Here is a 72,089-nt window from a genome sequence, read left to right on the forward strand (position 1 = left end):
AGAACGACCCGAGGTTTGAATACTTCGGTTTATAAATTTTAGGGGTTTGTACTAGTGACAAACAACTTTTTGTACGGAAGGATTATTGTTTGGTTTGGAAACTATACTTTACAACGAGATTTCATTAGTGAAATTCTAAACCGTCAAAAATCCATTCGTCAATAGGTCGAATGATAATCCTATTCATAACATAACACGCGGTACTAACCGCATCCGCCCAAAAGTACTTAGGAATATTAGCCTCATTGAGCATAGTTCTCGCCATTTCTTCTAAATGACGATTTTTCCTTTCAACCACACCATTTTGTTGTGGTGTTCTAGGAGAGGAAAAATTATGCTCAATCCCATTTTCTTCACAAAAGGTTTCAAAAAGATTGTTTTCAAATTCTCCACCATGATCACTTCTAATAGATGATATATGCAAATTCTTTTCATTTTGAATAACTTTGGCTAATCTTTTGAATGCTCGAAATGCATCACTCTTGTTTGCTAGGAACAAGGTCCATGTAAATCGAGAGTAGTCATCAACAATAACTAAAGCATAGTAATTGCCACCAAAGCTCATAATTCTAGAAGGACCAAATAAATCCATGTGCAAAAGTTGTAATGGCCTTGTTGTTGAAACAATGTTTTTGGATTTAAAAGAGGCCTTTACTTGTTTTCCCTTTTGACATGCGTCACAAAGGACGTCTTTTTCAAAACGTAGCTTTGGTAAGCCGATTACTAACTCTTTAGAGACCAATTTGTTAAGATGGTCCATGTTAGCATGAGCTACTCTACGATGCCATAACCAAGTTTCATCATTTTTGCTAACAAGGCATTTCACATCATTTGAGGAAACTTCATTTAGGTTAATCATGTATACATTGTCAACACGGTGCCCAATTAGCACAATTTCATTTGTGTCTTGCCTTTTTATCAAACAACATTTTGAATCAAAGGTGACTAAGTTTCCTTTGTCACAAAGTTGGCTAACACTAATGAGATTATGTTTGAGACCTTTGACAAGTATAACATTATCTATGGAAGTGGAAGGATTTTTACCAACTTTTCCAACGCCGATTACTTTGCCGGTGTTGTTGTCTCCATAGATCACGTTTCCTCCGTTTGTAGGCTCTATTGCGGTGAACTTTGATTCATCGCCGGTCATGTGTTTGGAGCATCCACTATCAACATACCAATTTGTATCCTTAGCTCCAACACGTACCTACAAAATAATTAAAATTGGGATTTAGGTACCCAAGTGAATTTGGGTCCTTGATGGTTAGTATGAGCGTAATGCCCATATGGTGCCCATCTCATATCTTGACTACGAAAGTTTATATGTTTAATTCTAGTAAAGCATACGGGTGCTATATGACCTACTTTATTACAATAATGACATATGACATTTGGATTATGCATCCTATGCATGTTTCTAAATGGTTGCCTAGGTTGTTCCCTAAATGCAACATCTTTTGATCTATATACATTGTGATTATAATTTCTAAATGAAGCATGTTGAGGAGGATGTTTAAAGGCTTCATTCCTTTTAGGCATGCTTACCTTTTGGGCTTGCGGTTGCCTAATAGGAGTCTTAACATTTTTAAATTTTCCTTTTTCAAAACCCAAACCTTCCTTGTTATGAACATGCTTTTGGTCTTTCAACATTTTATCTAAGTTCTTTGAAGATTCATTGAACTTAGCTAAAGTGTTCTTAAGATTTGTAATTTCATTTTCATGCATTTTACAAGATTTGTATGGATCACTACTTGTGCTACACTTGTCTTTTCCAAGATTGATATTCTCGTTTTTCAACATCTCATTTTGTTTTGAAAGTTCCATATTCTTTTTCTTTAGGAGAGAATAATCTTGGGTAAGTTTTGTGTACACCTCAAGTAAGGCATCATATTCATCTTGTAAATTAAAGGAAGTGGGGTTGTCATTACTAACCTTTTCTTCGCTTGCCATTAAGCAAAGATTTGCAACCTCGTTGTCATCGGAGTCGGATTCATCCTCGTTCTCCCATGATATGTATGCTTTCTCCTTCTTCTTAAATTTCTTGTTTTTGTCCTCCTTTTGAAGTTTTGGACAATTGGGTTTGATGTGTCCAACTTCTCCACACTCATAGCATTTTGGTACCTTTGTTTTGCTCTTGAAGTTTTTCTTCATTGCAAACTTATTGAATCTTTTTAATAAGAGTGCAAATTCTTCATCTCCTTCTTCTTCATTATCATCACTTTCTTCTTGCAGTGATGTTGTTTTAAGGGCGAGACTTTTCTTCTTGCTTTCTTCACCTTTTTGTCTATTTAGCATGGTCATTTCATAGGTGAGAAGATTTCCTCGCAGTTGATCAAAAGTAAGTTGATCATAGAGCCTTCCTTCCACAATGGCGTTCACTTTGGAGTTCCATTTTGGTGTAAGGCTTGTAAGCACCTTGGTCACAATTTGTTTATCATTGTATTTTGTACCAAGCATGCTTAGATTGTTGAAGATCTTGGAGAGTCTTTCAAGGGCTTCTTCAATGCTCTCTTCATCTTTCATTTTGAAGTTTTCCCATTCATGAACCAACATAAATACCTTTGATTCTTTAACGTGGTCGGTTCCTTCGTAAGTGATTTGGAGTTTATCCCAAATCTCTTTAGCGGTTTCACATGTAGAGATCTTCATATAATCATGCTCGTTAAGTGCACAATGAATGAAGTTGATGGCTTTATCATTCATTGCCACTTTCTTCCAATCATCGTCACTATATTCATCTTCTCCTTTTGGTACTTGCTTTAAGACGGAGACTCCTTCTTCTTTAGCGCTTGTTGTCTTTGTTGGAATGTGATTTCCATTCTCAATTACTTTCCAAATTCTCACATCTTGAGAACGGATCCAAATTCTCATCTTATTTTTCCAATAAGAGTAATTTGTTCCGCTAAAAAGAGGAGGTCTAGCGGTTGAGTTACCTTCGCTAGTGTTGTTGTTGTTAAAGCCTGTGCTTGCCATGATCTTTTCCCTTAAACGGTTAAGTCTTTCAAAGGGTTAAGCTCTGATGCCACTTGTAGAACCTATGCACAATTACTCAAGAGGGGGGGTGAATTGAGTAATGCAACAACAATTTATCTTTTTGCGAAATTTAAGGACAATATATAAAAGTGTTATTGTACTAGTATTTTTCCAAGAGCTTAACTCAATTGCTAAGCATTTATAAGGAGCTTTTACTTTCCAATAGACACTGACTCAAATAAATTGATCAAGATTTTCACCAATCGGACTTAAGCCACTCCTTAAGTACTTACGAAGCTACTTTTCGATCACAATTTATTTGCTCAAAAGTAAAGAGACAATATTATTGAAGAGATGAGTTTAGAGAGAAGCAAACGCTATTTAGAGTGGTTCGACACAATCTTTGTCCTACGTCCACTTTCTTTCTCAATCGCAATTGAGAAGTTCCACTATTGCCAAGCTTCAAGGTGCTCGCGCAAAACCTTTTACAATCTGAGTCCTTAGTTTCTAACACCTCACGGTATATGATCACCACTCGTATACTAACCCACTCCACTTAGATTTGCCTTGAGTACTTAGTATACCTCTTTGGTATCCTCACCGACTATAGTGTTTATAACTCTTGACTCAACCTTGGAGATCACACTCCAATTCATAAGGTGTACAAGAAAAACAATTCTCAAAGAATTGTTGAGATGAAGTGAGTGCTCTCTAGAAGAGTGTGTGATTACAAGTTTTGCACTATTGAACCAATTGATATTACTCTCTCAAAATGTGTATTAAATCACTTGAAAATGTGTAGAATGTAAGAATATGAATGAGGTATTTTTCTGAATCAAAAACATGTGAAATAAGGCTTCAATCCATCCATTTATAGATTTCCCAATCCTTAGAAACGTTGGGGAATTAATGGGATGGAGCATTTATGTCAAAACTAGCCGTTTTTTATGTTTTTGAATTATTTGCATCGATGCATAACACTTTGCATCGATGCAAATGTGTCTTTGATGCTGAAATTTGAATTTTCAGCTAGGTTGCATCGATGCAAGCATCTTTGCATCGATGCAACAAGTCGTTGCATGCTTTGCATCGATACAAGATGAGTGTGCATCGATGCAAACCTCAAAGAATGGTTTAAAAACACTTCAAAATGCTTAGGATTGATCTCAAACTTGTTGGAGTCAATTCCTATGCTTTTGTACCTTTGAAAACAAGTTTTTAAAACCTTTTGGCTAGCATTGAATTGCAAGATGTGCATCAAAACATTTTGTGAGTGTGTGTTGAGAGATTTAACAATTGGTTCTTAATAAGAAGTTATCTAAGTCCTAAGACTCTATACTTGTCTTCAAAAGTTGTGGACTTGAGTTTCTTGTTGTTGTTGTGTTTGCTTTCAACTCTTCATGTTTGTTCATTCAAGTTGTTTGTTGGTTTGTCTTTTCATGTCGTTTGTTGGTTTGTCATTCATCAAAACCTACGAATACAAACTTCGCATACAAGAAACATGATTTACAACTACCACTCCCCCCCTTCTCACATCAATATTTGTGCGCCGAAAGCAAGTGTCGGTCACAGTGGAAACCATCCAAGAAGTCCTTGGGATTGAACCATCATCGGATGTATATGACGCCTACGAAGAAGCCTTGGCTACATACGATGACCGTGCATTCGATTGGAGCGCGATCCTCCGCGTCATTGCTTTACCCGACGCATATTGGATTTGGGGGACCATAAAGCAAAGACCCAAGGGTTTAGATGTCCGCCACCTCACTCAAGAAGCCACGGCATGGGCCCAAATTCTAGCTCACTATGTGCTCCCAAGTACACATGGGTCATCCATCACCGCCGAGTTGGCCTTATTGATATGGTGCATCTTAACCGAGAAGCCGGTCAACATTTCGCATGCCATCCGCCAATCCATGGGGCGCATTCATGCCAAAGGCAATCTACCATTCCCCACTTTGGTGACAGAATTGGTTGCAAAAGCCGGCATCAACCGAGAGGCTAAAGATAGGAGAACCTCAATTTCGGTCGATGGTGATATAATTCCGACCAAGAGATGCCTCAAGCCTCCGGAAGCCGCCAAGGACATCGGACTACCCACACCAACTCGCAACACCACCACTTCATCTACATCACAAAAATCGGCCGCCCAACGCCTTGAAGACCTTCACAAGAAATTGGACCGTTATGAGCGGCGCAACCAACGCCGTTATGCTCATGTGAAGAGACTTCTAAGCATAGTCACCCCACCTATGGAGGAACCCGATATCTCCACATCTACCGCAACTTCAAGCGGAGAAAGCGATGACATCGGAGATGTGGGACACTCGGAGCTCAACCAACCACTGCGCCTAACCTATAGCACGGAGGACCGTGCTAAGTTTTAAGTGTGGGGAGGTCGGTGATGAGCGGATATTTTATACGCTTTTTGGGGGTAATTTCATGTAGATTTTAGTATGTTTTAATTGGTTTTTAGTAGAATATTATTAGTTTTTAGGCAAAAATCATATTTCTGGACTTTACTATGAGTTTGTGTGTTTTTCTGTGATTTCAGGTATTTTCTGGCTGAAATTGAGGGAGCTGAGCAAAAATCTGAGTTAGGTTGAAAAAGGACTGCTGATGCTGTTGGATCCGGACCTCCCTGCACTCGGAATGGATTTTTTGGAGCTACAGGAGTTCAATTGGCATGCTCTTAACGGCGTTGGAAAGTAGACATCCAGGGCTTTCCAGCAATATATAATAGTCCATACTTTGCGCGAATATAGACGACGTAACTTGGCGTTGAACGCCAAGTACATACTGCTGTCTGGAGTTAAACGCCAGAAAAACGTCATGATCCGGAGTTGAACGCCCAAAACACGTCATAACTTAGAGTTCAACTCCAAGAAAGGCCTCAACTCGTGGATAGCTTTAGTCTCAGCCCCAGCACACACCAAGTGGGCCCCAGAAGCGGATTTCTGCACCAATTATCTTAGTTTATTCATTTTCTGTAAACCTAGGTTACTAGTTCACTATTTAAACAACTTTTAGAGACTTATCTTGTACCTGATGACATTTTTCAGATCGGAATTATATGCACTTTGACGGCATGAGTCTCTAAACTCCATTGTTGGAGGTGAGGAGCTCTGCAGCGTCTCGATAATTTAATACAATTCCTTTGTTTTCCATTCAAACACGCTTGTTCTTATCTAAGATGTTCATTCGCGCTTAATTATGGAGAAGGTGATGATCCGTGACAATCATCACCTTCCTCAATCCATGAACGTGTGCCTGACAACCACCTCCGTTCTACATCAGATTGAATGAGTATCTCTTAGATTCCTTAATCAGAATCTTCGTGGTATAAGCCGGATTGATGGCGGCATTCATGAGAATCCGGAAAGTCTAAACCTTGTCTGTGGTATTCCGAGTAGGATTCTGGGATTGAATGACTGTGACGTGCTTCAAACTCCTGAAGGCTGGGCGTTAGTGACAGACGCAAAAGAATCAATGGATTCTACTCCAACCTGATTGAGAACCGACAGATGATTAGCCGTGCTGTGACAGAGCATAGGAACGTTTTCACTGAGAGGATGGAAAGTAGCCACTGACAACGGTGACACCCTACATAGAGCTTGCCATGGAAGGAGCCTTGCGTGTGTTGAAGGATTTCAAGGAAGAGTCGAAGTCAGAGGACAAAGCATCTCCAAAACTCCAACATATTTCCTATTACTGCACAACAAGTAACAATTTGATTCTCTCTTATTTTTCTTACAATTTTAAATACTTTGACTTCTTACAATTAAATCCAAATAACCTTATCGGCTTCCTGACTAAGATTAATAGAATAAACATTGATTGCTTCAAACCAATAATCTCTGTGGGATCAACCCTTGCTCACGTAAGGTATTACTTGGACGACCCAGTGCACTTGCTGGTTAGTTGTGCGAATTACAAATTCGTGCATCAGTCGGCCGACCGATCTCCGTAGGTAACATCTGAATAAATCTGAATACATTAGGATAGGTTGCATGATTAGGTCTTAGTTGGCACCATTCGCATGATAAGTTTACTTGGTTGGAACAATGAAATTCTTTCTTAGGAAACCAATACTTTGGGGCAACCATGGGGCATTGCAAATTTTAAATGCTTTAATGCCAAAATTGCATGAAGAATTATATTTTGGAACATGGTTTTGAGCTAAGAACACAAGCAAGTGAGTTTTGAGCCTAATGGTGTGGTTACATCTTATAACCACTTATTTTCCTTCTTGTGTGCACTATTCTCCTCCATGATTGCAATCTTTGATTTGTTCGATCCTTTATGTCCATTATTTTGTGTATACATGCATTTATGTGATTGAGGCCATCATTTCTTTAGCTCACTTATCCAAATAGCCAGCCCTTTTATATTCCTTTGTTAGCCAATTTGAGCCTACGATTAACCCACTTGTTCTTAATTTTAGCACACTACAAGCCTTAAAGCGGAAAACAATAAATATCCTTATTTGGATCTTTGATTAGCTTAGGCTAGTGTGAGTGAGAATCGTTCATGTGTGAGAGCCTTGGGACATTGGGTGCATAAAAGGGTAGTTTTGTATTTTCTATTGAAAATGTTGGGAATTGGGTACATGCTCATGTATTGATCAAATGTATAGACCTTATGCATTGATGCTATTGTATGTAAAAAAAAAAGAATGAGAAAGAGAAAAGAAAAATAATATGGAAAAGAAAAAAAAAATTTAGAAAAAAAAAGAAAAAAAAAAGAAAGAGAAAAGCAATAAAGGGGACAAAATGCCCCAAAGTAAAGTTCAAATAAAATCAATGCATAAGTGTTGTGAAATGAATAGAAAATACATGAGTATGTGAAAAAGTGAGGAATGGGTAGTTAGATTAGCACTTAATTGTATAGGTCATTATATAGGTTAGGTGGAAAAGTTTAAGCTTATCAAAGATTCAAAATTCAAGCTCACTTAACCATATATGCATCCTACCTTAACCTTAACCCCGTTACAACCTAAGGAGAAGACCTCATGATAGATGTATGCATGCATGAAATATATGTTGATTGTTAGAAGAAGAACAAATCTTGGAAAGCATGATTAGGGGAGAATTGAGAGAATCAACCCTAAACACTTGAGCGACCAGAGCGCAAACACTTCCGGTGAGGGTTCGATGCTCAATCCTTTGATTCCCGGCTCTCGCGAGCATTCCTCATGCAAGGTTGTATATATTGCATTTGATACCTAGAAATTGGCAAGCCCTATGCATTGACCACCATCGTGTCCCATGTGCTCGCGTATGTCATAAGAAAGCTGATTTGTTCCTAACCAAGTAGATAACAGCACTAGTCGTAGTTGCATGCATATGAGTAGGTTGCATTTCGTGAGTCCTATACGTTTGTGACCCCTCGTTCTTCTGTGTTTCTTTCCATTTTCCTAAGCATGAGGACATGCTAGAATCTAAGTGTGGGGAGGTTGACAAACCCCATTTTGAGGGTTTATCTTGTGCTAATTTCAAAGGGGTTTATCAATGATTTCACACACTTTCTGCATGAAAATACAAGGAATTGTATTCTTTTCCTAGTTTTGCCTCATGAATGAAAACATGCTTATTTTGCACTAAAATAGATACATTTCTAATCTTCTCTTGATGCCATTCGATGCCGTGACTTGTGTGTTAAGTGGTTTCAGGATATAGAGTAGGAATGGACAGGAAAAGAAAAGGAAGACGGGTGCAAAAGGAAGAAAGCATGAGAATTAGGCTTTGGAAATTTCCACATGGGCGCGTGCGCGCACCTGGCGCGCCCGCGCAGATGAGAGCAACGTGAAGCCGAGACTAAGAGCCAAGCCACGAGCCGGTTTGAGTGGCGGCTAAGCCAGGATCCTCAGGGATGCGCACGCGTACATCACGCCTCCGCGCACAATACAAGACGCCTCAACAGGCGCGTACGCGTACCTTGCACGTGCGCGCCGATTTGCGAATGTGTTTTTTTTAAGAAGTCACGTGACTTAAGCATAGAGGTAGTTGAGGATCCCACTTTTGGGAAAATGCTTTGGCGGGAAAAGGCTTAAGAGGACCAAGGGGGGCAAGGGTAAAAGACACTTAGTTCATTTTCTAGTTTGGAGATATTTTTGGGGGAGAGAGGAGAGAGGACTCAAGTTCTTACTAGGGTTCTTCTTCATCAAAATTCTGGATTTTTACCCATTCCTTGGTGAGATCCATTGCAACTTTCATTCCACTTTGTTCATGTAATAGGTTTTCTTTTCCAATTTCAAGTTGTAGTTGTAATTGCTAAAATTCCTTGGATCTAGGATTCAACTTTATGATTTTTGGATTCCATTGATGTTTTGAGATTTTGATCCTCATTATTGCTCCTTGACAATTGTTTGTTGTTAATTCCTTGTATTGCAATATCTTTAATTCTACTTTTCTCTTCATTTTACTATGACCTTCCTTCTTGCTCATTACATGTTTGATAAAATGTCAACACTAGCTATGGAGTAGAATTTTTACACTTGGCATAGGGTTTGGTCATTGGAATAAGTTGAATAGTTGTGTCAATGGTTGATTTGGAGTTAGGGATTGCCAATTGACTTGGAGTGCACTAAAGCTAGATTCCCATGAGGTGAAGCTAGAACTTGTGACTCAAGTTGATCGTTTTCATTTGATTTTCCTCTACACTTGGGGGATAACTAAATGGAGCAAGACCTAATTGTTGTTAACATTGAGTGGACTATAATGATAAGATTTCTAATGCCAACCCTAAGTCAAGTCCTTTTGATAATTGATTGTTTGTTTCTCATTACTTTGCTAAGACCTTCAAAGAACTCAAACAAGGCTTACTAAATCAATAAGATGCACACTTTGGCAATTCCAAGGGAGAACGACTCGGGAGACTAGTACTCTCGGATATAGATTGTAGATTTGTTTGATGATGGATTTTGTGTTGGTTTAGACTATACTACGATTGATCACTTGATAAATTCTATACCGACAAAAATTCATTTGTCAAGAGGCTTCTTTTGGAGTTGAACGCTAAGTTGTAACATGTTTTTGGTGTTCAACTCTGGTTCGTGACGTGTTTCTGGCGTTTGACTCCAGAATGCATCATGGAACTGGCGTTGAGTGCCAGTTTGCATCATCTAATCTCGAATAAAGTATGAACTATTATATATTTCTGGAAAGCTCTGGATGTCTACTTTTTAACGCCGTTGAGAATGCGCCATTTGGAGTTATGTAGCTCCAGAAAATCCATTTTGAGTGCAGGGAGGTCAGAATCCAACAGCATCAGCAGTCCTTTGTCAGCCTTCTATCAGAGTTTTGCTCAGGTCCCTCAATTTTAGCCAGAAATTACCTGAAATCACAGAAAAATACATAAACTCATAGTAAAGTCCAGAAATATGAATTTAGCATAAAAACTAATGAAAACATCCCTAAATATAGCTAGATCCTACTAAAAACTACCTAAAAACAATGCCAAAAAGCATATGAATTATCTGCTCATCAGAGACAAAACTGGACAAGTGATGAAATCTTCAAAGGAAGACTTGTACAAAGCCTAGAAACTTCTAGTTTGTAAAATGGAGAAATGGGCTGAAACTTGCATTAATCACCTTTTGGGTCTATGTAAGACAAATCTTGTTCATATGATATGGGCTCATTATTATAAATCATAAATTTTTTATTGTTTAAATTCGGAAATTATTTTTTGTATGGAGGAAGAGATGGTGAATTGGCAGAATATTGGCCAAGGAGGGAAATTACCGGAGGGTGGAGCTCACCCTCAACACGCCGGGGGCGTGGTGGCGCAGCAGGAGTGGCAGGTGGCAGCACGCCAGGGGCGTGGTGGCTGAGGTGGATAGCCCAGGTGGCAGCACGCCGGGGGCGTGGTGGCTGAGCTGGCAGCACGTCAGGGGCGTGGTGACTCATCACGCCGGGGGCGTGGTACGTCAGCGCTGTCAGCGTCGCGGAGTCCCAATGCAACCACGCGGGGGGCGTGTTGCGTCCTGTCTGCATGCAGGAGACAGCCCCCCACCCCGGGAACCAGCGGTAGCAGTCCATGTATATATATATATGCATGCAGGAGGGGCTTCTTCCTTCATAAAATCAAAGCTGAAAGTGAAAAAGGGGAAATCAAACCTGAAAGTGAGAGAGGGGAAGTGTTACACGGGAGAAGGAGAGAAAGAAGTGAGTTTAGTTGTATTAGTAAGGAGGGTATAGTAACTAGTAGTGAATAGTAGTGAGTTAAGTTTATGTGTGGAAATAATAAGAGTATTAGTTTAGAGGATTAGAAAAAAAATGGTACGTAATTATCTAGCCCCTGAAGAACATATTATCAACTATCTCGATCATCCCATTTATGTAAGTAAATAAATTTTTTTTGATGTATTTAAATTAAATTATTTTATTTTTTATGTATTTTTTTTATGATACATATATATTTTGGTGCTAAAAATATTATTCTGTATATTTTTAAATATTTTAAGAATATAAAAATTTTTTCTATAAAATAATAATAATAATAATAATAATAATAATAATAATATATTTAGTAACTAAATTATATTATACTGTATTGTTATTAAAGAATTTAGTAAGTAAATATTATAATAAATTAAATATGTAAAATGTATAAAAAATAATAATATATTATAACAGTATGAATTATTATCGTAAAGTATAATATATATTTATTATTATATTGTTTATAATATTATTATATGATATGATTATAATATTATTTATAATATTATTATATTATTATATTATTTATAATATTATTATGTTATCGTGAGACTCCGCACTCTTCCGCGTAAAGAGTTCATTTAACCTATAATATGTTGCTCGTACCAGCGCCAACACAGGTAGATTACGGGCACCCTTCAACACTGAGTTAATACACTCCACAAGGTTTGTTGTCATATGGCCCCATCGATGTCCCTCGTCGAATGCCAATACCCAATGTCTGAGTCCGATGGCATCGCACCACCTGGCATATGCCTCGCCTCGCTCTTCCAACCTCTTATAGTTGGTATTGTACTCCTCCACCGTTCTTGAATACCCTATATTGACAACAAGCTTCTGCAAGTGAGGGACTTTGAATGCCCTTAAGAAGTTACTGCCGATGTGTCTTATACAAAACATCCACCATGCTCTTGGAGGTTGCCAGTCACCACCGGAACGATTAACTGCTGCCCGTATTGACTCATGCCGGTCTGAGATCATACCCACACCGTCTTTTCTAACAACATACTCTCGCAGATTCCTGAGGAAGAAGTGCCACGCATCAGCTGTCTCACCTTCCACCAAGGCAAAGGCGATAGGCACAATGTTCTGGTTCCCATCTTGTGCAACAGCGACTAGAAGTGTACCTTTGTATTTTCCGTATAGGTGTGTGCCGTCAACCTGAACCAGGGGTTTGCAATGCCTGAATGCCCTAATGCATGGATTGAAACTCCAAAATACACGATGAAGTATTTTTACACCTTGTGCCTCCTTGTTCCCGTTGTAGAGTGGTCGTGTTTCTATTTGGACAACTGAACCAGGAATCTTCTGCACCATGACCGAGAGCCACCACGGCAATGCTTGGTAGGATTCCTCCCAATCACCGAAAACGAGCGCAACTGACTTCTGCTTTGCCAACCAAGCCTTTCGATAACTGATGGTATAGTTGAACCTTGACTGGACTTCCGCAATTATAGATTTCACCTTGATGGACGGGTCCGACTCGACCAAGGGCCTTATAGCCTCAGCAACTGTATCTGAGTCCAACTTGGAATGATCTTGTGAAATCGTTCCGATGGTGCACGTGTGCCTACCGTTGTATCTGCGTATCTCCCAACAACCTTTTCTCCGTATCAAGCTGGCTCGGATAAGCCAGTCACATCCACGCCCGTACATCTTGCATTTTGCATAGAACGTCTGTGGCTCAGACTCAAACACATCATAGTCAACTCCTCTAGATATAGTGAAACTTCTAATTGCTGCAACGACCGACTTTCTAGAGCTGTATTCCATTCCAATTCGGAACTCTCCGTCCTCAGGATCAGCAATACCTACAGAAAGCCGAAATCATCGTTTATTGCACACTCCAAGGTATAAAGTAACAAAAACTTCGTATTTAGTCAACACGTACCTCTGTTTGCATATTCCGGAAACTCGGGGGCATGCATGGCGTCGAGATCCAACTCATACATAAAAGGTGGAACGCCCATCGGTTGACTGCTCGAGGGACGAACCACTACATTCTCCACTGCTGCCTTAACTCCCACATCACCATCCTCATCTTCATCGCCGGCTTCATAAGTGGCTTCGAAGTCCTCTTCGCTGTCACTATTCATACCTTCGTACACTGCAGCTATATCATCATTTACATCTATATCATTTTGGACCGCTACTGCCTCTTCAGCTTCAAACTCAACGTACAACTCAATCTGTGGGTGTCTCATATAAGTCTGCCGGTGAATTTCAAACATATTCTGCATACTCGCCTCATCCGTGATCGGAATGGTATCAAACTGTATTAGGCCACCAAAAACCACAACCGAATTTCGGTACAGAATTCTGCTCACTCTCATTAACGTACCATTTTCCATGCTCTGACATAGCCCGTTCTGCAGCTCCATTAACGTCATCGTGCATGGAACCACAAACGAAAACGAATTTTGTGACACAAACCTCACTCCCTCATGAGTATTACGTATTATCTCACCATTACGATACACCACCAAATTTGCGGTGTCCTCCATTGCACCAACTACAACATCAAAGAATCCTCACAACACACTCAAATCTCACTCACTCAGTATGGAAAACACTATCGAGCTCTACCTTATATAGAGCTGTGAACTTACCACGCCCCCACGTGGTTCACACTTGGACCAATCAGCTTCCGCCACGTCAGCACACGCCCCCCACGTGGTGCAGCAAACGGGCCAACCAGCTTCCGCCACGTCAGCACGCCCCCTGCGTGCTGACTCAGCACGCCCCCTGCGTGCTGCTTACGTGGCTCAATTAGAGCGTGCCACGTAGCCTCCACGCCCCCTGCGTGTTGAAGGCACCACGCCCCCTGCGTGTTACCCCTACATCTGACACGTCCACATATTTGTAATACACACTGTAAGTCCATTTTCTCATAATACACCAAAATATTTTCCATATTCTAATTAATGAACCGTTTAAATTTCTTTTAATTTTAAAATCTCCATGAGCAGTCTCTTCATTCCATTCTTAGTCATGTCAGTTATATCCTTTCACTCATGACTAGTCTCTTCGGTTACCATGTTTTTAAAATTTAAATAAATTTGTTTTGAAAACTGTTTCATTAATTGCATTTGTTTTTAAAAGAGAAAGTTTCTACTATGCATTAATGGTGGTTATTCACTCCTAATCTCTCTCCACCACTTCTCCTCTTCGTCATTCTCTATCTTTCCTTCTTCCATTTTTTCTTCAAATGAGAAAGAAGATAGCCACTAGAAGAAGCACCGGAGCATACTTTTCTTCCAAAAACCCGTCTCTCCCCAAGCAACCACAGTCACACACTCACATACATATACATTCCCATTCTTCTTCTTCTCGTTCATCCCATTCATCAGAATCCATGGTAAGGAGGGTCATTCATCAAAAGAGTTCTTCGGCTTGTAAGAAGACTACCTCTTCCCATAATAAAAGAGCAAAAGGTAAGAAACCCATGCATGATGGGGAAGCCCCTCCTCTTACTCTTTTATTCCTCCTCGCCGGTCCACTCCTCATCCCACTGGCCATTCGGCTCTTTCTCAACATCCTTATCGAGGACCAAAATGCTCTGTTTTTCATGACACAAGGGAGTCCCCTAACCTGATTCTCTGGACTTCAAACAGAAATATGGTAAATCTCATTCTGATTTTGATCCCTATCGTTTTATATCTTGTGCGGCTTATGAGTTTCACACTCAAGTTCTCGCAAATCGCAATTTCTGTGCATCTTTTGTTGTTGATCTTGAAGCCTTATCTGAGAAAGGAATTTACTTTAAATCAAACTTTCATGATTTGAAATGGTCTCCTATTTTCAAAATTTGAAAACCAGTTTACCCAAACTTGGTGTGCGAATTTTATGCAAATATGATTCTTCATAAAGGCGAGATCCATTCTTTTGTCAAAAACACACATTTTACCTTGAGTACTGAAACCCTAAGTGCTGTCCTGGGGTATGATGATACAAGGGTCAAGGCATATATGTCTGGAAAGTGGGATAATCATGTTGGAATTTTCCATTAAGATGCTCTAGCTCGTATATGTGAAAACTTCTCTTTTATGGATGGTACTACTCCTACACACAAAGCCCTAGGACCTGTTAGGGCTCTTCTGCACCGTATCATCACTCACGTTATCACACCACAGAGCGGGTCATACAAGAGAGTAACTGTCTATAATACTTTCATACTCTATGCTATCTTAAATTCAAATCCAATCTCCTTTGCTTATCTTATGATTCGTCATATGTGAAATTGTGTAATAAGTGATAAAAAGAGTACCTTGTCCTATGGTATGTTTTTTACTTGCTTGTTTGAGTATTTTAATGTTGATTTAATTAATGAGCCTGTGGAGAACAAAGTATCCACAATCAAAGGTGGTGGTATACCGGACCAAGCTAAAGGTAAAAAGGCAAAAGACACTAAGGCTTCGGTTGTGTCTGAAAGTGAGGATGAAAGTCTTCTATCTCCCTCTGTTGCTAGAACATCTGATTCCTACAAATATCTCTTCTCTAGAATGGTTAAAGATGTTCTCTTGGAATTTGCTACCACGTCCAAGCAAATGGTGAAATTCAGCAAAAAAGCTAGAAAGCTTGCATTGCAAAATGAAAAGGCTTGGCTAAAATCTCATGAACGGGTAAACTTGCTCTTAAAGTATTTGGATTCAGTTGATGAGGACATGGCTTCTTCTGAGAAAGAAGATGATGTTCTGGAATCTGATGAAGAGACCTCTGATGCCTTTTTTGCTCTCTGCTGCTGATACTGATTGCTCCTTATTTTGCTCTCTCTGAATTTGAAACTATTTTCATTTATATATTGCACTTTAGTTTATGTTGGAAGACTGTAACTAACTTAACTTTGGCACTACTTCCCTGTTAAGCATGACTTATCATTTTGGACTACATTGTTTGATCTATTTTACTTGTAGGTGTCCCTCCTTGATGACAAAAGGGAGAGAAAAGGGACTGAATTGAAACAGTTTTCTATTTCACTATTGATGTTCTGTTTTTATTATTGATGCTCTATTTTTTACTGTCCTATTATTGGCTCTTATTAATGCTCTGATTTTGCTCTGTTTTGAGCACTCTATTTTAATGGATTGATTTCAGTTTTGAGCTTTGATTGTTTTGACAAAAATATTTTTTGCTCAAATGTATACGGACTGTCTGGCTTATGGAGCGTCATTAACCCTTGTTCTTAAATAGTTCTGTGTGCTTTGACTTGTGGAAAAATGGCTCTGTATTAAAAAGCTCCAATTTTTGAAATTTTAATCATCCTTTAAAAACTTTTTGGAGTATGTATACAGGCAATGCTTCTATAAATGTTTGGTTAATCAGGCACACATTAAGGGGGAGTTTATTGAACATAAGAATGGGAGAGAAATCTGTGAATCTTCAAAGGGAAGTACTCTATCTTAATATTTTCAATTCAATTTTAATAATGTTTGTCATCAAGGGAGAGATTGTTGAGTTTGAAAAACTTATATTAAATTAATATGATGAACAAACATTATTAAAAAGTGTTTAATAAATTGTTTCCAATTGTTTGTTTGATGAATTTAGTGAGTGTGCAGGAAAGCAACTTAATTTTCATAGTGGCCCAGGTTAAACAAGCCCAACTTAATCATTAAATAAATTCAGTCCTGTGCAAAATTTATTTCACAAAGTGGCAGAACCTTGAGACTAAAGAAGAATAGACAAGCCCAAATCACAAGCCCATGAACTAAAATTGATGAATCAAAGAAAGGAACCCAAGGTTCTCAAAGCATATTTCGGTTACTCCATCTCTTGGTAATTGGAACTTGGAATTCAATTTGATTTAATTTCATTAAAAGCTTCCATCGAAAGTTTCTCTCTTTTCTCTCCTCTCTCTTTCTTCGGTCACATCTTGTGTTCATCTAAGAAAAAGAAAGAAGAAAATGGAAGGTTCAGAGATAAGATTTTGAAGAAAGGCAAAAAAGTTTTTGCCAAATCAAAGTGAAGAAAAGAAGGCTACAAACCGTAGCTACTCTCTCGGTCAAAGCACATAAAAAAGTTTATTTCATCATTTGTGCTTCACCGAAGATCAAATAAGAAAGCTTCAAGGTCTCATGCATGAAAGAGGTAACCATGGAGAACGTGAAGCCTACATGGGTCAGAACCACATCAACGATCAGAATCAAAACTTGGGGTCAAAGTCAAATTCAATGGCCTAGATTGAAGAAGTTAGAAGAAAAAGGATGAGAGGGATCTGGTGACATGCATGCAACAGATTCGGCGCTCTCTCTTTCTCCTCTCTGTTGAAGCCGCTGGTACTCTGATGTTGGAGAAGAAGATACTGTGAAGGCTGAACCAGTTTCAACTTTGGAAGCTTCACCCCTCTATATTAAGGGTGAATGGCCAAGGGTTAAGACAATGAGAGTAAGTAAAAAGCACAGAGTTCACTCTCATAGCTACCCAAGCTATTAGAGTTCTTCTCCTTCATGTTGTTCATATAATATTTCTTTTTCTTAGTTTTGTCTGTCTGAGTCTCATGGTAAAAAAGACAAACATGGTGAGGTTTGTAAGAAAAAGCCAATGAGAGAAAAATAGCAGTGAGCAAAATTAGAGAAAAAGCCATAAGATGTCTCAGATTTGCTTTGTACATCTTTCTGTTTTGTGTCATGATCTTGTGGGAATTCTTTTGGATTGGGTTAGAATTTGAATTTGTCCTTGATAGGATTGGGTAGATTCTAGGAAAGAATTGGTGTTTGTAATCTTGAAAAAAATAGTAAAATTTTATCATTATTGTGATGGAGACTGGATGTAGGCTACATTGCGTCTAGTAGCTGAATCAGGATATATCTGGTGTCATTTTTTCTTCTCTGCTTTTTTCTGTTTCTGGTACTCAGGAGACAAAATTAAAAAATATGTCTCTCAACTCGTCACGAGACAAAAGTGAAAATATCTCCCGAAGTCTTATTAAAAAAGTAAAAGTAATATTCTGCAAAAAAGAAAACCAAGATTCAACCCCTTTCTTTTAGCCACTGATTACCATTTAATTATTTCATTTTTATATTATTATTTCCCCTCAAGTTTTCACTGTATAGGTGTCATAATATTGTTGATGAAGTGCTTGTTTGAGTGTCAAATATTAAGTTGTTAGAAAAATATTTTTTTAATAATTTTTTTTAGTGTGTTTTGATAAAATTTTAATAATAAAAGTAAAAGTATTATATTTTTTTTAAAAAATTATAATTTATATCTTTTTTAAAATATTTTTTTACTTCAAAAAAATGTTCTAAGATAATATAAATAAACAAAAAAATATTTTTATATTATTCTACCTGAACATAATTACTAAACAAAAAAAATATATTTATATAAGATATCTAAAAATAAAATTATTTTTATTTTTTTAATAAGATCTTTGAAAAAAAATTACTTAAAAATAATTTTTTGTGAAGGTTCACCAAATAAATCCAAAGTCTTAACTCTAATACTTTAGATATATTCAACTTTTATCCGTAACAAAAGGGTCTTACTTAATTAAGAACGAAACCAAAGTACAAAATGAAGATTCAAAGAATGAACAAAGTATAAAACTGAATGTGAATGATATTATTGGATGACACAATATGAGTTACTATATCTGGTAATTGTAGTGTTCCTTAATTATAAAGAGCGAGGAACACTTCCCATAAAAAAAAAAAAAAAAGAGCGAGGAACACTTTACAATAATAGAGAATGACATAATTATTGAGATGAATTCCCAAAACGGAAAACAAAGATAACTACTTAACTGATAAATTTATTACATTAAGAAACATGAAATAAGGAATACACATACACGATCATATTCATGCATGGCCTTATTTGTAATCAAACAATTTTCAACGAAAGGTTTGGATACCCAGCTTGAGTTTTGTACCGTTCAAAAAGATCTTCAAGTGCTTCAATAAACTGACTATGTACTTTGCCAACCTAAAATTTATTTTCCATCTAGTGTTAGTGTTCAAGTAGAATAAAATATTGTTGGAAGACTAAAAGTTTTAATTTCTCAAAATATCTATTATATAGAAAAAAAATGTATGAAAAAGAAGATATATACAGTTCTTTGAGTAACGCATTACCTTTTTCTTTTCTTTCTAAAACTAACATAAAATTTAAAATTAGGAGTATATATATAGTACATACCTCCTCCATGGTTGGTTCTGGATTTTTGTTGACCTCAATAGGTTTACCTACCACAACATACATTGGACGTTTGAATGGTATTGGAGACCTGAATAGAAAAGAGGACTTGTGCTAAAATTATATTTTCTCAGCCTCAAAAATGAAAAATTACTTGGGTTAATTATATTCTATAAAAAAAATATTTTCTCAAAAGATGCAATATAATATTAACTAAATCGTTTAGCAGCAATTTAAGTCCAAGCGTCACTAAACCGTTTAGCAATGGTTGAAAACCGTCATAATCTATAAGGTAGTGTTTGTTTTCAGAGTCAGGACACAGAGACATGGACAGTACATATTTAAAATGTGTTTGGAAACAGAGACATAGACACAGAACACATTGTCTTCGAGACAGTTTTTTATATTTTTGTGTCAACTCTTTTATAAAGGACAATGATGGACACGGGATTCAGAAGAGTGGACATGGACTTTTTTATAAATTTTATTTTCTTTTTTGTCTATAGATATTTTTTATTATTCCACTATTATCCCTTCTTATTTTTCCTATAATTAGTTTTGAAACTTTTGAAAGATAAATATTATTAAAGATAAAATTGATCTTTTAAAATGCTAAAAAATAATTTATAAGTTGTAATTTATTTTATTAATTTAAAGAAAAATCAGTTTTTAGATTAAAAAAATTGGTCTTCTAAATAAAAATAGATTTTTATGTGCAAAAATTAAATTTTTTTATGTAAAAATGGATTCTTTTTTAAAAGTAATTTTTTATTTAAAATTAATTTGACTTATTAACCTAAACAAAATTTTTTATTAATCAAACTCAGATCTATTTTTTTTGTTAATCTTAACCATATGTATTCCTACATATTAATAATAAATTTAAAAATAAAATAAATATATTTATAATTTTTATTTTAATATAAATACTATTATATTTTTTTTATTAAAATTTTTTGTCTCTTCAAACATTTTTTCAAGTTTCATCTGCTTACGTACTCTCATTCTCTATTAAATTAGTTTGTATTTAATGTAGAAAATTTGGAATCATATGATTATTTTAGTAATTTCATATAACATTTTAGTGTTATCCATGTGTATCCAAACATAATACTGAACATTACATTAGTGTCTTGTACATCGTATCCAAACACAATACACAAACAATCATTTTTAGTGTTTTCGTCCTATTATCTCTATCTCAATATCATGTTCTGTCCTGTCTCTGAAAACAAACACAGCTTAATTACTGTTGTAATAATTCTTTAGATAAATTCATGGATTCTAACCATATTTGGTAGAAACTCACATACACAGTCTATGTAAAGTGATAATTAAGAATCATTAGATCATAATTTAGTTAAATTTATCAAATCATCTAACCGTTCTTAACTATTAACTTTACGTAAAGACAACTGCACGTGAGTTTTTCACCTTTTTATTTATACACCACCTTCAATCATTTCTATCCAAAATTCTAATTATCCAAGAGGTACATTGACATAAAAAATAAACACAAACCCGAAAATTCCCCAAAAAAATATTGCGGGGAATTTGATGGCCCTTGCAAAATTGAGAATCAACTTCCAATTTGGTTTCCACCAATTATAGATATCTGACTATATATAGCACCATTGCATCAAAAGAGAAATTGTGGTTAGTTAAAATGAAAAGCATGAAGTATTAAAAGGAATAATATAGACCCATGAAATTACCTGCCCAAAGCAGAAAACTGGAACAAGAGGTTTGCCCTTCTCCATTGCTACGCGGACAAATCCTCTTCTTTCCTTAAGAAAGATAACCTATAAAATACAAAATAAATTTTTTAATATGAACCAAAAATTTCTTTTTATAATTAAATCATAAATGAAAATAGTAATTAAATCTTCTTCAATGATTCCGTCAGTCCATCTTATCCAATACTAGAAATAGGATAATGCAACACAATAAATTTAAATACAAACACATACATAGAAAACATTAATACTTCATTTGTTTTATAATATTTATTCCATTTGCATTTTAAAGGTTTTAAAATATTTGTCATATTTACAAATATTTAGGGGGTATTAATTTTTTCTCTAATTAATTTATTCATAATAATAATAATAATAAAATAATTTGATTAAAAAACTAATGATAACTTTTGATATATGAATAATTATATAGAAATGAAGGAAGAAATTAAATGGACCTCAGAACTATACTCCATGAGAGAGATTTCTCGCCATCCACCAGGCACAAGAATGCAACTATAGCCAGAATCCAATAGCGACAGAAAATTTTTCTTCGACACTGATGTAAAACCCAACCAAGTCCATATGTGTCTCAAAAATGGTATATAAAATATCTACATAAAATTTTAAAATTATATACTTATTAATGATAATCATTACAAAAAAATAATTAAATTCTCAAGTAGAAAAAAAGCTTACCACACTGCTTGCAAGAACTTTTATCTTAGGAAGAGGTATGAGACCTGTGCTGCTTGTTAGTGCAATAATGCCATTCGACAAAATTGAATGTGGTTCATAACCAAAAACTGCACATTAATATATAGGGCCATAAAATGACAAAATGATTTCATTCACAAAAATAATAATGTATTTTAATAATATAGAATAACAAAATCTTAATCATAATTAGGGGTGGAAAAAGGCCAGCGGCCTGCCAGGGGCCTGCAGCCTGGCCTGTGTTTGGCCTGGCCTGGCCTGGCCTGTTATAAAACAGGTACAGGCCCAGGCTCTTTTAAAAGCCTTAATACGTTAATAGGCCAGGCTCAGGCTCACTAATTAGCCTTATAGGCCTGTCAGGCCTGCCTGGGCCTGTTAAAATATAATTAAATATATAAATAATTATTTATTATTAATAAAATTATGAGATATTTTAAATTTATTATATTTTATTATAAATACTTTTGTATATTTTAAATACATTAAAAGTTTAAATTTTTTTATAAATATTAAATATATGACATATTACATATAAATATTTTTATTAAAAAATAATTTTTTAAATAATATTTTTATTTTTGTAAAAAAAAAATTATCAGGCCTTTTAACAGGCTTCAGGCCAGGCCAGGTTGAACAACAGGCCAGGCCTAGTACTTTATAAAGAGTCTGTAACAGGCTGCAGGCCAGGCTCAGGCCAATTAACTGTATAACAGGCCAGGCCTGTTAAGAGCAAAGCCTGGCCTGGCCTGGCCTGTTTCCACCCCTAATCATAATTAAAATTCAATCTAGTCTACAATTAATTAGCATGAGCTCATATATTATAAGTTTAATGTGATTAAGTATTTTTTGATAAATTTATCGTCACGAACATATTTTAAAAATAGAAATTTATTTTTGAATGTAAATAAAATGTTATGTTATTCCACACTCTATGCATCCGCCCACTATTTTGAATGAACCTTAGCTTTTTCTCCCGGAAACACCTCACAATTTAATTTTAAATGAAACGAAGAACACAAGAAATATATACTTTGTAGGTATATAAAAATGTTATACTATCAAGTAATTAAGCATAGTATTTATAATCTAAAATTTAATCAAGAGTAGTTTGGTTCAAACCATAAGCACGATTAGGATTGAAGGCCTTTATATCCTCTACATGAAGTGTCACGGGAAAATAACTGCAAGCATGTTTGCATATAAACCTGAAAAATAGAAAATAAAAATAGAAACAAAAAACAAGGTTTATATTTGGTTAGTTAATAACTGGTTTGTGTTTTATTTTTCTTTTATAACTGTTACTTAATTTATTTTTTTTTTTATCAATAATAGATGTAGATTTATTTGTTGTAATTTTTTTAGTGGGAGTACAGTATATAAAGAGTACATAGTATATAACGTGTAATAAAAAAATATTTTTTAAAAATTTTTTTCATTCTTTTCAAAATGAGAAGAACTTATTTTCCTCTCTTAATCTCTTTTGGTTTATCAAATTATCATCACAACTTGAACAACTTAGGCCATAAGATTTTCTTTATAGTGTGGTGAATGCGGAGAGCAACCAAGCTTTGAATCAAATTAAAAAAATTGTGAATTGAGATCCAATCGTCGCCAATTTTGCCATTTTCTTCATTTTCCTAATTTTTCTTTCTACATTTCCTTTTCTCTCTCCTTATCTCTTCCTTCAAACTCTTCCAATAGAGTTTGATGAGAGGCTATTTCGCAAGATTCTTTCTTGATCTGAATTTTTATTACTTTGTGATTCATTGATTTCTCAAAATGGCAGACATGTAAACAAATCCTCCAGGAGTGGTTTTGACAACCAGAGCAATGCCAATATCCTCCGTTAACTCACGAATCTTCGATCTTAAATTTCGAAGAACACCACAAATCTGATCAATATCAATCAAAATCTTATTTTCTTCCCCCTAGAAAAAATCTAGGCTTATTTTTTCGACATTAACAAATTCAAGAACAAAATTAGGCTCAAGAGCCGGGAAAACAACTTTTTTTCAGTTTTAAATTAGGAACAAAATGTTTTCAACTTATTAATTTAAAATCAAAAGAAATTTTTATATCTAGCCATGTAACTTTCTATGAAACTCATTTTCCATTTTCATATTCCACTACACTGACATTCCTGTGCTACCCACTCGTACTCCACAATACATTGATCTTTTTCAATATGATACACCACCCACACATCATTTTCCACCACCCACATATACCACACTCACATATTCAAATCAATATTTCTCAAGCTCAATTCACTCACCAATTTTCTCACACATCATTGCACTCATTACCACACCACACACTATAACAATGCACCTGCATCACAAAACTACAACATCACACATGACTGCATCACTAGAAAATATGAAAGAGTAAAAAAATCATTTGCTTATTTAAAGGACTACCATTGTATGATAACCCACGCAACTCACTCTAGCAACTTTATCAACTCTAACTCTTTATATCTTATCTCACAATACTTATCATATGATAAACTAACCCCAAAATATAAGTCCCTTTCTCTGGCCATCACCTCAAATCCAGAACCTAGTACTTATGAGGAAGCAGCTACACATGAATGTTGGAGAAAGGCAATACAAGCTGAGTTGATAGTTCTAGATTAGAGTATAACTTGATGTCTCACTCAACTCCCAAAAGGCAAGAAGGCTGTGGGTTGCAAATGGATTTTTTTGGTAAAATTCAATCCCGATGGCAGCATAGAAAGGCACAAATGAGGCTAGTTGCAAAAGGATTCACTCAAGTACAAGGAGTGGATTATGGTGACACTTTTAGTCCAGTTGTCAAAATGATTACTCTATGAGTAATGTTAGCATTAGCAACCGGCAAAGAAACAGTTGGAGGTCAATACTGCTTTTCTTCATGGAGATTTGGACAAGAAAATTTATATGAAGATACCACCCGGTTTGGCCAGGTTTGGTTTGTAAATTACAAAAGTCTCTATATGGTTATAAGCAATTTTTTTATGATTCCCTCTTCATCAAGAAACAATCTGAAAAGTTCACTGCCATTTTAGTATATGTTGATGACTTGGTTTTAACCGGGAATGACATTTGTAAAATCAATTTCATCAAGTAAATTTTGGATGACAAATTCAAAATAAAAGATATTGGTGATCTCAAGTACTTCTTGGGAATGGAAGTAGCACGCTCTAACTCTAGAATTCACATTTATCAGCCTAGAGTACGTCATAGACCTTCTCAAAGATTTTGGTTATCTAGATTGTAAGTCTCTCTCCACCCCATTTGATTATAGTTAGAAACTCTCGAAGGAATCAGGTACCATTTTAACGGACAACATTACTTACAGACAACTCATCGATCGACTCCTTTACCTCACAAATACTAGACCTGATATCTCTTATGCTGTGGGACGTTTGAGCCAGTTTTTGAACTATGCAACCACTTCTCACCTACAGGCTCCTTTTTGCGTACTCCAATATTTAAAAAGCAGACTTGCAATTGGTCTATTCTTCTCCTTTACTTCTAATCTGCATCTCACTGGATTTGCTGATGTTGACTGGGCTACTTGTGCCGATACTCGTCGTTCCGTTTTCATACTTAGAAACTCTCTCGTTAGCTGAAAGAGTAAGAATCACACCACCATTGCCAAGTCCTCTGTATAAGCTGAATATAGGTCTCTTGTTGTTGCCACTTGTGAAGCTAGTTGGTTATCTTTCTTAATGGATTTTATTAGTTTATCGTTTCAAAAGTCTATCACTCTATTCTAGACAACCAGTCAGCCATTCAGATCGCTAGTAATTCCATCTTTCATAAAGAACCAAACATATTGAAGTAGATTATAATTTTATTCGTGAAAAATATTTGTCTAGTCTCATTCATCTTATGCTAGTTCGTTCCAAAGACCAACTTGCTGATTTTCTTACCAAAACTCTGCCACTGGGTCCTTTTCTTACTGATGTTTCTATGTTAAAATGGTTAGATTTATACAATTCTAACTTGCGGAAGAGTGTTACTAATTTATTTTTTACCAATAGTAGATGTAAGTTTATTTGTTGTAATTTTTTAGTGGGAGTACAGTACACAAGGAATACATAGTATATAAGGTATAATAATTCAACAAATATTTGTTGAAGGGATTTTTCATTCTTTTCAAAATGAAAAGAACTTATTTTTCTCTCTTAATCCCTTCTAGTTCATCAAATCATCAAACAGCTTAGAGAATAAAATTTTCTTTAATAACGGGATAAAAAATATTCCATAAACAAAAATAGAAATCCAACAAGGTAACCACTAACCTGGACAATGTTCGACCAAATTTACTCTTTTCATTGGTAGGAATCACCACAAACACAAACAGCAAAGCAAATCTCCTGTTATACAATGTAAAAGATTTTTTTTCTTAATGTTATTTTTTTAGAAAAAATATTAATAGTTAGTAACAGAAATAAAGAAAAAAAAGGAATTAAATCACTCTTTGAAAATATAGCCACATGAAAATAGCCTTCTAAAATATTTGGAAATTAATTTGTTTGCCTCTTTCTTTGAAACTCTCTTGTTGCATTTGTTTATAAAAATGAGACTGTGACAAAGAATTAAATTGGATGAATAGAAACATTGTATTTAGAGACACTAAATTAATGTATTTTATGTTTATTCTAATAAGAAAAACACATAAATACTAATAAGAAATATAACTTATTTTTTATTTTTTCTTTCATTATTATTGTTAATTTTATAATTATATTTTTTATTATTAATTTTTTCATCTTAAATTTTTTGAATAGAAAAATAAAAATAAATTAAATTTTTACAATTTGATTTACTTTATCATCAAATAGAATATAAATGTCTTTGTCATTTATATCTTATTTTCAGTATATTATCTTATTCTCAAAAATAAACACGGCCTTATTATATTCATACAAATTGAAGAATAAAATAGCCCTTAATTTAAAAATAATAAACTTATCTATCAAAATTTGACAAATTAATTTCTTACTATTGAAAAGGGGTGAACATACTAATAATAGTCCTCTCTAAGATGCCTAAGTTGAAAAGATCAAAGGATAATTAAGCTTTTATTTTTATATTTTATTATTTGTACACATTAAAAAACCCAAAACCATATTCGTATTTTCATGTAAGATTTTGTTTTAAGACAATGTATATGTGAGAGTGAAAAGAAGACGAGAGAGATGGAAACTCACAAGAGTGCCTTTGAGAGAGGGAGGAAAAAAAGTGAGAAGAGGGAGAAGGCACCATTGAAGTGAATAGGTCCCAACCACAATGCCAATGCCACAGTTGTTTTTAGGCCTTTCAATAACTTATTGCAAGAAGACACATCGCCGGCGAACACTTCATTGGACCTGAACACCTTCTCCTCTGCCATGTTTCTCGCTCTATCTATAATATGTGTTTTGTTTAATTTATAATGTTTTAGTACAATATCAACTATCATTTCTACCCTACATCAATTAATTAGATTTAAAGATTGATGTTGCCTCTCTTACCCTACTAATTTTGTGTGTACAGTATTTTTTGTATTTTTTATTTAATAATAAAAACGATACTTGTGAGGTAAATTAAATGTTATGAAATATGGATGGGAAGCAACAATTCACACACGTGAGATATAATAAGAACGTAGCAGAAAGGAAAGTTAGAAAGTAGTTGAGACTGAAAAGGAAAATTAATTAGTTGCTGTCTTGATCTTCTTTGGGTATAGTCGTGTGTGTCTATATATAGCATATGCAGCAAGCTAAGAGAACTTGGCGTATTATTCAGTAATTAAAAATAAAAGAACTTCAATTCAGTAACTCTGCTCTCATTCTATTCCAAATGTGAAGGCAATTTTGTCCTTCTCTCTATTAGTAGAGTTTGTCCTTGCCATGCAATAGCAACAAATTACATATAGAATTTAGAAAATTTGAACTATAAGACTTATTTTTTTAAAAAAATTGAATTAACCAATTCACCGACTTTAAGTTAGTTGGCCAATAGCATCCTTATTCATTATAGTATTGGCGGCAATAAATTGAAAATGAATCAGATAATCTGACGTGGAATGTAGCTATTTATTTGAAGATAGCTTTCAGTAATAAATTTGGTTACATCTAACAAAATATGTAATTTAAAATCTCAAATTTGGTTACATCTAAAAAAATATGTAATTTAAAATCTCCATAAGAGTACATCAAGAGTACATATAGGTAGCGTTTGATAAAGAGACAGAGACGGAAAGACTGAGACTGAGAGACAGAGACTAAGAGACAGAGATTGAAATAAATTTCAGTATTCTGTTTGGTGCAAAGTGGGAGACAGAAATTAAAACAAGAATAAAATTCTAATTTAATTTGTACAAAGGGTAAAATTAAAATTAATTAATTGAAATGAAGGTATTTTAGGTGTAAAATGTTATTTAAGTTTCAGTCTCTATCTCTAAAAATTTTAGTCTCCAGTGTCCTCACTTTTTGGAAGTACTGAAATACTGAAAATTTGAGGATAGAGACAGAAATTTTAGTACCAGTCTCTGATCCAACAAACATGATACTGAGTCTCAGTCTCCCAATTTCTGTCTCAGTACCTCAAAACAAATGTTACCATAGAGAAAAGAGAGAATGTTTGATAAAAAAATATCATTACTTTAACACAACTACTTATTATTGTTCTAATACATCTCCACAAGTTGGAGGATGAAAAAATTCAAAGAACTCTAAAATTTGAGAGATTAAGATGAAAGGGATGAAGGAGATAATGACTTAGTAAAGATGCCATCCAATTGTCCTGAAAAAGAGAAGGAAGAAGTTTCATCGTTCCAACTTGAGTCTTTTGAGGACCACATGACAATCAGCTTCCAAGTGTTTAGTTAGCTCATGAAAAATAGGATTTGCTTGCTGCCATGTGTAGAGTGCTCTGATTATCACAGAAAAGAATAGGAGTGCGATCAGTTGGAATTTGAAGAAAAAACAGCATATTGATCAACCATTGGAGCTCACAGGTGGTGTTTGCAAGAGCGCTATATTCTGTTTTTGTTGAAGACTTGGCAATAGTGGATTGCTTCTTTGTTTTCCAAGAGATCAAAGACTTTCCCAAAAAGAAGCAATAACCAGTTAAAGAACGACAAGTATCTGGACAACTTGTGCCAATTAGAATCATTGAATCCACATATATGAACAGAAGAGTCACGGAAAAAGATGCCTCTGCTGAATTAGACATCAAGTATCTCAAAACCCAATTTGCTGCAAGAAAATGAGATTCAGTAGGAGAAGCCATGAATTGGCTAACCTACTGCATAGCGAATGTAATGTCAGACCGAGTAGTAGTAAGATAGAGGAGGCTGCGAACAAGACGACGATAAATTAAGGGATCAGGAAGCAAAGGGCTACTGTCTTGATGCAACTTTGTAGAACTATCTATGAAAATAGATGCTGGTTTAGCACCCAACAAACCAGAGTCTTTCAATAAATCAACATAGTACTTTCTTTGAGATAAAGAAATTTCTTGAGCAGAATGAGCAACTTTAATACACAAAAAATATTTAAGAATACCCAAATCTTTGATTTTAAAATGCTGATTTAACATAGATTTAATGACAGCCATCTCAAAATTAGAATTGCTAGTGAGAATAATATCATTAACATACACCAACAAGACAGAAACTTCAGCACCAATAAATTTGACAAAAAGATGGTAATTAGAGAGAGTCTGTTGGTACCCACAAGAAATTAAAAGTTTAGAAAATTTTTCATACCACATACGACTTGATTGTTGTAAACCATACAGTGATTTCAGCCGTTTATAACATTGATTTGAATGACTAGAGCCAGGAGGCAAGGTTATATATACATCTTCAGATAAATCTTCGTGTAAAGGCATTGTTAACATTTAATTAATAGATAAGCCACCTCTTCTTGAAAGCCAGAGGTAATACAAGTCAGATGGTAGCTGGTTTGACTACAGAAGAAAAAGTCTCCAAGAAATTCACCCTTCTGTTTGAGTGTATTCTTTTGCTACGAGACTGAGTCTTATAGCGTTCCACAGAACTCTCAGGGCGACGCTTGGTCTGATACATTCATTTACAGCCAATGGATTTTACACCAGGAGGACAATCCACAACATACGAAGTTTGGTTCAAATCCAGAGCAACAAGTTTAGCTTTTATAGTACTACGCCAATGAGAATATTTATTGGCGTACTGATAAGACTTTGGCTCAATTTTAGAATGCAAGGATAAAATGAATTTCTGATGAAAAAGGGAGAGAAGGTCAAAGAAAGAACAGAGAAAATAGAATAACTACAAGTTGAAGATGGTAGAGTTGGAGTAGTGAGAGAAGAGCCACAAATGTAGTCAGCGAGACGGTTGGGGGATGTCTTTGACAGAGGTAGGAGGCTGTGACGGATGGTAGGAGGAATGGTTGAGGACTATGTAAGAGAGATCATGTTTCATTGGGAAGCATTAGACGTGGTTAAGAATTGTGAAGGAGGAGAAGAGATGAACTGAGGTGTATTAGGTTGATGATGAAGTATGAGTGGGTCAATGAGTAATGGTTCAGGCCCAATGAGAATGAAAATGGGTTGTTTGATTGGTGTTTCATGGAATTGTTTTGTTTTGGACATGTTTGGACTTGATATGTTTAAAAGTAATTTAGTACCAGCGGCAAAACCATTTTATAGAAAACAATATTTCTGAAAAATTCAAATTTTTTATTTTCTAAAGTGTAAACAATGTGACCTTTTATTCAATTTTTAAAACCAAGAAAAACAACTTTCTTTGACTTTGGATCAAATTTAGAATGATTAGCCATAAGAGTTGATATATAGCATAAGCAACCAAAAATCTTTGTCTCATTGTAGTTAGGAGATTTATTAAATAAAATTTCAAAAGGAGTTTTAAAATTATTTATAGAAGAAAGGACTCGGATAATTAGATAAACTGCATGATTGATAACGTAGGACCAAAATGAGAGAGGTAAGTTAGATTGGAACATGAGAGCATGAGCCACATTTAAAATATGTTGGTGCTTACATTCCACTCTGGGTGTTTCAACACAACTATATTGATAAATTATACCCTTTAAAGAAAAGAAATCATGTAAGATAAATTCCGATCCATTGTCGGAACGTATATACATAACTTTGGAGTTAAATTACGTTTCGACCAACGCAATAAAATTCTTGACATGATTTTGTACTTTGCTTTTTGATTGCAATAAAACTACCTAAGTGAAATGGCTAAAATCATCAACAATAGTTAAAAAATATTTATGATTATAAATTGAATTTTGTCAAAACGCCCCCATAAATGACAAACATCACAAGGCTCATTATGAGGCATAGAAATAAAGAGAAATTGTCTATATAAAAACTTTAATCTTTGTCTAGAAAGATGTCCTAAACAAAAATGTTATAAATTGAAAGGTGTAATGGGTGTTGAATGAGTGGTGTTTATTGTATGACTAGAAAATGGATATTAATGAAGTTAAAAATTTAACAACACCTTTACAAAAGGAAGTAACTTTAGAGCCATTAAGCATATGAACAAAATTGAGGTAATATGATCTGTGACACCAGAATTAATGATCCAAGTGCTTGTAAATTTATGTTGTTCAGTAAAATTATTTAAAATAGAATAAGTGTGGAATGAGTATAATAATGGGTACCCAAAGTTAGGTTAGGAAGAAGCCCAATTTGGTTAGAGGGTGAGAGGCTTTTATCCTTGCTATCTGAAGATTGAGATTCAACCTTTTTTAGAAATGCTAGAAGGATGTTGTGTTAGGTTGGAGTGAGGCCCAAAGCCTACTCTGTGTGTGTTCTTTGATGAGGAGCCCTTTCTTCATGAACTAGGACACGAGAGGGAACTGGCGACGTGAGAGAGCCAGGAGGCGGTGACAGCACAACAACGACATTAATAGAGGCAGAGACACAGTCAAGGAATTGTGGTCTTCTTAGGTGATGCGGGTGGCCGGGAGGGTAGCCATGTTTATTGTAACAAACATCTACGGTGTTCCCTCCTCGACCACAATAAGAGCAAACCTTCGAGGAACCACTACTGCAGCATCCTGGGTTTGAAGAGGCATACCCATGACCACGGCTAGTAGGAGTACAACGAGCTTCTACCGCAGCAGCAATGGTTCGTTGATCGTCTGAAATTCCAGATGCATTTTGAAGTTGTAACCGGACTATAGAAAAACGCTCATCCAGACCTTTAAGAAATCGAATGATGAAATCTTGTGAGTAATGTATTTTGGCTGGGCAATTATAGACGGGAAGAAGACATGAGTTATCAAGCTCTTCCCACAATGTCTTAAAAGAGGTATAAAATTCTGTTACTGACCGATTTTGTTGTCTAAGAGCATAAATTTCTCCTTGTAATTCTGCAATACGAAGAAGATCACTTTGGAAAACACACTCTTAAAGGTCAGTCCATACAGAAGAGGCAATAGGAAAATAAACAACGCTTTGGATAATAAAGGGAGAGAGGGAATGAAATGGTCAAGACAACACCAGGTTAGTACAACGTTCCCATATTGAAAACAGAGGATCATCAGTAAAAGGAGAAGGAATGGAGCCAGTGAGAAAGCTATATTTATTTTTGGAGATGATGACCATAGAAAAGGATCAACACCAAGAGTGATAGTTACTACCAATAAAGACAGGAGTAACAAGGACAGAGGTTAGATTCATTAAGATGAATATAGAAAAGGGCTAGTGGGATCTTGTGCTACGTTAGAAGATGATTCTGCCATTAGAAAGGAAGAAGACAATGGGGACTGATTATTTAGGTTTAAAGTTTTCACCATGGGTACCAATAGAGCTCTTTTAGCACTCTGAAACCATAACAAGAAAACAGAGATAAGAGAATGAAAAATATGTATTGAAGTTGTTGTTTACATGATAAAGAGTCATGTTATTTATAAGGATATTTCAAACTAACCTCATAAATATTTATCTACTCACTACTAACTCTCACCTACTGGTGGACGAAATTGTGATCACTACAACTTCGCACAACTAACCAGCAAGTGTACTGGGTCGTCCAAGTAATAAACCTTACGCGAGTAAGGGTCGATCCCACAGAGATTGTTGGTATGAAGCAAGCTATGGTCACCTTGTAAATCTTAGTCAGGCAAACTCAAATGGTTATGAATGATTAATAAAACATAAAGATAAAGATAGAGATACTTATGTAATTCATTGGTGGGAATTTCAGATAAGCGTATGAAGATGCTTGTCCCTTCCGTCTCTCTGCTTTCCTACTGTCTTCACCCAATCCTTCTTACTCCTTTCCATGGCAAGCTGTATGCAAGGGTTTCACCGTTGTCAGTGGCTACCTCCCATCCTCTCAGTGGAAATGTTCAACGCACCCTGTCACGGCACGGCTATCCATCTGTCGGTTCTCAATTAGGCCGGAATAGAATCCAGTGATTCTTTTGCGTCTGTCACTAACGCCCCGCCCTCAGGAGTTTGAAGCTCGTCACAGTCATTCAATCATTGAATCCTACTCAGAATACCACAGACAAGGTTTAGACCTTCCGGATTCTCTTGAATGCCGCCATCAGTTCTAGCTTATACCATGAAGACTCTGATCTCACGGAATGGCTGGCTCGGTTGTCAGGCAAGCGCTCGGTTGTCAGGCGATTAACCATGCGTCGTGTATCAGGAATCGAAGAGATATCCACCCAATCTAAGGTAGAACGGAGGTGGTTGTCAGGCACACGTTCATAGGTGAGAATGATGATGAGTGTCACGGATCATCACATTCATCAAGTTGAAGAACAAGTGATATCTTAGAACAAGAACAAGCGGAATTGAATAGAAGAACAGTAGTAATTGCATTAATACTCGAGGTACAGCAGAGCTCCACACCTTAATCTATGGTGTGTAGAAACTCTACCGTTGAAAATACATAAGAACAAGGTCTAGGCATGGCCGAATGGCCAGCCTCCCAAAGTGATCAAAAGATCTAAAGATCAAAAGATTCCAAAGATCCGAAGATTAAAATACAATAGTAAAAGGTCCTATATATAGAGAACTAGTAGCCTAGGGTTTACAGAGATGAGTAAATGACATAAAAATCCACTTTTGGGCCCACTTGGTGTGTGCTTGGGCTGAGCATTGAAGCATTTTCGTGTAGAGACTCTTCTTGGAGTTAAACGCCAGCTTTGGTGCCAGTTTGGGCGTTTAACTCCCATCCTTGTGCCAGTTCCGGCGTTTAATGCTGGGAATTCTGAAGGTGACTTTGAATGCTGGTTTGGGCCATCAAATCTTGGGCAAAGTATGGACTATCATATATTGCTGGAAAGTCCAGGATGTCTACTTTCCAACGCCGTTAAGAGCGCGCCAATTGGGCTTTTGTAGCTCCAGAAAATCTACTTCGAGTACAGGGAGGTCAGAATCCAATAGTATCTGCAGTCCTTTTTAGTCTCTGAATCAAATTTTTGCTCAGGTCCCTCAATTTCAGCTAGAAAATACCTGAAATCACAGAAAAACACACAAACTCATAGTAAAGTCCAGAAAAGTGAATTTTAACTAAAAACTAATAAAAATATACTAAAACCTAACTAGATCATACTAAAAACATACTAAAAACAATGCCAAAAAGCGTATAAATTATCCGCTCATCACAACACCAAACTTAAATTGTTGCTTGTCCCCAAGCAACTGAAAATCAAATAAGATAAAAAGAAGAGAATATACTATAGACTCCAAATTATCAATGAAACTTAGCTCCAATTAGATGAGCGGGACTAGTAGCTTTTTGCCTCTGAACAGTTTTGGCACCTCACTTTATCCTTTGAGGTTCAGAATGATTGGCATCTTTAGGAACTCAGAATTCAGATAGTGTTATTGATTCTCCTAGTTAAGTATGTTGATTCTTGAACTCAGCTACTTTATGAGTCTTGGCCGTGGCCCAAAGCACTCTGTCTTCCAGTATTACCACCGGATACATACATGCCACAGACACATAACTGGGTGAACCTTTTTCAGATTGTGACTCAGCTTTGCTAGAGTCCCCAATTAGAGGTGTCCAGGGTTCTTAAGCACACTCTTTTTGCCTTGGATCACAACTTTATTTTTTTCTTTTTCTTTCTCTTTTTTTTTTCGTTTTTCTCTCTTTTTTTTTTCACTGCTTTTTCTTGCTTCAAGAATCATTTTTATGATTTTTCAGATCCTCAGTAACATGTTTCCTTTTTCATCATTCTTTCAAGAGCCAACAATTTTAACATTCATGAACAACAAATTCAAAAGATATATGCACTGTTCAAGCATACATTCAGAAAACAAAAAGTATTGTCACCACATCAAAATAATTAAGCTAGTTTTAAGGATGAATTCGAAATCATGTACTTCTTGTTCTTTTGTAATAAAAACATTTTTCATTTAAGAAAGGTGATGGATTCATAGGACATTCATAACTTTAAGGCATAGACACTAAGACACTAATGATCATAAGACACAAACATAGACAAACATAAGCATAAATTTTCGAAAAACAGGAAAATGAAGGACAAGGAGATTAAAGAACGGGTCCACCTTAGTGATGGCGGCTTGTTCTTCCTCTTGAAGATCTTATGGAGTGCTTGAGCTCCTCAATGTCTCTTCCTTGCCTTTGTTGCTCCTCTCTCATGATTCTTTGATCTTCTCTAATTTCATGGAGGAGAATGGAATGTTCTTGGTGCTCCACCCTTAGCTGTCATATGTTAGAACTTAATTCTCCTAGGGAGGTGTTGATTTGCTCCCAATAGTTTTGTGGAGGAAAGTGCATCCCTTGAGGCATCTCAGGGATTTCATGGTGAGTGGGATCTCTTGGTTGCTCCATCCTCTTCTTAGTGATGGGCTTGAGGTTATGCCTTCTTAGTTGAATCGGCTTCCCTCTCTCTTCCATTGAGCGCCCTCTTCACAAATGTCTATGAGGACTTGGTCCAACCTTTGATCAAAGTTGACCCTTTTTGAGTTTGAAAGGGACCTTAGGGGTCACCTTCTTCTTGGCCACAACTTCATAGAAGTGGTCTTGATGCACCCTTGAGATGAATCTCTCCATCTTCCATGACTCGGAGGTGGAAGCTCTTGCCTTCCCTTTCCTCTTTCTAGAGGTTTCTCCGGCCTTGGATGCCATAAATGGTTATGGAAGAACAAAAAGCAATGCTTTTACCACACCAAACTTAAAAGGTTTGCTCGTCCTCGAGCAAAAGAAGAAAGAAGAGAGTAGAAGAAGAAGAAATGAAGGAGAAGGAAATGGCTTTGTGGTTCGGCCAAAGGGGGAGAAGTAGTGTTTAGGGTGTGTGAAAATGAAGGAGTGAAGATGGGTTTATATAGGAGTGAAGAGAGGAGTAGGGTTCGGCTATGGGAGGGTGGGTTTGGGTGGGAAAGTGGTTTGAATTTGAATGGTGAGGTAGGTGGGGTTTTATGAAGGATGGATGTGAGTGGTTAAGAGAAAGATGGGATTTGATAGGTGAAGGGTTTTTGGGGAAGAGGTATTGAGGTAATTGGTGAATGGGTGAAGAAGAGAGAGAGTGGTGGGGTAGGTGGAGATCCTGTGGGGTCCACAGATCTTGAGGTGTCAAGGAAAAGTCATCCTTGCACAAGGTGGCGAGCAAAATTGCTCTTTGTGCCAATTCTGGCGTTAAACGCCGGGCAGGTGCTCATTTCTGGCGTTTAACGCCAACTTCTTGCCCTTTCCTGGCGTTTAACGCCAGTCTGGTGCCCCTTTCTGGCGTTAAACGCTCAGAATGGTGCCAGACTGGGCGTTAAACGCCCATCTGCTAGCCTTACTGGCGTTTAAACGCCAGCAGGTTCTTCCTCCAGGGTGTGCTATTTTTCTTTCTGTTTTTCGTTCTGTTTTTGCTTTTTCCATTGATTTTGTGACTTCTCATGATCATCAACCTACAGAAAACATAAAATAACAAAAGAAAATAAATAAAATATAACATTGGGTTGCCTCCCAACAAGCGCTTCTTTAATGTCAGTAGCTTGACAGAGGGCTCTCATGGAGCCTTACAGATGTTCAGAGCAATGTTGGAACCTCCCAACACCAAACTTAGAGTTTGAATGTGGGGGTTCAACACCAAACTTAGAAGTTGGTTGTGGCCTCCCAACACCAAACTTAGAGTTTGACTGCGGGGGCTCTGTTTGGCTCTGTTTTGAGAGAAGCTCTTCATGCTTCCTCTCCATGATGACAGAGGGATTTCCTTGAGCCTTAAACACCAAGGATTCTTCATTCACTTGAATGATCAATTCTCCTCTATCAACATCAATCACAGCCTTTGCTATGGCTAGGAAGGGTCTGCCAAGGATGATGGATTCATCCATGCACTTCCCAGTCTCTAGGACTATGAAATCAGCAGGGATGTAATGGTCTTCAACCTTTACCAGAACATCCTCTACAAGTCCATGAGCTTGTTTTCTTGAATTGTCTGCCATCTCTAGTGAGAGTTTTGCAGCTTGCACCTCAAAGATCCCTAGCTTCTCCATTACAGAGAGAGGCATGAGGTTTACACTTGACCCTAAGTCACACAAGGCCTTCTTGAAGGTCATGGTGCCTATGGTACAAAGGTATTGAAAACTTCCCAGGATCCTGTCTCTTTTGAGGCAGTTTCTGCCTAGACAAGTCATCCAGGGGGTTCATCCTCCCAAGTCTCATTTCCAAATAACTTGTCATTTAGCTTCATGATTGCTCCAAGGTATTTAGCAACTTGCTCTTCAGTGACATACTCATCCTCTTCAGAGGAAGAATACTCATCAGAGCTCATGAATGGCAGAAGTAAGTCCAATGAAATCTCTATGGTCTCATTTTGAGCCTCAGATTCCCATGGTTCCTCTTTGGGGAACTCATTGGAGGCCAGTGGACGTCCATTGAGGTCTTCCTCAGTGGCGTTCACTGCCTCTTCCTCCTCTCCAAATTCGGCCATATTGATGGCTTTTCACTCTCCTTTTGGATTTTTTTCTGTATTTCTTGGAAGAGTATGGTGCACGAAATTGTGAACAATACTTTTTCACAACTCTCATAATCCCCGGTCATGAACCCCAAAAACTTGGTAGTTCAGTACCATGGCATTACACAACTTCGCACAACTAACCAGCAAGTGCACTGGGTCGTCCAAGTAATAAACCTTACGCGAGTAAGGGTCGATCCCACGGAGATTGTTAGTATTGAAGCAAGCTATGGTTATCTTGTAAATCTTAGTCAGGCAAACTCAAATAGTAATGGTGATGAACGAAAATAACAAAAAGGTAAAGATAGAGATACTTATGTAATTCATTGGTAGAAACTTCAGATAAGCGCCTGAAGATGCCTTCCCTTCCGTCTCTCTGCTTTCCTACTGTCTTCATCCAATCCTTCTTATTCCTTTCCATGGCAAGCTTGTGTAGGGTTTCACCGTTGTCAATGGCTACCTCCCATCCTCTCAGTGAAAGCGATTGCATATGCTCTGTCACAGCATAGCAGAATTCAGCTGTCGGTTCTCGGTCAGACCGGAATAGAATCCATCGATTCTTTTGCGTCTGTCACTAACGCCCCACCTGCTAGGAGTTTGAAGCACGTCACAGTCATTCAGTCATTGAATCCTACTCAGAATACCACAGACAAGGTTAGACCTTCCGGATTCTCTTGAATGCCGCCATCAGTTCTTGCCTATACCACAAAGACTCTGATCTCACGGAATGGTTGGCTCGTTTGTCAGACGAGCACTCGGTTGTCAGGCGATCAACCATGCATCGTGCAATCAGAAATCCAAGAGATATTCACCCAATCGAAGGTAGAACGGAGGTGGTTGTCAGTCACACGTTCATAGGTGAGAATGATGATGAGTGTCACGGATCATCACATTCATCAAGTTGAAGAACAAGTGATATCTTAGAACAAGAACAAGCGGAATTGAATGGAAGAACAATAGTAATTGCATTAATACTCGAGGTACAGCAGAGCTCCACACCTTAATCTATGGTGTGTAGAAACTCCACCGTTGAAAATACATAAGCATAAGGTCTAGGCATGGCCGAATGGCCAGCCTCCCAATGAGGGTTCAATCATAAAAATGCATGATCAAAAAGCTCTAGTGATCGAAAGACTCCCAATACAATAGTAAAAGGTCCTACTTATAGAAAACTAGTATCCTAAGGTTTACAGAAATGAGTAAATGACATAAAAATCCACTTCCGGGCCCACTTGGTGTGTGCTTGGGCTGAGCAATGAAGAAGTTTTGTGCAGAGACTCTTCTTGGAGTTAAACGCCAGCTTTAGTGCCAGTTTGGGCGTTTAACTCCCATTTTGGTGCCAGTTCCGGCGTTTAACGCTGGAATTTCTGAAGGTGACTTTGAACGCCGGTTTGGGCCATCAAATCTTGGGCAAAGTATGGACTATCATATATTTCTGGAAAGCCCAGGATGTCTACTTTCCAACGCCGTTGAGAGCGCGCCAATTGGGCTTCTGTAGCTCCAGAAATTCCACTTCGAGTGCAGGGAGGTCAGAATCCAACAGCATCTGCAGTCCTTTTCAGTCTCTGAATCAGATTTTTGCTCAGGTCCCTCAATTTCAGCCAGAAAATACCTGAAATCACAGAAAAACACACAAACTCATAGTAAAGTCCAGAAAAGTGAATTTTAACTAAAAACTAATAAAAATATACTAAAAACTAACTATATCATACCAAAAACATACTAAAAACAATGCCAAAAAGCATACAAATTATCCGCTCATCACAACACCAAACTTAAATTGTTGCTTGTCCTCAAGCAACTGAAAATCAAATAAGATAAAAAGTAGAGAATATGCAATGAATTCTAAAAACATCTGTGAAGATCAGTATTAATTAGATGAGCGGGGCTTTTAGCTTTTTGCCTCTGAATAGTTTTGGCATCTCACTCTATCCTTTGAAATTCAGAATGGTTGGCTTCTTTAGGAACTCAGAATCCAGATAGTGTTATTGATTCTCCTAGTAAAGTATGATGATTCTTGAACATAGCTACTTATTGAGTCTTGGCTGTGGCCCAAAGCACTCTGTCTTCCAGTATTACCACCGGATACATACATGCCACAGACACATAATTGGGTGAACCTTTTCAGATTGTGACTCAGCTTTGCTAGAGTCCCCAATTAGAGGTGTCCAGGGTTCTTAAGCACACTCTTTTTGCCTTGGATCACAACTTTATTTTTTTCTTTTTCTTTCTTTCTTCTCTTTTTTTTCTTTTTTTTTGTTTTTTTTTTTCATTGCTTTTTCTTGCTTCAAGAATCAGTTTTATGATTTTTCAGATCCTCAGTAACATGTCTCCTTTTTCATCATTCTTTCAAGAGACAACATTCATGAACCACAAATTCAAAAGACATATGTACTGTTTAAGCATACATTCAGAAGACAAAAATATTGCCACCACATCAAAATAATTAAACTGTTATAAAATTCAGAATTCATGCAATTCTTTTTTCTTTTTGAATTAAGCACGTTTTTATTCAAGAAAGGTGATGGATTCATAGGACATTCATAACTTTAAGGAATAGACACTAATGATCACAAGACACAAACATGGATAAACATAAACACTAAAATTCGAAAAACAGAAGAATAAAGAACAAGGAAATCAAAGAACGGGTCCACCTTAGTGATGGCGGCTTGTTCTTCTTCTTGAAGATCCTATGGAGTGCTTGAGCTCCTCAATGTCTCTTCCTTGTCTTTGTTGCTCCTCCCTCATGATTCTTTGATCTTCTCTAATTTCATGGAGGATGATGGAGTGTTCTTGATGCTCCATCCTTAGTTGTCCCATGTTGGAACTCAATTCTCCTAGGGAGGTGTTTAGTTGCTCCCAATAGTTTTGTGGAGGAAATTGCATCCCTTGAGGCATCTCAGGGATCTCATGATGAGTGGGGTCTCTTGTGTGCTCCATCCTCTTCTTAGTGATGGTCTTGTCCTCATCAATAGGGGTGTCTCCCTCTATGTCAACTCCGACTGAATAACAGAGGTGACAAATGAGATGAGGGAAGGCTAACCTTGCCAAGGTAGAGGACTTGTCCGCCACCTTATAGAGTTCTTGGGCTATAACCTCATGAACTTCTATTTCTTCTCCAATCATGATGCTATGGATCATGATAGCCCGGTCTATGGTAACTTCGGACCGGTTGCTAGTGGGAATGATTGAGCGTTGGATGAACTCCAACCATCCTCTAGCCACGGGCTTGAGGTCATGCCTTCTCAATTGAACCGGCTTTCCTCTTGAATCTTTCTTCCATTGGGCGCCCTCTTCACATATGACTGTGAGGACTTAGTCCAACCTTTGATCAAAGTTGACCCTTCTAGTGTAAGGATGTTCATCTCCTTGCATCATAGGCAAGTTGAACGCCACCCTCATACTTTCCGGACTAAAATCCAAGTATTTCCCCCGAACCATAGTAAGATAATTCTTTGGATTCGGGTTCACACTTTGGTCATGGTTCTTGGTGATCCATGCATTGGCATAGAACTCTTGAACCATCAAGATTCCGACTTGTTGAATGGGGTTGGTAAGAACTTCCCAACCTCTTCTTCGGATCTCATGTCGGATCTCCGGATATTCACCCTTCTTGAGTGAAAAAGGGACCTCGGGGATCACCTTCTTCAAGGCCACAACTTCATAGAAGTGGTCTTGATGCACCCTTGAGATGAATCTTTCCATCTCCCATGACTCGGAGGTGGAAGCTTTTGCCTTCCCTTTCCTCTTTCTAGAGGTTTCTCCGGCCTTGGATGCCATAAATGGTTATGGAAAAACAAAAAGCAATGCTTTTACCACACCAAACTTAAAATGTTTGCTCGTCCTCGAGCAAAAGAAGAAAGAAGAGAGTAGAAGAAGAAGAAATGAGGAATGGCTTTGTATTCGGCCAAAGGGGAGAGAAATGGTGTTTAAGGTGTGTGAAAATGAAGGAGTGAAGGAGGGTTTATATAGGAGGGGGGGAGAGGGATGTTCGGCCATTTGAGGGTGGGTTTGGGTGGGAAATTGGTTTGAATTTGAATGGTGGGGTAGGTGGGGTTTTATGAAGGATGGATGTGAGTGGTGAAGAGAAAGATGAGATTTGATAGGTGAGGGGTTTTTGGGGAAGAGGTGTTGAGGTGATTGGTGAGTGGGTGAAGAAGAGAGAGAGAGTTGTAGGGTAGGTGGGGATCCTGTGGGGTCCACAGATCCTGAGGTGTCAAGGAAAAGTCATCCCTGCACCAAATGGCATTCAAAATCACGTTTTGAGCCAAATCTGGCGTTAAACGCCGGGCTGGTGCCTATTTCTGGCGTTTAACGCCAGCTTCTTGCCCTTCTCTGGCGTTTAACGCCAGTCTGGTGCCCCTTTCTGGCGTTAAACGCCCAGAATGGTGCCAGACTGGGCGTTAAACGCCCAACAGCTAACCTCACTGGCGTTTAAACGCCAGTGGGTGCGTCCTCCAGGGTGTGCTGTTTTTCTTCCTGTTTTTCATTCTGTTTTTGCTTTTTTCATTGATTTTTGTGACTTCTTATGATCATCAACCTACAAAAAAGAGAAAATAACAAAATAAAATAGAAAATATAACATTGGGTTGCCTCCCAACAAGCGCTTCTTTATTGTCATTAGCTTGACAGAGGACTCTCATGGAGCCTCACAGATTCTCAGAGCCATGTTGGAACCTCCCAACACCAAACTTAGAGTTTGAATGTGGGGGTTTAACACCAAACTTAGAGTTTGGTTGTGGCCTCCCAACACCAAACTTAGAGTTTGACTGTGGGGGCTCTGTTTGGCTCTGTTTTGAGAAATGCTCTTCATGCTTCCTCTCCATGATGATAGAGGGACATCCTTGAGCCTTAAACACCAAGGATTCTTCATTCACTTGAATGATCAACTCTCCTCTATCAACATCAATCACAGCCTTTGCTGTGGCTAGGAAGGGTTTGCCAAGGATGATGGATTCATCCATGCACTTCCCAGTCTCTAGGACTATGAAATCAGTAGGGATGTAATGGTCTTCAACTTTAACCAGAACATCCTCTACAAGTCCATGGGCTTGTTTTCTTGAATTGTCTGCCATCTCTAATAAGATTTTTGCAGCTTGCACCTCAGAGATCCCTAACTTCTCCATTACAGAGAGGGGCATGAGGTTTACACTTGACCCTAAGTCACACAAGGCCTTCTTGAAGGTCATGATGCCTATGGTACAAGGTATAGAAAACTTCCCAGGGTCCTGTCTCTTTTGAGGCAGTTTTTGCCTAGACAAGTTATCCAGTTCTTTGGTGAGCAAAGGGGGTTCATCCTCCCAAGTCTCATTTCCAAATAACTTGTCATTTAGCTTCATGATTGCTCCAAGGTATTTAGCAACTTGCTCTTCAGTGACATACTCATCCTCTTCAGAGGAAGAATACTCATCAGAGCTCATGAATGGCAGAAGTAAGTCCAATGGAATCTCTATGGTCTCATTTTGAGCCTCAGATTCCCATGGTTCCTCATTGGGGAACTCATTGGAGGTCAGTGGGCGCCCAGTGAGGCCTTCCTCAGTGGCGTTCACTGCCTCTTCTCCTTCCCAAAATTCGGCCATGTTAATGGCCTTGCACTCTCCTTTTGGATTCTCTTCTGTATTGCTTGGAAGAGTACTAGGAGGGAGTTCAGTAATTTTCTTGCTCAGCTGACCCACTTGTCCTTCCAAATTTCTGATGGAGGACCTTGTTTCAGTCATGAAACTTTGAGTGGTTTTGATTAGATCAGAGACCATTGTTACTAAGTCAGAGGTATTCTGCTTAGAGCTCTCTGTCTGTTGCTGAGAAGATGATGGAAAAGGCTTGCTATTGCTAAACCTGTTTCTTCCACCATTATTGTTATTGAAACCCTGTTGAGGTCTCTGTTGATCCTTCCATGAAAGATTTGGATGATTCCTCCATGAAGGATTGTAGGTGTTTCCATAGGGTTCTCCCATGTGATTCACCTCTTCCATTGAAGGATTCTCAGGATCATAAGCTTCTTCCTCAGATGAAGCTTCCTTAGTACTGCTTGGTGCATTTTGCATTCCAGACAGACTTTGAGAAATCATATTGACTTGTTGGGTCAATATTTTGTTCTGAGCCAATATGGCATTCAGAGTGTCAATCTCTAGAACTCCTTTCTTCTGACTAGTCCCATTGTTCACAGGATTTCTTTCAGAAGTGTACATGAATTGGTTATTTGCAACCATTTCAATCAGTTCTTGAGCTTCAGTAGGCGTCTTCTTCAGATGAAGAGATCCTCCTGCAGAGCTATCCAGAGACATCTTGGATAGTTCAGAGAGACCATCATAGAAAATACCTATGATGCTCCATTCAGAAAGCATATCAGAAGGACACTTTCTGATTAATTGTTTGTATCTTTCCCAAGTTTCATAGAGGGATTCTCCTTCCTTCTGTCTGAAGGTTTGGACTTCCACTCTAAGCTTACTCAATTTTTGAGGTGGAAAGAACTTTGCCAAGAAGGCATTGACTAGCTTCTCCCAAGAGTCCAGGCTTTCTTTAGGTTGAGAGTCCAACCATGTTCTAGCTCTGTCTCTTACAGCAAAAGGGAATAGCATAAGTCTGTAGACCTCAGGGTCAACCCCATTAGTCTTGACTGTATCACAGATTTGCAAGAACTCAGCTAAAAACTGATGAGGATCTTCCAGTGGAAGTCTATGGAACTTACAATTCTGTTGCATTAGAGAAACTAATTGAGGCTTAAGCTCAAAGTTTTTTGCTCCAATGGCAGGGATAGAGATGCTTCTCCCATAGAAGTCGGGAGTAGGTGCAGTAAAGTCACCCAGAACCTTCCTTGCATTGTTGGCATTGTTGTTGTTTTCGGCTGCCATTTGTTCTTCTTCTTTGAAGAATTCGGTTAGGTGCTCTAAAGAGAGTTGTGCTTTGGCTTCTCTGAGCTTTCTCTTCAAGGTCCTTTCAGGTTCAGGATCAGCCTCAACAAGAATGCCTTTGTCTTTGCTCCTGCTCATAAGAAAGAGAAGAGAACAAAAAGTGTGGAATCCTCTATGTCACAGTATAGAGATTCCTTGAAGTGTCAGAGGAAAAGAAGAGTAGAAGACAGAAGTAGAAAATTTGAACTTATCAAAGGAGATGGAGTTCAAATTTTGCATTAAGGGATAGTGTTAGTCCATAAATAGAAGGATGTGAGAAGGAGGGAAGTGATTTTCGAAAATTAAGTGGAAAATTTGAAAACATTTTTGAAAAACATTACTTAATTTTCGAAAATGAAGAGTGGGAAAGAAATAAAGTGATTTTTGAAAAAGATTTTGAAATTAGAAATCAAAAAGATTTGATTGAAAACTATTTTGAGAAGGATGTGGTTAAGAAGATATGATTAGTTTTAAAAAGATGTGATTGAGAAAATATGATTTGAAAAACATTTTAAAAAGATTTGATTTGAAAATTAAAAACTTGACTAACAAGAAAAGATATGATTCAAACATTAAACCTTTCTCAACAGAAAAGGTAACATACTTGAAATGTTGAATCAAATCATTAATTGATAGTAAGTATCTTTAAAAATGGAAATAAATTGGTTTTGAAAAAGATTTGATTGAAAAATTGATTTGAAAAAGATTTGATTTTGAAAAGATTTTGAAAACTTAGAAAAAATTTGATTTGAAAACAAAATCATCCCTTCTAGCCATCCTGGCGTTAAACGCCCAGAATGGTGCACATTCTGGCGTTTAACGCCCAAAATGCTACCCTTTTGGGCGTTAAACGCCCAACCAGGTACCCTGGCTGGCGTTTAAACGCCAGTCTGTCCTTCTTCACTGGGCGTTTTGAATGCCCAGCTTTTTCTGTGCAATTCCTCTGCTGTATGTTCTGAATCTTCAATTCTCTGTATTATTGACTTGAGAAGACACAAATTAAAAATATTTTTGGATTTTTGATAATAAGGAAAAATCAAAATGCAACAAGAATCAAATAACAATGCATGCAAGACACCAAACTTAGTAGTTTGTATACTGCTGACACTAACAGGATGAAAATGCATATGAGACACACAAAACACTCAAGTCAATAGAATTCAAAGATTAGAGCAAGTAAATCGTCAAGAACATCTTGAAGATCACCAAGATACATGAATGAATGCATGCAATTGACACCAAACTTAAGATGAGACACTAGACTCAAACAAGAAATGTTTTTTGGATTTTATGATTTTTTTAATTTTTTTTTGTGTTTTTCGAAAATTAAGTGGAAAAAGATATCAAAATTCTCAATGAGAATTCCAGGAATCAGTGCAATGCTAGTCTAAGACTCCGGTCCAGGAATTAGACATGGCTTCACAGCCAGCCAAGCTTCCAAAGAAAGCTTCGGTCCAAAACACTAGACATGGCCAGAGGCCAGCCAAGCCTTAGCAGATCACTGCTCCAAAAGCAAGATTGATAGAAATCAACAAGCTCTTGTGATGATAAGTTGAAACCTCGGTCCAATGAGATTAGACATGGCTTCTCAGCCAGCCAGATTTCAACAAATCATCATGAAACTCTAGAATTCATCTTCAAGAATTTCGAAAAAATAAATACCTAATCTAAGCAACAAGATGAACCTTCAGTTGTCCAAACTGAACAATCCCTGGCAATAACGCCAAAAACTTGGTGTTGTTGCCGGATCTTGGCACTGATGTTACCAAAAGCTTGCTCAAAACTTGAACAATCCCCGGCAACGGCGCCAAAAACTTGGTGCGTGAAATTGTGAACAATACTTTTTCACAACTCTCATAATCCCCGGTCATGAACCCCAAAAACTTGGTAGTTCAGTACCATGGCATTACACAACTTCGCACAACTAACCAGCAAGTGCACTGGGTCGTCCAAGTAATAAACCTTACGCGAGTAAGGGTCGATCCCACGGAGATTGTTAGTATTGAAGCAAGCTATGGTCATCTTGTAAATCTTAGTCAGGCAAACTCAAATAGTAATGGTGATGAACGAAAATAACAAAAAGGTAAAGATAGAGATACTTATGTAATTCATTGGTAGGAACTTCAGATAAGCGCCTGAAGATGCCTTCCCTTCCGTCTCTCTGCTTTCCTACTGTCTTCATCCAATCCTTCTTATTCCTTTCCATGGCAAGCTTGTGTAGGGTTTCACCGTTGTCAATGGCTACCTCCCATCCTCTCAGTGAAAGCGATTGCATATGCTCTGTCACAGCATAGCGGAATTCAGCTGTCAGTTCTCGGTCAGGCCAGAATAGAATCCATCGATTCTTTTGCGTCTGTCACTAACGCCCCGCCTGCTAGGAGTTTGAAGCACGTCACAGTCATTCAGTCATTGAATCCTACTCAGAATACCACAGACAAGGTTAGACCTTCCGGATTCTCTTGAATGCCGCCATCAGTTCTTGCCTATACCACAAAGACTCTGATCTCACGGAATGGTTGGCTCGTTTGTCAGACGAGCACTCGGTTGTCAGGCGATCAACCATGCATCGTGCAATCAGGAATCCAAGAGATATTCACCCAATCGAAGGTAGAACGGAGGTGGTTGTCAGTCACACGTTCATAGGTGAGAATGATGATGAGTGTCACGGATCATCACATTCATCAAGTTGAAGAACAAGTGATATCTTAGAACAAGAACAAGCGGAATTGAATGGAAGAACAATAGTAATTGCATTAATACTCGAGGTACAGCAGAGCTCCACACCTTAATCTATGGTGTGTAGAAACTCCACCGTTGAAAATACATAAGCATAAGGTCTAGGCATGGCCGAATGGCCAGCCTCCCAATGAGGGTTCAATCATAAAAATGCATGATCAAAAAGCTCTAGTGATCGAAAGACTCCCAATACAATAGTAAAAGGTCCTACTTATAGAAAACTAGTATCCTAAGGTTTACAGAAATGAGTAAATGACATAAAAATCCACTTCCGGGCCCACTTGGTGTGTGCTTGGGCTGAGCAATGAAGAAGTTTCGTGCAGAGACTCTTCTTGGAGTTAAACGCCAGCTTTAGTGCCAGTTTGGGCGTTTAACTCCCATTTTGGTGCCAGTTCCGGCGTTTAACGCTGGAATTTCTGAAGGTGACTTTGAACGCCGGTTTGGGCCATCAAATCTTGGGCAAAGTATGGACTATCATATATTGCTGGAAAGCCCAGGATGTCTACTTTCCAACGCCGTTGAGAGCGCGCCAATTGGGCTTCTGTAGCTCCAGAAAATCCACTTCGAGTGCAGGGAGGTCAGAATCCAACAGCATCTGCAGTCCTTTTCAGTCTCTGAATCAGATTTTTGCTCAGGTCCCTCAATTTCAGCCAGAAAATACCTGAAATCATAGAAAAACACACAAACTCATACTAAAGTCCAGAAAAGTGAATTTTAACTAAAAACTAATAAAAATATACTAAAAACTAACTATATCATACCAAAAACATACTAAAAACAATGCCAAAAAGCATACAAATTATCCGCTCATCAATATAGGTGTTTCCATAGGGGTCTCCCATGTAATTCACCTCTTCCATTGAAGGGTTCTCAAGATCATAAGCTTCTTCTTCAGATGAAGCTTCCTTAGTACTGCTTGGTGCATTTTGCGTTCCAGACAGACTTTGAGAAATCATATTGACTTGCTGAGTCAATATTTTGTTCTGAGCCAATATGGCATTCAGAGTATCAATCTCAAGAACTCCTTTCTTCTGATTAGTCCCATTGTTCACAGGATTCCTTTCAGAAGTGTACATGAATTGGTTATTTGCAACCATTTGAATCAGCTCTTGAGCTTCTGTAGGCATCTTCTTCAGATGAAGAGATCCTCCAGCAGAGCTATCCAAAGATATCTTGGACAGTTCAGACAGACCATCATAGAAAATACCTATGATGCTCCATTTAGAAAGCATGTCAGAGGGACACTTTCTGATTAATTGTTTGTCTCTTTCCCAAGCTTCATAGAGGGATTCTCCTTCCTTCTGTCTGAAGGTTTGGACTTCCACTCTAAGCTTACTCAATTTTTGAGGTGGAAAGAACTTTGCCAAGAAGGCATTGACTAGCTTTTCCCAAGAGTTCAGGCTTTCTTTAGGTTGTGAATCCAACCATGTCCTAGCTCTGTCTCTTACAGCAAAAGGGAATAGCATAAGTCTGTAGACCTCAGGGTCAACCCCATTAGTCTTGACAGTGTCACAGATTTGCAAGAACTCAGCTAAGAACTGATGAGGATCTTCCAATGGAAGTCCATGGAACTTGCAATTCTGTTGCATTAGAGAAACTAATTGAGGCTTAAGCTCAAAGTTGTTTGCTCCAATGGCAGGGATAGAGATGCTTCTCCCATAGAAGTCGGGAGTAGGTGCAGTAAAGTCACCCAGCACCCTCCTTGCATTATTGGCATTGTTGTTGTTTTCGGCTGCCATGGGTTCTTCTTCCTTGAAGATTTCTGTTAGGTCCTCTACAGAGAATTGTGCCTTAGCTTCTCTTAGCTTTCGCTTCAAGGTCCTTTCAGGTTCAGGGTCAGCCTTAACAAGAATGCTTTTGTCTTTGCTTCTGCTAATATGAAAGAGAAGAGAACAAGAAAATATGGAATCCTCTATGTCACAGTATAGAGATTCCTTGAGGTGTCAGAGGAAAAGAAAAATAGAAGGCAGAAGTAGAAAATTCGAACTTATCAAGAAAGATGGAGTTCGAATTGTTCATTAAGGAATAGTGTTAGTGCATAAATAGAAGGATGTGAGAAGAGGGGAAGAAATTTTCGAAAATTAAGTAAAATATTTTAAAAACATTTTGAAAAACACTAATTGATTTTCGGAAACCATGATTGAGAAAGAAGTAAAGTGATTTTTTGAAAAAGATTTTGAAATTAGAAATCAAAAAGATTTGATTGAAAACTATTTTGAAAAAGATGTGGTTAAGAAGATATGATTGATTTTAAAAAGATGTGATTGAGAAGATATGATTTGAAAAACATTTTAAAAAAAGATTTGATTTTAAAAATTAATGACTTGGCTATCAAGAAAAGATATGATTCAAACATTAAACCTTTCTCAACAGAAAAGGCAACATACTTGAAATGTTGAATCAAATCATTAATTGATAGCAAGTATTTTTGAAAATAGAAAGAAATTGATTTTGAAAAAGATTTGATTGAAAAGATTTGATTTGAAAAAGATTTGATTTTGAAAAGATTTTGAAAACTTAAAAAAATTTGATTTGAAAACAAAATCTTCCCTCTTGTGCCATCCTGGCGTTAAACGCCCAGAATGGTGCACATTCTGGCGTTTAACGCCCAAAATTCTACCCTTTTGGGCGTTAAACGCCCAGCCAGGCACCTTGGCTGGCGTTTAAACGCCAGTCTGTCTTCTTCACTGGGCATTTTGAACGCCCAGCTTTTTCTGTGTAGTTCCTCTGCTGTATATTCTGAATCTTCAATCCTCTGTATTATTGACTTGAAAAGACACAAATTAAAATTTTTTGGATTTTTAATAATGAGGCATAATCAAAATGCAACTAAAATCAAATAACAATGTATGCAAGACACCAAACTTTAGCAGTTTGTATACCACTGACACTAACAAAATGAGAATGCATATGAAAAACAACAAAACACTCAAGTCAAGAGAATTTAAAGATCAAAGCAATGAAATCATCAAGAACATCTTGAAGATCACTTAAGACACATGAATGAATGCAAGAAGAACAGAAACATGCAATTGACACCAAACTTAACATGAAACACTAGACTCAAACAAGAAATTTTTGGATTTTATGATTTTGTAAATTTTTTTTGTGCTTTTTCGAAAATTAAGTGGAAAAGAAAATAAAGGTATCAAAATTCTTAATGAGAATTCCAGGAATCATTGCAATGCTAGTCTAAGACTCCGGTCCAGGAATTAGACATGGCTTCATAGCCAGCCAAGCTTTCAAAGAAAGCTCCGGTCCAAAACACTAGACATGGCCAATGGCCAGCCAAGCCTTAGCAGATCACTGCTCCAACAGCAAGATTGATCAAAATCAACAAGCTCTTGTGATGATGAGTTGAAACCTCGGTCCAATAAAATTAGACATGGCTTCACAGCCAGCCAGACTTCAACAGATCATCATGAAACTCTAGAATTCATTCTTAAGAATTCTGAAAAAAAATACCTAATCTAAGCAACAAGATGAACCGTCAGTTGTCCATACTCGAACAATCCCCAGCAACGGCGCCAAAAACTTGGTGGACGAAATTGTGATCACTACAACTTCGCACAACTAACCAGCAAGTGTACTCGGCCGTCCAAGTAATAAACCTTACGCGAGTAAGGGTCGATCCCACAGAGATTGTTGGTATGAAGCAAGCTATGGTCACCTTGTAAATCTTAGTCAGGCAAACTCAAATGGTTATGAATGATGAATAAAACATAAAGATAAAGATAGAGATACTTATGTAATTCATTGGTGGGAATTTCAGATAAGCGTATGAAGATGCTTGTCCCTTCCGTCTCTCTGCTTTCCTACTGTCTTCACCCAATCCTTCTTACTCCTTTCCATGGCAAGCTGTATGCAAGGGTTTCACCGTTGTCAGTGGCTACCTCCCATCCTCTCAGTGAAAATGTTCAACACACCCTGTCACGGCACGGCTATCCATCTGTCGGTTCTCAATCAGGCCGGAATAGAATCCAGTGATTCTTTTGCGTCTGTCACTAACACCCCGCCCTCAGGAGTTTGAAGCTCGTCACAGTCATTCAATCATTGAATCCTACTCAGAATACCACAGACAAGGTTTAGACCTTCCGGATTCTCTTGAATGCCGCCATCAGTTCTAGCTTATACCACGAAGACTCTGATCTCACGGAATGGCTGGCTCGGTTGTCAGGCGAGCGCTCGGTTGTCAGGCGATCAACCATGCGTCGTGTATCAGGAATCCAAGAGATATCCACCCAATCTAAGGTAGAACGGAGGTGGTTGTCAGGCACACGTTCATAGGTGAGAATGATGATGAGTGTCATGGATCATCACATTCATCAAGTTGAAGAACAAGTGATATCTTAGAACAAGAACAAGTGGAATTGAATAGAAGAACAGTAGTAATTGCATTAATACTCGAGGTACAGTAGAGCTCCACACCTTAATCTATGGTGTGTAGAAACTCCACCGTTGAAAATACATAAGAACAAGGTCTAGGCATGGCCGAATGGCCAGCCTCCCAAAGTGATCAAAAGATCTAAAGATCAAAAGATTCCAAATATCCGAAGATTAAAATACAATAGTAAAAGGTCCTATATATAGAGAACTAGTAGCCTAGGGTTTACAGAGATGAGTAAATGACATAAAAATCCACTTCTGGGCCCACTTGGTGTGTGCTTGGGCTGAGCATTGAAGCATTTTCGTATAGAGACTCTTCTTGGAGTTAAACGCCAGCTTTGGTGCCAGTTTGGGCGTTTAACTCCCATCCTTGTGCCAGTTCCGGCGTTTAACGCTGGGAATTCTGAAGGTGACTTTGAACGCTGGTTTGGGCCATCAAATCTTGGGAAAAGTATGGACTATCATATATTGCTGGAAAGCCCAGGATGTCTACTTTAAAACTCCGTTGAGAGCGCGCCAATTGGGCTTCTGTAGCTCCAGAAAATCTACTTCGAGTGCAGGGAGGTCAAAATCCAACAGCATCTGCAGTCCTTTTTAGTCTCTGAATCAAATTTTTGCTCAAGTCCCTCAATTTCAGCCAGAAAATACCTGAAATCACAGAAAAACACACAAACTCATAGTAAAGTCCAAAAAAGTGAATTTTAACTAAAAACTAATAAAAATATACTAAAAACTAACTAGATCATACTAAAAACATACTAAAAACAATGCCAAAAAGCGTATAAATTATTCGCTCATCACCTACTTATCATTACTCTAACACAACTACTTATTATTGCTCTAATAGCTTTCAGATATACTACGAAATGAGGTGCATGGAAAGCAATAAATGAAATGAACCGAATGTAGCTGCGGACTAAAGAGATTTATGTGAGAGATGCTAAGTATAGGAGGAATGATGTCGATGTCAAGGCGAAGCAGGATAAGAAGGATGCAGATAACAATAGTTCTTTTGCATAAGGGCTCTTTGATCATGGAAAAAATCATGTACCCAGGAAAGATTGATTGAAAAGTATGCAGAAAATAGGACCAGTAATAAAATGGATCTTTATTGTTGAACACGACTACACTAAGGATGTTGAAGCATATAATGAACCAATGAAGATGCATTGGGACATGGCGGCAGAGATGATGACACATGATTCACAGCAGGAGGATAACATGAGGGCAGAATGGTCATTACCATTGCGGATTTGGATGAATGGCAGCACGGGTTTTCGAAACAAAAAATGGACAATCTTATAATGCAAACGGCAATTATGGTTTGTGCAGATTCTATGGGATCTCATTAGGTAGTGATGAAGGAGTAAGCTTACTTAAACGCTACCAAGAAGAACTTGACACGGGAAGGGAAGGATCGCCGTTTTTTGTGGGAGGGGGTATTAAACCAATCTCCATCAGCCCAATATATTAACAACACAAAAAATATTTAATAAGTAGTTGAGAGTTAGTAGTTAGTAGATGAATATTTATGAAGTTAGTTGGTAATATCCCTATAAATAGCATGACTTTTGTATCATGTAAAATATAACTTCAATACATATTTATCATTTTCTTTAATGCTATTCTCTGCCTTTTTCTTGTTTTTGTTATGGTATCAGAGCCATTACGGCTCTGTTGATACCCAAAATATGGTTAAAACTTCTAATCCTAATAATCAGTCAACTCCTCCCTTTCCTTCTTTTTCATCACACAATGGATATTTCTCAAGATCAATCCAGTCCCTATTATATACATCCTAGTGAAAATCCTACGTTTGTGCTTGTTACTCCTGTTCTAACAGGAAATAACTACCATTCTTGGAGCAGATCCTTCACCATGGCAGTTATTTCAAAAAATAAACATGATTTTCTTACTGGTACAATACCTTCTCCCATTTCTAAAGATCCTCTCTTCCCAGCCTGGGAATATTGTAACAACCTCATTCTTTCCTGGCTTTTTCATTCGTTTTCACCGTCCATCACTCAGAGTGTGATATATCTCAATACTGCTGATTGTTTGGGTTGATCTTAAAGAACAATTTTCACAATCAGATCTCTTACGCATAGTAGAATTACAAGAAGAAGTTTACAGCCTAAAACAAGGTACAGTTATGGTCACTGACTTCTATACTTCTCTGAAAACTCTCTCGGAAGAACTTGAAAACTCTAGACCTCTTCCTATCTGCACTTGTTCAGCTAAAATTCATCGAAACCAGGACTTCATCATTAGATTTTTGAAGGACCTGGATGAACAGTATGCAGTCGTTCGTTCATAGTTACTTCTCATGGACCCTCTGCCTCCTATGACTAGAGTTTTTGCTATGGTAATTCAACAAGAGCGGCAGATCCAAATCGAATCTAGTATCCTGGATGAGCAGCGGATTATCACCGCTACATTGGACACCCGACGCGCCTCCTATGGCCGCGGGTGAGGCTCTGGTTCCGCCAGCATCAGACATAGTGCTCTTTCTTCCAAGCTTTGCATGTTATGTGGAAAAGGAGGTCACACCGTGGATATTTGTTATGGAAAGCACTGTCATCCCCTAGGTCATCCGTGATTCCCGGGACGGCCGTGCATCTCCAGAGAAAGGGCTCCCTCTTCTGTGCATAGCACCGTTGCCTCCTTCCAGCCCTGTCTGTCCCAGCCACCGAATGCCCTAATTCAGAGAAACGGGCTTGACCCCCTCCCAATACAATACTCTCTTTGCTTTCTTGAAATGGGCTGAGGCTAATGCTTCATAAAACAAGGATGAGAAGGGCTTCACTTCCTCTCAAACTAGGTTGCTTCCTAGCCCATGCTTGGGTATTCATTTACTTTGTTCTTCCTATCCTTTTTAAATTTTAAATAATATTACATCATTGATGAGCAGATATTTTATACGCTTTTTGGGGGGGGGGGTAATGTCATGTAGTTTTTAGTATGTTTTAGTTAGTTTTTAGTATATTTTTATTAGTTTTTAGGCAAAATTCATATTTCTGGACTTTACTATGAGTTTTTGTGTTTTTCTGTGATTTCAGATATTTTCTGGTTGAAATTGAGGGAGCTGAGCAAAAATCTGATTCATGCTGAAAAAGAACTGCTGATGCTGTTGGATTCTGAGCTCCCTGCACTCGGAATGAATTTTTTGGAGCTACAGGAGTTCAATTGGCATGCTCTCAATTGGGTTGGAAAGTAGACATTCAGAGATTTCCAGCAATGTATAATAATCCATACTTTGCTCGAAGATAAACGATGTAAACTGACGTTTAACGCCAGTTTCATGTTGCATTCTGGCGTTGAACTCCAGAAACAGGTTGCAAGTTGGAGTTAAACGCCAGAAACAGGTTACAACCTGACGTTCAACTCTAGAAACAACCCAGGCACGTGAGAAGCTCAAGTCTCAGCCCCATCACACACCAAGTGGTCCCCAAAAGTAGATTTCTGCACTATCTATCTTAGTTTACTCATTTTCTGTAAACCTAGGTTACTAGTTTAGTATTTAAACAACTTTTAGAGACTTATTTTGTACCTCATGACATTTTAGATCTGAACTTTGTACTTTTTGATGGCATGAGTCTCTAAACTCCATTGTTGGCGGTGAGGAGCTCTGCAGCGTTTCGATGAATTAATGCAATTATTTCTGTTTTCTATTCAAACACGCTTGTTTCTCTCTAAGATGTTCATTCACACTTCAATATGATGAATGTGATGATCCGTGACACTCATCACTATTCTCAATCTATGAACGTGTGCCTGATAACCACCTCCGTTCTACCTTCAATTGAATGAGTATCTCTTGGACTCCTTAATCAGAATCTTCGTGGTATAAGCTAGAATCCATTGGCAGCATTCTTGATAATCCGGAAAGTCTAAACCTTGTCTGTGGTATTCTGAGTAGGATTCAGGGATTGAATGATTGTGACGAGTTTCAAACTCACAAGAGTTGGGCGTAGTGACAGACGCAAAAGGATCAATGGATCCTATTCCATCATGAGTGAGAACCGACAGATGATTAGCCGTGCGGTGACAGCGCACCTGGACCATTTTCACTGAAAGGACGGATGGTAGCCATTGACAATGGTGATCCACCAACACACAGCTTGCCATAGAAGGAACCTTGCGTGCATGAAAAAGAAGACATGGAGAAAGCAGAGATTTAGAAGACAAAACATCTCCAAAACTCCAATATATTCTCCATTACTGCATAATAAGTATTATTTAATCCATACTCTCTTGTTCATTTGCAAGTCAACTGATAATTATAATTGATATCCTGACTAAGAGTTACAAGATAACCATAGCTTGCTTCAAGCCAACAATCTCTCTGGGATCGACCCTTACTCATATAAGGTATTACTTGGACGACCCAATGCACTTGTTGGTTAGTGGTACGAATTGTGAAAAGTGTGATTTACAATTTCGTGCACCAAGTTTTTGGTGCTGTTGTCGGAGATTGTTTGAGTTTGAACAACTGACGGTGAATCTTGTTGCTTAGATTAGGAAATTTTGTCTTTTGGGTCAGAGTCTTTTATTTTCTTTTCAAAAATTTTTCAAAAATATTATTTTTCCTTATTAATTTTTAGTTTTTTTTTATGTGGGTTTAGTGTCATATTTTAAGTTTGGTGCCAATTGCATGCTTTTCTTTGTCTTTCAATTTTCGAATTGCATGTTCTTTGTTCATCTTTGACCTTCAAGTTGTTCTTGTCTATTTTCCTTGTTTGATCTTTAGTTTGTCTTGTTTTGTGTCTTTTCTTGTTTTTCTTATGCTTTTTCAAACTATCAGTTTTCAAAAAAAAAAATTTATTTATTAAAAATACCTCTTTAAAACACGTTACATTTATAGCTCAATTGGCTAGAGCGTGGGCTTGTGTTCTTAGCAATTGGGTATCTTCCTTTTAAAACTTTTTGAAAAATAATTTTTCTTTGATTAAATCCTGTGCCAAACTTTAAGTTTGGTGTTCTCTTATTAATTTTTCTTTAATTTTCGAAAATTTTATTGTGGTTTTCTAAAAATTTTAAGTTTGGTGTTCTATCTTTTGTTCTTGTTGTTCTTGTGAGTCTTCAAGGTGTTCTTGAGTCTTCTTTATGCTTTGATCTTAAAATTTTTAAGTTCGGTGTTTCTTGGTATTTTTTCTCCAAAATTTTCGAAAACAAGGAGCATTGGATTTAAAAATTTTAAGTCTTGTGTCTTTTGTGTGTTTTTCTCTTTCATAATAAAATTCAAAAATAAAAAAAACTATTTTTTCTAACTATTTTTAAAATTTTTTTGAAACTTTTTATAAAAATTCATATTTCAATTTCAAAATTTTTCAAATCTTATCCTTTTAAAATTTTTAAAAATCATATCTTTTTCAAAAATATCCTAACCACTTTCTCTTTTCTCACTTTTTCGAAAATTTTAAAAATATTTTTTAAATTTTATTTTTATTTTTTATTTTAGTTTTTATTTTATTTTATTTTATTATTTCAAAAATTATTTTTTTATATAATAAAATAAAAAAAATAAATCCACATCATCTTCCTTTCTCCATTATGGACCTAAGTGGAAATGAACAGTCCAGAAGGACTCTGGGGTCATATGCTAACCCCACTACTACTTCATATGGGAGTAGTATATGTATACCCTTCATCGGAGTTAGTAGTTTTGAGTTGAATCCTCAGCTCATTATCATGGTGCAGCAAAATTGCCAGTATTCCGGTCTTCCACAGGAAGAACCTACAGAGTTTCTGGCACAATTTTTACAAATTGCTGACACAGTACATGATAAGAAAGTAGATCAGGATGTCTATAGATTATTACTATTTCTCTTTGCTGTAAAAGACCAAGCTAAGAGGTGGTTAAATAACCAACCTAAGGCTAGCATAAGGACATGGAAACAGCTGTCAGAAAAATTTCTGAATCAATATTTTCCTCCAAAATAGATGACACAGCTAAGGCTGAATATCCAAGACTTTAAACAAGGAGATAATGAATCTCTTTATGATGCCTGGGAGAGATACAAAAAGATGCTAAGAAAATGTCCCTCTGAAATATTTTCAGAGTGGGTGCAGTTAGACATCTTCTATTATGGGCTTACAGAGAAAGCTCAGATGTCTTTGGACCACTCAGCTGGTGGATCTATACACATGAGAAAGACAATTGAAGAAGCTCAAGAGCTCATTGATACAGTTGCCAGAAATCAGTATCTGTATCTAAGTAGTGAACCTTCCATGAAAGAAGAGGCTAAAACAGTAACTGCTAAACTAAGTCCTGCAGAACAAGTTACTGAATTCAATCAGCAATTAGATTTTCTAACAAAACAGCTAGCCAAATTCAAGGAGATACTACAAGAGACAAGAATGGCTAATATGAATATGGAAGTGCAGCTGAAGCAAACAGAACAGCAGTTATCAAAACAAATAACAGAAGAGTGCCAAGCAGTTCAATTAAGAAGTGGGAAAACATTAAATACCTCACTTCAAGGCAGCAGGAAGCCAAGAAATGAACAAACTGCTACCCAAAATCTCTCTGAGGACAGTAAGAGCCAAGAGAGGAACAACTCTAGCGTTCAAACGCCAGAAAAGGGTGAAAGGCTGGCGTTAAACGCCCAACCCACGCTCAGTTCTGGCATTCAAATGCCACAAACAGGCAAGGAAGTGGCGTTAAACACCCAAAGGAAGCTCAGTTCTAGCGTTCAAACGCCAGAAACAGGTAAGGAATTGGCATCCAATGCCAATTCAGCTTCCAACCCTGGCATTCAAGCGCCAGTAAGGGATCAGACACATACAAGTGCTGATAGCAACCCCTCTAAGAAGGCTTTCCCAACCACCTCTGTAGGAAATAAACCTGCAGCAACTAAGGTTGAGGAATACAAAGCCAAGATGTCTTATCCTCAGAAGCTCCGCCAAGCAGAACAGGATAAGCAATTTGCCCACTTTGCAGACTATCTCAGGACTCTTGAAATAAAGATTCCGTTTGCAGAGGCACTTGAGCAAATACCCTCTTATGCTAAGTTCATGAAAGAGATCTTAAGTCATAAGAAGGATTGGAGAGAAACTGAAAAAGTTTACCTCACTGAAGAATGCAGTGCAGTCATTCTGAAAAGCTTACCAAAGAAGCTTAAAGATTTCGGAAGCTTTATGATACCATGCACATTAGAGGGTACTTGTACCAAGCAAGCTCTATGTGATCTTAGGGCAAGTATCAACCTAATACCTGCATCTACTATCAGAAAGCTTGGTTTGACTGAAGAAGTCAAACCAACCCAGATATGTCTCCAACTTGCTGATGGCTCCATTAAATACCCATCAGACGTGATTGAAGACATGATTGTCATGGTTGGGCCATTTGCCTTTCCCACTGACTTTGTGGTGCTGGAAATGGAGGAGCACAAGAGTGCAACTCTCATTCTAGGAAGACTTTTCCTAGCAACTGGACGAACCCTCATTGACGTCCAAAAAGGGGAATTAACCCTGAGAGTCAATGAGGACGAGTTTAAATTGAATGTTGTCAAAGCTATGCAGCATCCAAACACCCCAAACGATTGCATGAGCATTGATATTATTGAGACTCTCTGGTGAAACAGGTCAATATGATTGAGAGTCTCGAATCAGAGCTAGAGGATATTTTTAAAGATGCTCAGCCTGATCTGGAGGAACCAGAGAGAATAATAGAACCTCTGAAAATCCCTCAGGAAGAGGAGAAACCTCCTAAACCCGAGCTCAAACCATTACCACCATCCCTGAGATATGTATTTCTGGGAGAAGGTGACACTTTTCCTATAATCATAAGCTCTACCTTAGAGTAACAGGAAGAGGAAGCACTGATTCAAGTGCTAAAGACACACAAGACAGCTCTTGGATGGTCCATCAGTAATCTTAAGGGCATTAGCCCAGCCAGATGCATGATCAAGATCCTATTGGAGGATGACGCTAAGCCAGTGGTTCAACCACAGAGGCGACTAAATCCAGCCATGAAGGAGGTGGTGCAGAAGGAGGTCACTAAATTACTAGAGGCTGGGATTATTTATCATATTTCTGATAGCCCCTGGGTAAGCCCTGTCCAAGTCGTCCCTAAGAAGGGTGGCATGATAGTGGTTCATAATGAAAAAAATGAACTGGTTCCTACAAGAATAGTTACAGGGTGGCGTATGTGTATTGATTACAGAAGGCTGAATACAGCTACCAGAAAGGATCATTTTCCTTTAACATTCATAGACCATATGCTAGAAAGACTAGCAGGTCATGAATACTACTGCTTCTTGGATAGATATTCAGGTTATAATCAAATTACAGTAGATCCCCAAGATCAAGAGAAAACAGCATTCACATGTCCATTCGGAGTATTTGCATACAGAAGGATGCCATTTGGTCTATGCAATGCACCTGCAACCATTCAAAGGTGCATGCTCTCTATTTTCTCTGATATGGTGGAAAATTTTCTGGAAGTCTTCATGGATGACTTTTCAGTATTTGGAGACTCATTCAGCTCCTATCTTGACCATCTAGCACTTGTTCTAAAGAGGTGCCAAGAGACTAACCTGGTTTTAAACTGGGAGAAATGTCACTTTATGGTGACTGAAGGAATTGTCCTTGGGCACAAAATTTCAAACAAGGGAATAGAGGTGGATTAAACTAAGGTAGAGGTAATTAAAAAATTATCACCACCTGCCAATGGTGAGGTAATCAGAAGCTTTCTGGGACATGCATGATTCTATAGGAGGTTTATAAAAGATTTTTCAAAAATCGCAAAACCTCTGAATAATCTGCTAGCTGCTGACACACCATTTATCTTTGATAAGGAGTGTCTGCAGGCGTTTGAGACTCTGAAAGCTAAGCTGGTCACAGCACCAGTCATCTCTGCACCAGACTGGACATTACCATTTGAACTAATGTGTAATGCCAGTGACCATGCCATTGGTGCAGTGTTGGGACAAAGGCATGACAAGCTTCTGCACGTCATTTATTATGCCAGTCGTGTTTTAAATAACGCACAGAAGAACTACACAACCACAGAAAAAGAGTTACTTGCAGTGGTTTACGCCATTGACAAGTTCAGATCTTATTTAGTAGGATCAAAAGTGATTGTGTACACTGACCATGCTGCTCTTAAATATCTACTCACAAAGCAGGATTCAAAACCCAGACTCATAAGATGGGTGTTGCTTCTACAAGAGTTTGATATAGAAATAAGAGATAGAAAAGGGACAGAGAACCAAGTAGCAGATCACCTGTCCCGAATAGAACCAGTAGAAGGGGCGTCCCTCCCTCTTACTGAGATCTCTGAAAACTTTCTGAATGAGCAACTCTTTGCCATCCAGGAAGTACCATGGTTTGCAGACATTGCAAACTACAAGGCTGTGAGATTCATACCCAAAGAGTATAGTAGACAGCAATCAAAGAAATTGATCACAGATGCAAAGTACTATCTTTGGGATGAACCATATCTCTTCAAGAGATGTGCGGACGGAGTAATCCGTAGATGTGTGCCTAAAGAAGAAGCACAGAAGATCCTATGGCATTGCCATGGATCACAATATGGAGGACAGTTTGGAAGTGAGCGAACAACCACAAGAATCCTCTAATGTGGCTTCTATTGGCCTACTCTCCATAAAGACTCCTGAGAGTTTGTACTTAATTGTGACAGTTGTCAAAGATCTGGCAATCTGCCTCACAGTTATGCCATGCCTCAACAAGGAATCTTGGAGATTGAGTTATTTGATGTATGGGGTATTGACTTCATGGGGCCTTTCCCACCATCATACGCAAACACTTATATTCTGGTGGTAGTAGATTATGTATCCAAATGGGTGGAAGCTATTACAACACCCACTAATGATACTAAGACAGTGCTGAAATTCCTCCAGAAACATATCTTCAGCAGATTTGGTGTCCCTAGAGTACTAATCAGTGATGGGGGCGCTCATTTCTGCAATAAACAGCTTTACTCTGCTATGGTTCGATATGGAGTTAGCCACAGGGTGGCAATTCCATATCATCCACAGACAAATGGGCAAGCTGAAGTCTCTAATAGAGAACTTAAAAGAATCCTGGAACGGACTGTGATTAATCGTAGAAGGGATTGGGCAAGAAGCTTGGATGATGCTCTGTGGGCATACAGAACAGCATTCAAGACTCCTATATGGACCTCTCCATACCAACTTGTGTATGGAAAAGCTTGTCACTTGCCAGTGGAACTGGAACATAAGGCCTACTGGGCAACTAGATTCCTAAACCTTGATGCCAAGTTAGCTAGAGAAAAACGATTTCTCCAGTTAAACGAGCTAGAGGAATTTAGACTCAATGCTTTCGAAAATGCAAAAATTTACAAAGAGAAAGCAAAAAGATGGCATGATAAGAAGCTGTCATCCAGAGTCTTTGAGCCAGGGCAGAAAGTTCTGCTGTTTAATTCCAGGCTCAGATTATTCCCCGAAAAATTAAAATTCCAGTGGAGATGACCATATGTGATTACAGGTGTGTCACCATATGGATACGTAGAGCTTCAGGATAATGATTCTAACAAAAAGTTCATTGTTAATGGACAGAGAGTCAAACATTATCTTGAAAGCAATTTTGAGCAAGAATGCTCAAAATTGAGACTTGATTAAAGCTCAGTAATAGTCCAGCTAAAGACAATAAAAAAGCGCTTGCTGGGAGGCAACCCAGCCATTTTGTTAATTAATTGAATTTTACAGGTTCATACTAATTATCTTCAAGGTAAAATAGCAATTGCATGAGTTCACAGAGTTACAGAAAGATTCAGAGGATAAAACAGCAAAAAGAAGCTCACTGGTGCGAAAAAGCCAATAAGAGCTGTTTTGGGCGTTAAACACCCAAAATGAGCATCTACTGGGCGTTTAACGCCAGTAGAGATAGCCATCTGGGCGTTAAACGCCAGAAAGAAGCAACTTCTGGGCGTTTAACACCAGATTTGCAGCATCATGGGCGTTCAGAAAAACGCCCAGTGATAAAGGATTTTCTAGCGTTTAACGCCAGCCAGATGCTACAGTTGGGCGTTAAACGCCCAGGAGAAGCTACAAATGGGCGTTAAACACCCAAAACATGCAGCGTTTGGGCGTTTAACGCGAAGATTGTGGGGAGGATGTAAATTCGTTTTTCACTTCAAATTTTTCCATTTTTCATGTTTCAATTCAAGATTTCTTGCATAAACATGTTACAAACTCTCATCTTTCAACTTCAATTCCAAAAATTTTTAATCCTAAACATGTTTCTTAATTTTTCTTCAAAATCTTTTCAAACCATTTTCAAAACTCAATTATCTTTTTGAATTCCTTTCAAATCTTTTTAAATCTTCTTAAATCATTTTTAAACTCATCATATCTTCTATCTTATCTTTTTCAAAATTTTTGAAAACCCACCCCCCTTTAAATCCACGTTCGGCCTCCCTCCTCTCCTCCACAATTCAAAATTGGCTCTCCTTCTATCCCTCTCCTTTCCTCTCTATTGCTTGAGGACAAGCAAACCTCTAAGTTTGGTGTGTTTATCCGTGATCACTAAACCAATACCCACTAAGATCATGGCTCCTAAGGGAAAACAAACTACTCCAAGAGGCAAGAAAGAGAATATTCCAAAACCACTTTGGAATCAAGGGAAGTTCTTAACAAAAGAACATTCAGACTATTACTACAAAATAATAGGTCTAAGGTCAGTGATCCCGGAAGTTAAATTTGATCTGAAAGAAGACGAATATCCGGAGATCCAAGAGCAAATTCGAAACAGGAGTTGGGAAATCCTAGCTAATCCTGAAACAAAGGTGGGAAGACACATGGTTCAGGAATTCTACTCTAATTTGTGGTAAACAGACAGGCAGAGAATAGCTGGAACCGCCTTCTATGACTATCAAACTTTGGTCAGAGGGAAGATAATTCACCTCCACCCTGACAAAATCAGGGAGATCTTTAAGCTACCTCAGCTGAAAGATGACCCAGACTCCTTTAATAGGAGAATAATGAGAACAAATAAGGGCTTGGACGAAATTCTAGAGGACATATACCTCCCTGGAACAAAGTGAACAATCAACACAAAGGGTGTCCCAAATCAACTCAAGAGAGAATATCTCAAACCAGTCGTCAGAGGCTGGCTAGACTTCATTGGGCATTTTATACTGCCCACTAGCAACTGCTCTGAAGTCACCATCAAAAGAGCAGTAATGATCCATTGCATTATGTTGGGAAAAGAAGTGGAAGTTTATCAGCTGATTTCTTGTGAACTTTACACAATTGCAAACAAGAACTCCAAAGATGCCAAATAGGCTTATCCAAGCTTAATCTCTATGCTATGTAAAGATGCTGGGGTGAAGATGGGAGTAAATGAGTATATCTCAGTTGAGTGACCAATCACCAAAAAGTCAATGGAAGGACAACAAGTGCAGGACGACCCCATCAAGAGGAAAGCACAGGAGTTCCTCCTGGAAATCCCTCAAATTGAATACTGGGTGCGTCTTGAAGCATCTGTCACCAAGTTGCAAGAAGCTATGGAGCAACTAAAGGAAGAACAGAAAAATCAAAATAGCATGCTTTGCAAACTACTTAGGAAACAAGAAGAGCAAGAGCGTGAACTGAAGCAACTGAAGCGTCAGAAGCTGTCTCTTGAAGGGCCAAGCACCCCACAGATTAAAAGAGCATCCACCTCCCAAAATAAAGGTTGTTGAGTCCTAATCTTATCCTTAACTCTGTGATAGTTGTTCTTATTAGGAATTTACCTTAGAAGTTATATATGAGTAGTAGTAATTAGTATATCTATTTTGATTTTATCTCCAATTAAGCTATAATTTTTTTTCTCATCATCATCAAACATAAATAAAATAGCAGATTTTTAGAATAAGGAGGCAATATTTTTTTGAGTTTTTAATAAGGGAAATTCTAATTATTTATATGTGGTGGCAATACTTTTTGTCTTCTGAATGAATGTTTGAACAGTGCATATTTTTTATATTGAATTTTATGAATCTTAAAATTGTTGGCTCTTGAAAGAATGATGAACAAGAGAAATGTTATTGATGATCTGAAAAATCATGAAATTGATTCTTGAAGCAAGAAAAAGCAGTGAAAAAAAAAGAGAAGGAGCAGTAGAAAAAGCCAATAGCCCTTTAAACCAAAAGACAAGGGTAAAAAGAATCCAAGGCTTTGAGTATCAATGGATAGGAGGGCCCAAGGAAATAAATCCAGGCCTAAGCGGCTAAATCAAGCTGTCCCTAACCATGTGCTTGTGGCATGCAGGTCCAAGTGAAAAGCTTGAGACTGAGTGGTTAAAGTCGTGATCCAAAGCAAAAGAGTGTGCTTAAGAACTCTGGACACCTCTAATTGGGGAATTTAGCAAAGCTAAGTCACAATCTAAAAAGGTTCACCCAGTTATGTGTCTGTGGCATTTATGTATCCGGTGGTAATACTGGAAAACAAAATGCTTAGGGCCACGACCAAGACTCATAAAGTAGCTGTGTTCAAGAATCAACATACTAAACTAGGAGAATCAATAATACTATCTGAATTCTGAGTTCCTATGGATGCCAATCATTGTGAATTTCAAAGGATAAAGTGAGATGCCAAAACTGTTCGAAAGCAAAAAGCTACTAGCCCCGCTCATCTAATTAGAATCTGAGCTTCACTTGAAACTCTGAGATATTATTGCTTCTTGATTTCTTTTTCTCCTATTTTATTTATCTAGTTGCTTGGGACAAGTAACAGTTTAAGTTTGGTGTTGTGATGAGCAGATATTTTATACGCTTTTTGGGGGTAATTTCATGTAGTTTTTAGTATGTTTTAGTTAGTTTTTAGTATATTTTTATTAGTTTTTAGGCAAAATTCATATTTCTGGACTTTACTATGAGTTTTTGTGTTTTTCTGTGATTTCAGATATTTTCTGGTTGAAATTGAGGGAGCTGAGCAAAAATCTGATTCATGCTGAAAAAGGATTGCTGATGCTGTTGGATTCTGACCTCCCTGCACTCGGAATGAATTTTTTGGAGCTACAGGAGTTCAATTGGCATGCTCTCAATTGGGTTGGAAAGTAGACATCCAGGGATTTCTAGCAATGTATAATAATCCATACTTTACTCGAAGATAAACGATGTAAACTGACGTTTAACGCCAGTTTCATGTTGCATTCTGGCGTTGAACTCCAGAAACAGGTTGCAAGTTGGAGTTAAACGCCAGAAATAGGTTACAACCTGACGTTCAACTCTAGAAACAACCCAGGCACGTGAGAAGCTCAAGTCTCAGCCCCATCACACACCAAGTGGTCCCCAGAAGTAGATTTCTGCGCTATCTATCTTAGTTTACTCATTTTCTGTAAACCTAGGTTACTAGTTTAGTATTTAAACAACTTTTAGAGACTTATTTTGTACCTCATGACATTTTAGATCTGAACTTTGTACTTTTTGATGGCATGAGTCTCTAAACTCTATTGTTGGGGGTGAGGAGCTCTGCAGCGTCTCGATGAATTAATGCAATTATTTCTATTTTCTATTCAAACACGCTTGTTTCTCTCTAAGATATTCATTCGCACTTCAATATGATGAATGTGATGATCCGTGACACTCATCACTATTCTCAATCTATGAACGCGTACCTGACAACCACCTCCATTCTACCTTCGATTGAATGAGTATCTCTTGGACTCCTTAATCAGAATCTTCGTGGTATAAGCTAGAATCCATTGGCAACATTCTTGAGAATCTGAAAAGTCTAAACCTTGTTTGTGGTATTTCGAGTAGGATTCAGGGATTGAATCACTGTGATGAGCTTCAAACTCACAAGGGTTGGGTGTAGTGACAGACGCAAAAGGATCAATGGATCCTATTCCAGCATGAGTGAGAACCGACAGATGATTAGCCGTGCGGTGACAGCGCACATGGACCATTTTCACTGAGAGAACGGATGGTAGCCATTGACAACGGTGATCCACCAACACACATCTTGCCATAGAAGGAACCTTGCATGCGTGAAAAAGAAGACAGTGAGAAAGCAGAGATTCAGAAGACAAAGCATCTCCAAAATTCCAACATATTCTCCATTATTGCATAATAAGTATTATTTAATCCATGCTCTCTTGTTCATTTGCAAGTCAACTGATAATTATAATTGATATCCTGACTAAGAGTTACAAGATAACGATAGCTTGCTTCAAGCCAACAATCTCTGTGGGATCGACCCTTACTCACGTAAGGTATTACTTGGATGACCCAGTGCACTTGCTGGTTAGTGGTACGAATTGTGAAAAGTGTGATTTACAATTTCGTGCACGAATCATCTTCTAATTTTTCTAGTACTTGGATAATTGATTCTGGTGCTACAGATCATATAACTTTAAATCTTTCGTATTTTGTTTCTTACACAAAAATTAAATCTATTATTGTTCATATGCCAAATGGTTCACAAGTCATTGTACAATATAAAGTTGTTAATTTTCAACATCTTTATTTTGAATGATGCTTGTATTTGCCAATATTTCAGTTTAATTTAATTTCTATTTCAAAAATTACCTCTATGCTTCATTGTGATCTTACTTTTTCTCAATATTCATGTCTTCTAAGGAATCGAACATATTGAGGACGATTGGTTTGGGTAAATTAAGAGAAGGATTGTACATCCTTGAAAAAGTCTTTGACACCAGCAATAACACCACCATACCATTACATTTAATAAATTCCACACAACATCTTCTAAGTTATGACATTTCCGTTTAGGATATCTTTCTGACAAAGATTCAATTTCTTATACAGACAATATCCTTTTATTTCATCTCATCAAAATAAAATTTGCGATGTATGTCACTTTTTTAAGCAAAAAAAAAAATTTCTTTTTCAACAAGTTTGAGTCATGCAAATGCTAATTTTGAATTATTACACTTTGATATTTGGGGCCTATTTAGAACTACTTCTATTCATTATCATAAATTTTTTTAACCATTGTAGATGATTTTAGCCAATTCATTTGGGTTGTTTTATTAAAGTCTAAAAGTGAGGTTTCACAACACATTAAAAATTTTATTGCTTTAGTAGAAACTCAATTTAATTCAAAAGTTAAAATTGTTCGTTCTGATAATGGTCCTGAATTTTTACTTACTGAATTTTATTCATCAACGAAGTTATGTTAAAACACCTCAACAAAATGGTAGAGTAGAAAGAAAGCATCAACATATTTTAAATATTGCAAGAACTCTCATGTTTCAATCCAATTTACCTCTTAATTTTTGGTTTTATGCTATTAATCATGCGGTTTATTTAATAAATCAGGTTCCATCATTCATTTTAAAATTTAAAACCCCTTTTGAAATTTTATATAATAAATCACCTAATTACAATGATTTAAAAGTTTTTGGTTGCTTATGTTTTGTTTCTACTCTTACCAACATTCATTCAAAATTTGATCCACAAGCATACAAAGCAATTTTTATTAGTTACCCAAATTATTTAAAAGGATATATTGTCTATTCTTTACAAGATAACAAGATTTTGGTATCCGAAAATGTTCTTTTTTATGAATTAACTTTTTCTTTAGTCATCAAAAGCCCAAAACCTCTTTAGCCTACTACACCTATTCTTGACCCAAATTCTCACTCCTTACCAACTGGAAAACACACGCACCAACCCATTCCCATTGATCCCCCTACCCAATATGATACTTCCCATCATCTTCACCCTAATACCATTTTTCCAGAAAACCCTACTTCAATTCCTTCTTCATCAACGTGTTCAACTCCTTCTCCCTCTCTTCCCGCTTCTTTCCCATCCTGTCATATTGACCCTCACACCACAACAACCCACTCATATACATCTTCTCCACCTACTCCCAACTCCTTTATACCAACCCCTCCTGACCAAGGATCCTTCCCTTCCTCCACTGATTTGACTGTTTCCTCTCCTTCGCCTCCAATGCCACCTCGCTAGAGCCAACGACGACCAAGCCGCCTACTTATCTTTTCGATTACTTGTGCAACACTTTTCTTACTCCCCAAACTTCTTCATCCTCAATGTCAAGATATCCAATTTCTTTTGTTTTCTCCCTCTCCTCTCTGTCTCCTTCTCACAGATCATATATCTCATCCTTGCATTCTGAGCATGAACCAAAGACATTTCGAGAAGCCAATGGAGTTTCTCATTGGCGTCTAGCCATGCAAAAAGAACTTGTTACATTCGAATCAAATCGAACCTGGCTCATTGTAGATTGTCCTCAGCAAGTAAAACCAATTGGTTGTCGTTGGGTATACAAAATCAAACGCAGATCAGATAGATCAATCGAGTGTTACAAAGCCCGTTTAGTTGCCAAGGGTTTCACCCAGACAGAGGGCGTGGAATTTTTAGAAACATTCTCCCCGGTTGTCAAACTAGCAACTATCCGGATCGTTCTCGCTCTAGCTTCCATTCGACGATGGCCTATACAGTAGCTAGACGTGAACAATGCCTTTTTGTACGGTGATTTGTCTAAAGTTGTATATATAAAACTCCCTCCTGGTCTCTCTGGTCGGTCCAATCAATGTTGTCGGCTTCTCAAGTCTTTGTATGGTCTACGGCAATCAAGCCGAATGTGGTATGAGAAGCTTTCTATTCTAATTATTTATTGTGGGTATCAACAAACCGTTTTTTATTATAGCTTGTTTATTAAAGTTAAAGGCAGTGAAGTTTGTATCTTGTTGATTTATGTGAATGATATTGTACTTACTGGTAATTAAGTTTCTGAAATGGCAGCAATAAAAAAAAATTTTGAATGAGCATTTCATAATTAAGAATTTGGGAACTTTAAAGAATTTTTTGGGTATTGAAGTTGCTCATTCCAATTCAGGAATTTCCTTATCCCAACATAAATACTGTTTAGACTTGTTATCTGATTGTGGTCTTTTGGGAGCCAAGCCTGCTGGGGTTCCAATGGACAGTACTACTAAGCTTTCACAAGATGATAGTTCCCTATTGCTAGGGGTGTTCAAAATCGATCCAGAATGAACTAAACCGAAAATCGAATAAACCGAAAACCAAAAAACCAAAAAAAATGTGTTTTAGAGTTTTTTATGGTTCAGTTTGATTTTCGGTTCTGACCAAGAAAATCCTAACCAAACCGAACCGAACCGGTGGAGTAAAAAAACCCTAAAAAACCTACGCCACCCCCAAACCCCAATTCCCTTGAGCTCGAGTCCTGAGCAGTGAGCCCTAACCCCACGCTTCCCAAGCTCCCACCCCCAATCGAAAGCTCTCAGCCTCTCAGTCATGCTCTCCTCTCACGGTCGCGCTCTCCTCTTTGCAGTGGCGCTCTCTTCTCACGGTGGTGAACCCACGTTCCTCCCAGTCTACCACCACTTTCTTCGCGAACAGAGCACCACGAAGCCCTAGCCACAGCCTGAACGACCCTCGCACACAGCAGTAGCAGTCTAGCAGAGGATGACCCTCATCCCTCGCACCCAGCAGTAGCAGAGCACCACCCTCGCCAGTCGCCACCCACAACATAGCACCCACCAGTCATTGATTCAAGTCTCCCACCCAGTCACCGATTCAATACAGCACCCACTAGTCACCGATTCAACATAACACCCACGTTCCTCCCAGTCTTCTACCCAGCCACCCATTCATGTCAGATATGGAGCCCGAGCCACTGAGCCGGGTATGTAATTTGGTTAAATCATTGATTCATTATTGTTGTTTATTGTTATTGGTGTAGTTTACTAGTGTAAAACCCGATTTTGTTTAACCTTGCCATTAGTATTGTTTGCTATTGGTATTTTTGATCTTATTGTTACTGTTAATTTGGTTAAATTATACTCAGCATTAGTATTGTTTACTTTATTGCTGACTTGCTGACTTGTTGATTCATTGTTAATTTGGTTAAATTATACTCAGTATTGGTATTGTATACTTTATTGCTGACTTGCTGACTTGTTAATTCATTGTTAATTTGGTTAAATTAGACTCTGCATTGGTATTTTAACCCGATTTTATTGCTGACTTGCGATTTGTTGATTCATTGTTTGCTGTTTGTTAGGTAACATTCTGTTTGTTAAATTATTTTAATCATTGTTGTTTATTGATTTATTGCTGACACTGGATTGCCGCCAGTTCCTCTGCCCAATGAATCAACAAGCATCAGATCTCCAAGTGCATTATCTGCTGTGCCATCTCCTCATAGAAACACAAGGAAGCTTGCTAGTAGAAGCCGATGGAAAAGGCGGGCTGTTGAAGAAACTCCTTGATGAGCGGATAATTTATATGCTTTTTGGCATTGTTTTTATATAGTTTTTAGTATGTTTTATTCACTTTTTAGTATATTTTTATTAGTTTTTAAGCAAAATTCACATTTATGGACTTTACTATGAGTTTGTGTATTTTTCTGTGATTTCAGGTATTTTCTGGCTGAAATTGAGGGACCTGAGCAAAAGTCTGATTCAGAGGCTGAAAAAGGACTGCTGATTTGGTTGGATTCTGACCTTCCTGCGCTCAAAATGGAATTTTTGGAGCTATAGAAGTCCAAATGGCGCGTTCTCAATTGCGTTGGAAAGTAGACATCCAGGGCTTTCCGGAAATATATAATATTTTATACTTTGCTCGAGTTTAAATGACATAAACTGGCGTTCAACATCAGCTTTTTGCCCTATTCTGGCGTTAAACGCCAGAAACAAGTTGCAAGCTAGAGTCAAACGCCAGAAACAAGTTACAAACTGGCGTTTAACTCCAAGAGAAGTCTATACACATGAAAGCTTTAATGCTCAACCCAAGCACACACCAAGTGGGCCCGGAAGTGGATTTCTGCATTATTTACTTATTTCTGTAAACCCTAGTAACTAGTCTAGTATAAATAGGACCTTTTACTATTGTATTAGACATCTTTTAATATCTTGATCACTTTTTGGGGGCTGGCCTCACGACCATGCCTAGACCTTATTCTTATGTATTTTCAATGGTGGAGTCTCTACACACCATAGATTAAGGTGTGGAGCTTTGCTGTTTCTCGAGTATTAATGCAAAGTACTACTGTTCTTCTATTCAATTCATGCTTAATCTTATTCTAAGATATTCATTTGCATACAAGAACATGATGAATGTGATGATTATGTGACACTCATCGCCATTCTCACTCATGAACGCGCGATTGACAACCACTTCCGTTCTACATGAAAACAAGCTTGAATGTATATCTCTTGGGTTTCTAATTAATGATTCACATCGACTCTCATCTGACAATGGGGCATCTGAATCCGAGATTAGAATCTTCATGGTATAAGCTAGAATCCATTGGCAGCATTCTTGAGATCCGGAAAGTCTAAACCTTGTCTGTGGTATTTCGAGTAGGATCTGGGATGGGATGACTATGACGAGCTTCAAATTCGTGACTGTAGGTCGTGGTGACAGACGCAAAAG

The 72,089-nt window shown here is 37.6% G+C and overlaps 2 protein-coding genes across 3 annotated transcripts; both read right to left on the reverse strand.

The window, feature by feature from the left end:
- Positions 1–11,723: 11,723 nt before the first annotated feature.
- LOC112805954 (uncharacterized) lies at positions 11,724–13,702 on the reverse strand. Its single transcript, XM_025848296.1, has 2 exons — positions 13,090–13,702; positions 11,724–13,009 (listed from the first exon to the last, which is right to left on the reverse strand). Exons 1-2 carry the CDS (start codon positions 13,700–13,702, stop codon positions 11,724–11,726), a joined length of 1,899 nt encoding a protein of 632 aa, XP_025704081.1.
- A 5,038-nt stretch (positions 13,703–18,740) lies between these two features.
- LOC112695119 (diacylglycerol O-acyltransferase 2D-like) lies at positions 18,741–27,196 on the reverse strand. Of its 2 annotated transcripts, none has more exons than XM_025747364.2 (9): positions 26,991–27,196; positions 26,079–26,153; positions 22,907–22,992; positions 21,770–21,876; positions 21,529–21,684; positions 21,050–21,136; positions 20,856–20,953; positions 19,338–19,425; positions 18,741–19,124 (listed from the first exon to the last, which is right to left on the reverse strand). In XM_025747364.2, exons 1-9 carry the CDS (start codon positions 27,170–27,172, stop codon positions 19,023–19,025), a joined length of 981 nt encoding a protein of 326 aa, XP_025603149.1. In that variant the 5' UTR covers positions 27,173–27,196; the 3' UTR covers positions 18,741–19,022. The 2 variants fall into 2 exon arrangements, with proteins under 2 accessions (XP_025603149.1, XP_072093865.1); XM_072237764.1 differs by having other exon boundaries at positions 19,338–19,384; positions 26,991–27,194.
- Between the last annotated feature and the right edge of the window lie 44,893 nt (positions 27,197–72,089).

The sequence above is a fragment of the Arachis hypogaea genome, chromosome 1 (genome assembly GCF_003086295.3).
Source record: "Arachis hypogaea cultivar Tifrunner chromosome 1, arahy.Tifrunner.gnm2.J5K5, whole genome shotgun sequence".
NCBI lineage: Eukaryota > Viridiplantae > Streptophyta > Magnoliopsida > Fabales > Fabaceae > Arachis > Arachis hypogaea.

Excerpts from the sequence above, each read along its gene's own strand:
- LOC112805954 (XM_025848296.1), bottom strand. The coding sequence starts at position 13,702 with ATGGAGGACACCGCAAATTTGGTGGTGTATCGTAATGGTGAGATAATA. Across the intron at positions 13,010-13,089 it reads TCCGGAATATGCAAACAGAG|GTATTGCTGATCCTGAGGAC; the intron begins GTACGTGTTGAC and ends GGCTTTCTGTAG.
- LOC112695119 (XM_025747364.2), bottom strand. The coding sequence starts at position 27,172 with ATGGCAGAGGAGAAGGTGTTCAGGTCCAATGAAGTGTTCGCCGGCGAT. Across the intron at positions 21,685-21,769 it reads AAGTTCTTGCAAGCAGTGTG|ATATTTTATATACCATTTTT; the intron begins GTAAGCTTTTTT and ends AATTTTATGTAG. Across the intron at positions 21,137-21,528 it reads TCATGGAGTATAGTTCTGAG|GTTATCTTTCTTAAGGAAAG; the intron begins GTCCATTTAATT and ends TGTATTTTATAG.